This window comes from Nilaparvata lugens, chromosome 5 (genome assembly GCF_014356525.2).
Source record: "Nilaparvata lugens isolate BPH chromosome 5, ASM1435652v1, whole genome shotgun sequence".
In the NCBI taxonomy this organism is placed as follows: domain Eukaryota; kingdom Metazoa; phylum Arthropoda; class Insecta; order Hemiptera; family Delphacidae; genus Nilaparvata; species Nilaparvata lugens.
Window position 1 is genome coordinate 6,128,799 of NC_052508.1, and position 62,180 is coordinate 6,190,978.

Genomic DNA, 62,180 nt, shown 5'->3' on the forward strand with positions numbered 1-62,180 from the left:
GTTACCAGATCGTCTTTTAACAATGTAGAATTAACATTCAATTAAGAAAATTTCTCATCTTAATTATAAAAATTCATTACGAAATTATTGAGAAATATAATTTCTTGCTTAATAAAATATAACACGAGAATAAGCCGTTAATATTACATCAATAAGCCTGTATCAGCTACCGTCTATTGAAGGCATTGACAAGACAGAGGATCGGCAACGTTGTTCTCCTCTCTTTCTCCACTGCTGTTATAACGTGGACCTCATTATAGTGAGAAGGAAACAACTAACAATTCGTCAGAAACTGCACACTACATTTCAACAAACACGCCAGTCTAAAGGTGCTTACAGATATACGCGCCGCGAACATGAGCGATTCACTTCTGCTGATGCCAAGCTTTTTATATCTGTATCTTACCGTTTCTGTAAAAATACAGATATAATCAGCTAATTAAACGTGAATTGCTCATGTTCGCGGCGCGTATATCTGTACGCACCTTAATGAATGAACATTATTTAAAATGTCATCTGTACCCGTTCTCTGAAGCATCTCGTTGAAACAACAACGTTAATCGACACCTTAAATATCTTATTGCCAGTTGCAGAAACGTAGATTTAATTTCAATCGTAATTCAATTTCGCGATGATCAATCAGAGAAGTTTTCTCTGAGGAGAAGACCTCTCTGATTGGTTCAATTCAATTCAATTCAATTCAATTCAATTCAGTTTATTTCCAAAAACATATTACACGAATAAGAAATACAATATACAACATATTTTGGAATCCCCCTACTAGACTATCCATCTGTGTGTAGGGGGGGAGTTCCACTTTATACATAATAAGCTTAATCTGCTCATAGAAGTAAATAATAGAGAATACACTTATATTATGGATGTATTATTAATATTCTGATTATAAAATAGATAATATATGTGCTGATGTATATTTAAGAATGAGTATGTAGGAATAAGTATACTTAATACCTTGATTGATAAAAGAATAAATAAAGAAGAAATAACAATATTTTTTTGAAGACCGCAGTGGCAGGGATTCCAGAAATTCTCAGAAGAGAGAATGAAAAAAAAAGCATAAACCAGAAAGGCAAAACAGTCAAATCGGTTATATCAATGATAAAATAAATACCAATCAATTGTCTGGAAACCTTGAAGTCGTGTTGGTCACCAAGCATAACGAGATTGGAGTAGTTCTTCTGAAGCTTCCCAACCAATCTGGTACAGCCACCTGTCCACCCTCTTCCTAAACACTACCAAACTAAATGCCTCTGCTTCCCTAATCACCCCTGGCACATTCTGTACAAGACATGGGCCAGGTATGAAGGATTTGTCAATTCAGAGCCGTGAGTCAGCTGAGGTATCTCAAAGCTGTAATTGGATCTGTGGCGAGTTGAGTAGCTATGGTTAACTGTTTCTCCCAGAAGTTCAGTTTTGTATTTTTTATGTGGATCAACAAGGATTTAATAAAAAGTTGTCTAACATTCAGTACGGGAAATTCAATAAACAATTGTCTTGTTGGGTATCTAAAGTCTCTCTTTAAAATTGTTTTTATAATTGATCTTTGGGTGACTGCGAGAGGCTCAATGACTGAGGAGGAAGCCCCTCCCCAAGCTAGAATTCCATATAGTATTATAGATTGGACATAGGCAAAGTAAACTACTTTGCACTGATCCACACTCAGAACATTACTAAGCTCTGAAAATGCGTGAAGCAGCTTTCTGAGCCTATTCTTAGCACACTGGACATGTTGTACCCAACTCATCTTGGAATCCAAGACAACGCCCAGGTATTTGTAATGATCAACGCGCTCAATCATACTACAATTACATCCAGCAGACCTGGGATTATTACAAGAATGCATCGTTAGTATTAGAGAGCCTGGATCAGCTTGATTTCTTGTAACTATTGGCATAAACTTCGTTTTTTCCACATTTACTGTAAGGCTATTGTGATCAAACCAGTTCTTTATTCTTGACAAATCAATTGAAGCACTCATGTAGGCCTCCTCCCAAGTGCTCCCAGTAGACACTAGTGCTGTGTCATCAGCAAACAGATACAACTCACCTTCAACTACTAATTTGACAGATTGTTGATATAGATTAGGAATAGCAGAGGCCCAAGGGTGCTTCCCTGGACTACCCCATACTCAACATTCTCTTTTTACCATTTAAGCAAACTGATTGCTGTCGATTGTGAAAGTAACTCTTAAACCATTGGAGAGAGATATTTTTTATCCCCAATGATTCAAGTTTTTTATTAAAATTCTCCTGTCAACTGTATCAAAGGCTTTGCCCAGTCCAAAAAGGTTATCAGTACTTTTCTTCTTGATTTAATACTACTTGAGATAGCCCTAGACATATTGAAAAGAGTATCAGATGTATTTTTGGACTTTTGAAAACCATACTGTGAGTTGGAGATGAGATTGTACTCGTTTAAATACTTAGTCAGTTGTATTTTTATACACTTTTCGATTATTTTAGATAATGTTGCCAACAAAGAAATAGGTCTGTAATTGGAGAATATGCCTTTGGGGCCTGATTTATAAATAGGTATTACTCTGTTCTCGTGAAATTAATCACGATTAAACTCAACCGGCTTCTGTGCAACCGGACATTACTATGAACAGTTTGATTCCGGATGCAACACAGCATGCTTCTCAGAACCCACAATTGGACTGATAATGATAAACAAGCACACCTTGAAATTTTTACGTTCAAAATGACAATTATAAATAACAATTATCATGCATTCACCTATATTCAAACACTTCGCACTTCACTGACCTATGATACTCTTATTGACCGAGCGAAGTGAGGTCCAAGATTCAAGTCGACGGTTTGGCATTTCTCTTAATGTTTAAATGTTTATATGTTGCGCATTTACGGCGAAACGCGGTAATAGATTTTCATGTAACTTGTGTGACGTACCAATGATCGTACAGCCCTCAAAATACAAAATAAATTCGTTCATAGGCTAGTACAAGAACGGAATAGCTTCTATCACCGTAGAAACATATAATCTTATCTGAGGTCGATAGACGATCGCTATCTAACTTACCAGGCAAGAAATAAATAAATCTGTAATTGTATGCCTTCCAAAAAATTAGTCAATGGAAAAACCATATATGTTTATATGCCTACGGATTAGAACAGTAATGTTATATTTGAAGGTTAGTTTCAAAATGTAAACATAACCCCGAAACAAACCAAGGCCAGCTCAGTAACAAGTAGCAAATTGAGAAGGCAGTTCAGCTAAATATCGATCAAAGAAATGATATATTATTAAATTTTTTCATTTTATACTTTCGTTTCTAGGCCAAATAAGCCCGAATATTTATTTATTTAATCTACAAAGAAAAATATACTTGTTGAAAATGTATGAACAAACTAGCTTAGCCATATATAACGTTTGAGGGTCGATATACTAGCGTATAAAAAACAATAAACAAAAAAATAGGAAGAAATATTTATTTATTATGTTATTCGTTATTGTTATAAACATATATATCTTTGTCTACTGTATCTTATACTAGCATGTCTATGTTTTATAATTATTAACTGTTCATTGAAACCAATTTGAAAGTATATCATCATAGACAATTCTATTATTTATGTATTATTATAATTATAAAAAAAAAACTATATAATAATTTGGAACAACTTCGAACCAGGAATTTCACCATTTTTAAAGCTTTAAGTTGGACACAGTGACACCCCCATTCGGCGTATTGGTTACGTCACAGGATCGGACCAATCCCGAATTAATATGTAAATTTGGCAAGATAAAATTTGGAGAAGAAATTGAAGTGAAAATTGGAAGAGGAGGACTCGAGGCCATTTTGCAAGGATCATCGGTAGGATGTAGACCTAGTCCACGTACCTAATTGTTTAAAAGCTTTAATTTCTGTTTCATGTACTTAATCTTCGTTTCCTGTTTTTTAAAAAGTTGTTCCAAGTTCCTATAATAATTGTGATATCAAGATTTTTTAAATTCATTTAAATAAACCCCTAAATTATATCAGTGAAGTCTGTTCAACATTTTTCGCCACGTGGAAGGACCCAGCCGGAACGATATATTCTACGGCCGAATATATTTCGAAAAACCAAAAAACGGAAACAAAAGTCTACGTAAGTTGTCGAATATAAAAGGATCCCCATAAATCTGCGAAAATTGTACAGCGCATAAATTCGTTCAGTTAGAAAAGTCATGACTATAATCTTAAGGGTACAAAAACTTATCATAATTAATTTTTATAATATTAAATACATTTAACTATCCACGCTGTACTTAGCTAAAGGTCTATTTTCCTTAGGCGAAACCACACCCTGAGAATAATTTCAATTGTTAATTTATTCTATTTTCTGAATCACTATTTCATATTAACTTGTTTTTTCTTGTTGAGCTAATTCAGTTTATGACCCCTTCCAAGGGCTATTATCTATTTCATTTTGTTTAATTGAAGAATACCGAACTTTCTATATATATTTATAAATTAAAGATTCAAATCTACTATCAACCAATATTTATTTTATATCTATCGAAAATTATTATTCACATAATTTGTTCATTAATTTATTCCATATTTGCTGTAACAGTTTATCTATCAGAATATATCCATATTACCGTTTTGTTAAACTGGATTTACTTCATTTTACCTCCAAATTCGTTCTTTCTCGACTGACACACATTGATAATTCAGGACACGTCCTGTTTTGCAATAGTCAGACAGTAGCGAGTATAGTATCTATCATTAGACTATTATCTATTCTGGTGGTAAGTGGTGGTCGTTTTTCTTATCAAGTAATAAATTCTGTCATTGGGAGTATCCCACAGAATCAAATAGTAAATCGACTCACACCGGCCTGCTACACCGAGGTGAAGTGAATCCCGCATCATTAGCCGATCAACGTTGAAAAGGGAGGTAATAGATCGTATAGACAACGTTAGAATTAAACTCGGTGCTCGAAATATTTACTATTTTGGTCCAGCACTTCGCTACATAACCTATAGTATTTATCAGAGACCTGGTTCGCATGGATTTGCCATTCTACCTGTTGTTTCATACGGTCTAATATCTTTCCAAATTACGGCACAAGTATTGGATTCTGGATATATTGGTCATCTCTTGGAGAAAAGGTTCACTCCAAAGTTACTATCTCTGTTTGATCATAGTGACAACAGGATTTATTATCAGCAGATTCAAGTTGCACTGTATTTTGTTATTAAAGTGAATTTAATTCCACCTCACTATATTATAGCCACCTACCATATTAAGTTAGAGTCTCAGATCCCTTACTTCGGCTACCTTTGTAGACCGACAAACCCTCTGTTGTGCAAATTAACTTTTTCAACCTGCCCCATCCATATACTAGTCATTCTGCTTCGATACATCGATTTAAGTGATATCAACAATTCGATTAAACAAACATCAACCGATCTAACCTACAAATATCTATCATTGAACCATAACCTCAAATATTACAACCGTTTAATCATTTTATTTAATCAGACTATTCTAATCGTAAACCACTTATTCATTTTGCATCCTCTTCTTTCTACAGAACAAAACAGTGGGGCATTAAACGTTGAGGAATATTGCCCATGATTTATGATTGTAGTTTTGGTTTAATTGGTAAGTGTTTATAATTATCAATTTTAGTGCATGTTCATGCCCCTCCCAGGAGCAGAACTTGACACTTGACAGGTATGTTCCTTTTTTAATTGCGCGTCGACGTATATACAACGTTTTTGGAAATTTTGCATTTCAAGGATAATTGACCGAGCGAAGTGAGGTCTAAGATTCAAGTCGACGGTTTTGCATTTCTCTTATGCGAGCAATTTCTGTATAGATTATTTTTATATCTGGCTATTTTTATATCTTTTTATTCATGTTTTACGGATCTCGAAAACTGTTCTAACGATTTCCACGAAATTTGGAACATTGTGGGTTTATGATATAAAGATTCGATTGCACTAGGACTCATTCTTTGGAAAACTCGCTGAACGACATTAAAAGGATAATTCATCCTTGGAAAACAGATGATAATTTCGTCGTCTCTCGTAACAGAAGATGCGTGTGCCTGCGTGGGAGAAAGACACAATTATTTCCAGCTGTGTAATCATAATCAATCAGCGAGAAATTTTATCTAGCTAGACAATATAATCGATTTGATCAACATAATCTGATTTGTTGACATGACACGATAATCCCCCTAAACTAGAGTATATCATAATTTTCAAAGTTGATCATTATTTGACAATTTCAAGTGATTAGTGAGTGTTATTTTGTTATTTAATTTGGTTTGTATATAATCTTAATTATAATTTTTTGTTTTCAAATGTTTGAACATAAAATTGAACCTGAATTCAAGTGTATGGAACATAACCTACTTTCTGGACTATTTATAGTGTATAAATGAAAATTCTGGAAAGAAACAGTTTTGGGCTGTGCTGTTAATACTTCCCCAATAATTTTAAAGAATTGTGTTTGGTTTATCAAAAGTCAATAAATAAATAACGAGCGAAGCTCGGTGCCCCGATATTATCTTATTAAGCAAGAGATTATATTTTACAACAATTTCATAATGATTTTTCATAATTATGATGAAATATTTTGTTGATTAATTATTAATTCTACATTGTTAAAAGATGATCTGGCAGCAGAGCAAAGCGAGTAAGAGATAGCGCTATCCGCTTTGTTGAATGATAGACAAGGATAGCAATACCATTGCTAATCAAAGACTGCCATTATAACGTGGACCTCACTGGAGTCGTGGTATATGGTAGAGAACGTCGTAGCTTCCTCATTCTTTCTGTTATCCTCCCGCTGGCATCGAGGTGGCAAATAGTGAAGGAACTCTACAGGAAGTTTCAAATGTTCCTAGTTGCCCGGGAGCAAGGTGATCAAGCCAATAATAGTAAACACTTCGTGATAAAGTCGTTAGTGCAATGTCTAGGTCGGGGACTTGGAGCTATACAAAAGAATATATGATTCAGATTTTACGATATCAATAAGCTGCTGATAGATATTGAGCTGTTAACATTCAAATTGGAATTAAAGAGATATTTAACTGAAAGAGCTCTTCATAATATCGAAGAATATCTGAATGAATAAGATCAGCTCCTATGAGTTGAATTGTATTGTATGTTTGTATTGTTGTATTCTGTAGATGTTCTATTTGTTTTTTATTTTATTTTAAATTGTATCTAATCAAAGACATTTTTGACACTATTCATTTTATACACTGTACAAATTTATGAATATTATGAAATGTAATGAAATGAAAAGCTAATGTAATATAGATATAATTGAGCGTATACGATACCATGATACAGCTAACACAATATAGATATGAAACACATTCCTCAATAAAATATAATGGGGAAAAAAATCTCTGCCGCTTCCAATGTTTTTGCAAGAACTCATAAGAGCTTCTCCATTAATGTCTGATAATAAATAATATCGGGGCACCCGATGCTAAAACTGAGTGAGGTAGAAGAATTAATAGAATTTGAAATACTAAAAAGCATTATTAGAATAATAGATGTGGCTAAAGTACAAGAGGGAAAATGAAATGAATAAACTGATTCAATGTAGGGTTTTCATTGGCTTCAATTCTACTGAAATCACTTGATTGTTTTCAAGTTTGCAATGTGCGTAATATCAAGTTCAATATTAATAATTATCATCATACACAATCTGACCTCTCATTTATCAAGGAGACGTAGAAGGATTAACCTGTTTCTCCATTTCTGTGAATTGATGAACAAAAATGAATAAATGAATGAGTAGAATACATAAATTTCAATATATTTTTCTAGATCATCCATTTTTGCACGTTGAATAGAAACTAATATCATAGAAAAACAAAAGCGTCACACAGTTTCACGAAAAAGAACTACGTGGACTATCGGCTTGAGATACCAGTAAAAGTTGCGACATAAACGCCCTATACCATGGGATATCTACTCATGCTATTGTTTCTCTATGATAATATAAAATTACTAGTGGGTCTTTTGGATGTATGTAATATTCCAATATATTTTGGAGTAGTTTGGGGAGAATATTATAGAATTTATCAATGTTTGGGGAATAAACAGCTGTTTCTGGGCAAGCCAGTCATTCTCTACCGATTATCTTCTATATAATAAGAGAGAGTATATTCTATATAAATAGAAATTTTAAAAGAATGTGCTGAACAAGTAGGCTTACAAATATCATTTGAAAAAACTGTTTTCACAACATCAAATATAGAAGTTACTAAATTACAAACAAAATATGGAACAATTAAGAAGGTACCATACTTTAAATATCTTGGGGAAATTATATCAGAAAAACATGCACAAAATGAAAGGATACAGAAAGCTCGTAAAGGCCTAGGGCTAGTGCAATATATTTATAATAAGAGATGTATGTCTATCAATACCAAAATCAAACATTATAACGCAGTAATCAAGCCAACAATGTTGTATGCCAGCGAGACCCTAACACTTAGCAGAAAAACAGATACTGAAAATTTGAAAAAAGAAGAAAGGAAGATAATTAGAAAAATACTTGGACCAAGAAAGACCGAAGATGGTTATAGACTACAGAAAACAGCCAAAGTTGAAGAATACTCTAACATAGAAGCAGACATCAGGAAAAGGCGCCTTAAATTTTATGGTCACATAATGAGGCTTCCAGATCACAGACTTACAAAAAGAATAGTAACATATGTAGCAACCCTTAGTAATGGAGGTGCATGGATGAAAAACGTCAAGAAGGACTTAATACTTGCTAACATTAACAATGATGAAATATACAACAGGAACAGTTTCAGAGAAAAGGTTGAAAAATGGGAAGTTAAACCAGAGATGACTGTGCCAAGAGTGGGAACAAAATGGAGTGAAGCAAGGAAAGCGGAGTTCTCACTGAAAATGAAAAACTGGTGGATTGATAAAAAGAACAAGAAAAACAAAAAATGAACCAAATTTTGCTCAGCGTCTTCCATCTGGGAGCTTGACGGCTAATAATAATAATAATAAGAGAGAGTAGGGTTGTGTTGGTTCGTGTGTTCATAAGTTCGTTTGTTTGCATCAAAACATGTCAACTTGTGTATTGCATACCGGAGAAACGGGAATGATTTAGATCTCCAAATTTTGAACATAGATTCTAAAAATATCAATCTCGTGCACCTGGGAGCTCAAATTTCAATTTTCCTTGTAAATTTTTAAGAATTAGTGTTCAAACTTCATTAATCTATACTTATAAAATTCTTATCTCACTGACACACTGACTCACTGATCACAATTTCTGGAAAACTACTGGATAGATTGCAACAAAACTTGGAATATAGGTTCCTTAAACGTCCTAGGTGCTCACTAAGGAATCTTTTGGCAATATTTTAACTCTAAGGATGGATTTAAGGGTTTAAAGTTCGTCTTTTAGCATGTATATTATTCTTATTCTCTTAATTATAATTGAAATGTCCATACCATATGTTAATATAGAACTATAATCTAGAGAGAGTACCTCTTCGAAACAGTTGTTAACTGGTAACTAAATTAATAATTTTAAGGGTTGAAAATTGATTAGGCACTGCTACTTCAATCAGAGCTATTCCTGGGAATATTATATTATATTACTAGCCATCGGGCTCGCTTCGCTCGCCATATCCGTTTAGCCAGACGTTTAGTCTGGACCCCCAACTGGATCGTCCTAATATATGATAAAATTTCAAATTTGGTAGGTATGTTCTGTTGGCCCTTTAGAGGCGCACTGAGAACGGATTTGGAAAAATTTCCAAAGATATGCCCAAAATCTGCGTTTTACATCGTTTTTTTAGCGTTCTCTCAGCATTATCGAGAATAAATAAACAGAAAATGTTCAAATTTAGCTCAGCTAGGGTGTAATAATATTGCGTTTAAAGGAATTTGAAATAACGCCAAAGATACGCCCAAAACTAGCGGTTTTTTGCGTTTTCTCAGTTCTTTCATCAAGTAATAGACAGAAAATGTTCAAATTTGGTACAGAGGTTTAGATAGGGTCTCAAAATCTTATAGTGAGATGACTTTGATATTTCATCAAAGATAAGCCCAAAATCAGCGTTTTTCCAACGTTTTTCACAGCTCTTCTGCGATTTCTGAGTACTTTGACTTTCTGATGGAATGAAGCATGCTCAAATGGAAAATGCAGGCGAGCGAAGCGAGCCTGCTGATCTCATTCTCGGACGATTCAGTCGGGGGTCCAGGGGGCGGAGCCCCCTGGCTACACGGATATGGCGAGCGAAGCGAGCCTGACGGCTAGTGATAATTTAAAATTACTAGTGGGTCTTTAGGATGTATGTAATATTCCAATATATTTTGGAGTAGTTTGGGGAGAATATTATAGGATTTATCAAAGTTTGGGGAATAAACAGCTGTTTCTGGGCAAGCCAGTCTTTCTCTGCCGATTATCTTTACTATAATAAAGGAAAGAACTGGCTTATACACGTACGGGTTGAGAAAATTATGTGTGACGCATCACTACGTCTGTTACTACTGGACTGATTGACTTGAAATTTTGCATATACATTCTCAATCAACCGAGGATGGCTATAGGCCTATTTTCAATTCTTCAAGATTCCAAGTTTTGAAATAGACTCTTGCGGAGCTCGGGTTACCTGCTGGTAGATGATAAAAGAGCATTGTTTCCCAGTGACAGTCAGTATATCAAATTCTAGTAATTGGAAAATTACTTTCCTTGCCCTATTACCATAGGTAAGGAAAGTATTGCTTTCCGAAAAAAATAAGGTACCCCAATTTCTAAATTTCTTTTCTGTACGTTTCAAGATCCCCTGAGTCCAAAAAAGTGGTTTTTGGGTATTGGTCTGTGTGTGTGTGTGTGTGTGTGTGTGTGTGTGTGTGTGTGTGTGTGTGTGTGTGTGTGTGTGTGTGTGTGTGTGTGTGTGTATGAGTGTTAATGCGTCTGTGTACACGATATCTCCTCTCCCAATTTACGGAATGACTTGAAATTTGGAACTTAAGATCCTTACAATATAAGGATCCGACACTAACAATTTCGATCAAATGCAATTCAAGATGGCTGCTAAAATGGCGAAAATGTTGTCAAAAACAGGGTTTTTCACGATTTTCTCGAAAACGGCTTCAACGATTTTGATTAAATTCATACCTAAAATAGTCATTGATAAGCTCTATCAACTGGCACAAGTCCCATATCTGTAAAAATTTCAGGAGCTCCGCCCCAGTTCGATTTTAGATTCTCAATTATCAGGCCTCAGATACGATTTAAACGGAAAATTCTAAATAGAAATGATTGGGTATGAAAATCTCTACAATTAATGTTTCGTAACATTCCCACCTAATATTGAAAATAAGCTCGAAATTCGAAAAAATGTGATTATTCAATTGCAAACTTTTGGCAACTGTTGATTCTATTAAATCATTCACTATGAAGAGATAGCAGACCTCGTATGTCTCCAGCGTTATTGTCCTGTCACCAGCTGGCTCAGATCTTAGAATAGTGAACTTGAGATGCGCGTGAACACTAGCGTCAGGTAATCAATTTTCATAGCGGCAAGGGAAGTTGTGTGAGTGCGCCACACCAGATTTTTTGTGACTGTATTGTATAAACGAATAACTTATTTATTTCCCTTTATAACACATCCAGATTAATTATTAATTCGTATACTAGAGAACCCTTTGGAAAACCAATCCATACTTCTCACTGTACCAAGGAACCCTCTTACAAAATATTGAAAACACAATTTATCCTACACAGGCATAACAATGGTTTTAACTAAAAACGATTTCTTTGGATAACTGACAGAATCACACATCGAATTCCGGCACAAAATCACTTAAAAAAATCACAGAAAATATCGTTCTACTCACTAGTGAGATCATGTTGGAGAAATTAGAGACAACGAGATGCGCGAAGGACACTGATAAACGACACCTGACTCACAGTTAAGAGCAGAACTGAGCCTTCAGCGGTATTGTGGAGGAGTATAAGTAGGTAATGGCTGAGGATATCGGTCACGAGTGTCTCTTTTATATATGGAACGACAGATCATGGGTTCACCTCTTGCAGGCTCCTGGAGGAAGATGGAGAAGAAGAGGAAGAAGGAGAAGGAGAAAAAGAAGAAGAAGAAGACACCGACGATGATGGAGAAGAGAATCAGGGGGTGTAGAAGACAAGGTGGGAGAGGATCAGTAGAGTCTGGAAGAAGAAGAAGAAGAAGAAGAAGAAGTGAGGAAGAAGAAAATTTTAGTGCAGGAGAAAGATTAGGAGAGAGTGGGAGAAGATTTTCTTTTAAAAAACTTCTTGTAGATGGAAAAGAACATACGATCAGGAACCTGTGAGGAAGTATTTTGAAAGAGTGGGAGAATACATGGTGACTAACTGAAATAGGACAAAAATTATTACAGATATTAACAGGCTGCAGGAGAAATAGTTTAGAACAGTAGTTGAAGGACATGAATACTAAAGGAGAAATAGGATAAGAGAAATGAGATTGAAGAGAGAGAGAGACTGACAGAAAGAAGACCAATAACAATTTTAAACTCTCATTATTTTGCTACGACAAAGGATTCTTGCAAAAATAGTGCATGTCCTTCAGGATATTACATATTTCTGGTGAGAGGTACAAGCTTCTTGTATTAACCTGATCTATACTTTGTGTTTCAATAATAATTTATTATTTATAATACATAAAACAGTATGCTAGGATAGAGTAATACTGTAACGTTACTCTGATCTCGTGATAACAAGCTTTGAAACTTGGCGCGTTTAATGGTGCAAAGCTGGGATCGACAACAAACTGTGGGAACTGAAAGTAACCGTTATAAATTTCAAATTGTTCCCACCATGTGACCATGTGACGGGTGTGACTCTCTAATAAAAGTAATGAATGTGTTATATGGTTCAACCATAGAGAAGAGATAGCATAAGAAGATATCCCATGGTAGCCTATAGGGCTACCAATTTATATTCCAATTTTCAATGTTAATTGAAGCCGATAGTCCTAGTAGTTTTTTCATGAAGCTTCGTGACGCTGGTAGTCTCTCATACTGTGCCGTCTTACACTCTCATAAAACAGTTATTGACCGAACGTAGTGAGGTCTATGTTTCAACTCGATTTGATTTTTGAATAAAAACTCACATATGTTGTCAAATTCTACACAGTTTTATTCGGTACACGAGTACAAAAAAAGTTGACCAACTTGAAAATGTGACCGGTGTGGTCACGAAACCATGGTCGTGTACCGAATAAAACCGTGTAGAATTTGACAACATATATGTGTTTTTATTCAATTACGGAACGGTTCTACAATATTGACAATGACTCGATTTGCTTTTGTTTGTCTGTATGTAACGCGATTACGGCCAAACGCGTTGATAGAATTCGATGAGATTTGGCAGGAATATTCCTTTTTCAACTGCACGTCGATGTATACACAAGGTTTCTTGAAATTTTGTATTTTAAGGGTAATATGAAAAGAAAACGAATTCCTTCATTTTCTGATATCACTATATAATATATAATTTACTCTGAAGATAGGATTAATCAGACTATAGAATTATTCATAATCAATCAGCTGACAAGTGGATTATTCATTGCATGCATTACACAGATGTCTGGCCGTGTCTAGTTCTATAAGGTGGAGTTTCAATATTTTCTATGATGCGTGCACATCAGTATCAATATTATCAAAATAAAATTAAAAAAAATGAACTGAATAATGCAGCAAAAATTATAATATTATTGATTAAAAAAAATAATTTTAAAATAGTTGAGAAATATTTCTATCAGATGGAAAGATTATCACGAAACTGGATAAATCATCATATATGGGATACAAATTCAAACGTGAACTGAGTTTATTAACATGGGTAAGTTTTTGATCTTGGAGAAAACAAATAACAGTTTTTAAGAGTAAATTATGATTCAACTGAATCAACTAGAACAGGTGACATCAGATACTTATGGATGAGAAAACTGCGTGAGGTCTACTGTTCACAGAACTACTAGTAAAGTGGACTTCACTATAGCTATCAGTACATTAAACGTTCAGTGTGATTATTGAAGGATTTAATTTGACTGATGATATTCTATTATACGTTTACAGTGGTGTAGAATAAGTTGTTTCTTGTAACATAAGTACTGTGCATGAAAGAGCAGCGTAGATTCTTATCCCTACATAAAAATATGCATCCTCCAGTCGCAATTGTGTCATTACACACCAATATACACATTAACATAAATTATGCAACTGTAACCGTCTTGCAAAATAATTCCCCAAGAAAAGAAGCGTTTGCCAAAATGTTAAACGCAACTAGAAAAAAATAGGAAAGTAAAATGAGTAGCCTTTTGAATGATGAAGACGTCAGAGAAGTTGTGAAGTAGTTCCAAATAAGTTGGACAATAAGCTGAGTTGGTCTGTTACGAAAGTTGAGCTGGCGATAACTGTTTCTAAAGCCGAGTCAAACGTTTGAATAACAATCAGGCTGGCCAAGAACAGCTCAATTAACGGTCGTTTATTTGAATAACTTCAGTTGCTATGACTTATAACACTAGAGTTGAGCTATTTCATGTGTGATCCATCTTCTTGTCTTAGCTCAGTAAGTTTCAGATTCCCAAATCTTAAGTCTCAAGACTTCAGGACTTGAATTTTCAAGCTACTTATTGGTTTTTACTTTCCTTGCCCTATTACCATAGGTAAGGAAAGTATTGCTTTCCGAAAAAAATTAAGGTACCCCAATATCTAAATTTCTATACGTTTCAAGGTCCCCTGCGTCCAAAAAAGTGGTTTTTGGGTATTGGTCTGTATGTGTGTGTGTGTGTGTGTGTGTGTGTGTGTATGAGTGTATGTGCGTCTGTGTACACGATATCTCATCTCCCAATTGACGAAATCACTTGAAATTTGGAACTTAAGGTCCTTCCCCTATTAGTAGGGGAACAATTTCGATCAAATTCAATTCAAGATGGCGACTAAAATGGCGAAAATTTTGTCAAAAACAGGGTTTCTCGGGATTTTCTCAAAAACGGCTCTAACGATTTTGATCAAATCTATACCTAAAATAGTCATTGATAAGCTCTATCATCTGCCACGAGTCCCATATCTGTAAAAATTTCAGGAGCTCCGCCTCATCTATGCAAAGTTTGATTTCAGATTCTCAATTCTCCGGCTCCAGATACAATTTAAACAAAAAAAATCAAGTGGAAAAGATTAAACATGAAAATCTCTACAAATAATGTCTAATAACATTTCACCTAAAATTGAAAGTAAGCTCGAAATTCGAGAAAATGTGATTATTTAATTGCAACAGTTGATTCTATAAAATCATTCACTATGAAGAGATAGCACACATCGTGTGTCTACCACGTTATTGTCCTGTCACCAGCTGGCTCAGATCTTTCTGAGCAGACTCTTATGCGCATGAACACTAGCGTCAGGTGATCAATTTTCATAACGGCAAGGAAAGTTGGGTGAGTGAACCACACCAGATTTTTTCAATATTAATTTGTAGTCGCAGAAGTCTTCAAAGTATTCTCCTGCTATATCATTTGAAATTGGAATAATTATCTAATGATCACTATCATGTATTCAATAGCAATCGAGTAATAATTACCTATTGTCACGTGGTATTTTAGCACCACAGAATACTTGGAGTAAACCAGTGAATTTTTAATAGAATCATAAAATGGAAAAGAAAGTTAGACCTAGTCAAAGAATCAATCCACTTAAATCGAATATTGTTAGCGATAAAGAGTAATTGTATTATCTAAAATGATAAGAAAACATGTATAACTGTGATTCAACAACTGAGAATCCATTGGCGGAATTAAAAATTATAAAGCGGCTTACTTATTATTGGCAGATTATAAAAAATAAAAGTTTGCATGTACGTTGAGGTTAGAATTATTTGTTTACACTTTTAAATGAATCAATCGATCTAGAATAAATCGATAGTTATTTGAATCAATACTTAGCGAATCAGCTGATTGTCGATCAACCAATATAGGTTGAATTATAAAAATTTACTCACAAAAGATGTATTATTTAAGGATTCTAAGGAATAGGAAAATTCTAATAGGAGGATTCTAAGGAAAAATTCTATACTAAGGAAGGTTGATGTATAGAAATACGGACAACTATTATTGCTGTATAAATATTTATTATCTAAAAGGCACGAAAATCAAGAGTATACAAAACTCACATAAAAAACTAAATGTATATTGTTTATTAACATCGTATATCGCGATTTATTTATGAAAATAGTTTAAGATAAACACTCCACATATTTATATAAAAACTTTTTATTTAATTTTTTCTATTATAAAGTTGAAGAAGCCCTGATTCTGAGGCGACCAATTGTATCGAGTTTACTAAATTGAAGGCCAATCAGAAAGAAGCTTACAAAATTGTTCTAGGAAGAGATAAATTTTTCTGAAAACCACTCTCTTCTGGCTTGTGATCTTGACCTGAGAGGATGCACATGGAGTTTAGGGTTCTTTCTTCCTTAAATTTTAAAATTATCAAGCCACACCCTTTTTCTTTAAATGTGAAATATTTGTAATTAATGTTAAATTATCTGTGAACTCAGTGTTATTGAAGAGTTCGTGATTGTATTCATTCCCCATAAATATATCTTTAATTCAGAGAGAAATCTATAAGAAATCTCGACTGCGCGTTAGCCCAGCAGTGACGAAAGGGACCTGCCTAATTAATTATTGGAAATAATTAATTCAATCCACGAGACCGTCAAGAACGTCATTAATGTGAGTGATAAATCAAACGAGCTCGTTTTAGGCCTTTCTACGCATAATTGGGGAATTAATCAAAAGTGTTATACAAGTTAAATTAAATTAAAGGAAAAATCACAACGTGTTGAGTGCTATCACATAATTTATAGGAACAGTTTTTGAATTTACTTGATATATGTAGGAAGCTTACTTCCATGCACGGCCTGAACTCATATAAAACCCTGAGATCTCATGTTGAATATTAATTTGTTAATAATTATTATTTGTAAATTGATCAAAGTATATCATATTAAATCTGCAGACCGAACAGGTTTTTATTTGTAGAATTCTGAATTGACTTGAAGTCCATATATCAGTATTAAATACAAATTTGTAAATTTTAAAACTCAATATTGTGAATGCTATTAAATCTTGTGATAATTATTGGGATTTTAGAAGGGAATTTATTTAAGGAGAATTATAGATATAAGAAAATTTTATATATATATTGAAAATTTATAGATATCCAAAATTTATATACATTGTTTTATGGGAATTTATTTTGTGTTTTATGTCAGCATACAAATCATGTAAATTTATTTTATCCTAATTCATCTCGTGATATACAGTTTGAGCTGTCTTGGTACCAAAAAATATTCAGCAGCATATGAAATTATTGAATCAATTAATATTAATCTTGTTAAGAGCATTCAGTACTTATCATCCTTTGATGATAGTCACATTGGTCTGCCAGAAAAAGTATATTGATAATTATATTAATAAGGTTCCAGTTATGTCATATAAGGATCCAGAGAGCTTCAAGAAATGGCGTTGTAAGTTCTAAGGAATTTCAAAAGGATAAATTGGTGAACACCTGTATCCATGACAAGCGTTTTAAGGATCAACTAGAAAAACTATAGTTGGTCTTTATTATTCTTTATTGTGTACATGGTTACTGATAGTCAGTCATCAAATATTCTTTTGATTTCCTCTTTGGTATTCTTCAAGAACTTCAAAGAAGCAGCGGTAAGAATTAATAATCACCGGTCATTGAACCTTATGGTGACTGATTGCATCTGGAAAATTCATGTATCTACCACTGAGCTAGAGCTGAGGTTTGAACACAGCAATTTTGAGAGCCGGACGGCCTTAATTTTTTGTGAATTTATTCGCAAAAGAGGGAATTTAGCAACTGCTCTCGCAGATATCAGAAACACGTCTTCACACTATTCATTTAATTATTTCTAGTCATTTTCATGTATTTCTATACATATATCTGTACAACATTCTATTAATGTTGTTGATAAGTGATAGGTCTATTATTTCCATATATACAATAGTAATGGGCATATGACAACTTTCACTCATGAGATAGTAGCCTACAAGAAATACGGTTACACTAACGAAATCAAATTCAAGTTATACCACAATACCCTATTTTTGCTGAGTAATAGAATGTCCTCTTACATTGAATAACTCCAGCAATGTAACTTCAATAATAGGTAGTCACAAGTTGAAAAGCTGTCTTATTCCAATAGAAACCTAGAACCGGATTTGATTTATTTCCAACAGAATAAACGAGATGCTTGTAATTTTCTCTGCTGTAATTTTCAAATAACATGAGCAGTTGGTCAACCCCCACATCCCACACACATATATATACTTACATACATAAATACTCACATACATATATACTTACATAAATGTATGTTCAGGCACATAAACACACCCAGACAGACACCTTGCGAAACGTCAACAATATCAAGATCAATGTATATGTGCTACAATAAGTAGGCTAAACCCACCAACTTTGAAGTGATGTTATTTATGGCAGCCTTTTGGAGACTATTTTAGGCTTAGCCTACACTACTTTTTATTGAACTCGGCTATTTCTATATTTATTACATGTCAGGTGACTACTTTCCAGTGACGTGGCCTTGCTACACTGTTAGGCTTATTGTTGAAATGAAATTGCTCTGATTATCGTGATCCACATTTTTTGTGTTGTTGTTTTCATATCTTCGAATATTGTTGAGAACTACTTCAATTTTATGAGAGAATTTGGAGCGAGTTAGTTTGGTTATTCAATGTGACGCAATTGCAAGAGAGACAAGTTTTATTCATTTATGAGAGGGGTCAGTCTTTGTAAATTGAGTAAATTGAATTCTCTCTTTGAAATCTTTGAAATCATCGATTTACGAATGATACATCAGCACGTCTGAAATACTGGACTGTTTGATCTTCCGGTAGTCGCGCCCTACTCAATCACACGATCAGTCGCGTGTTGTAATTTGTACAACATCCAATTTTCCAAGTGTTATGTACTCTGTTTACTGTCAAAACATATTAATTAATTGTGTAATTACTTTCTCCATCTTCTTGGATTATTTACGCCTATGAACATTTGAATGATTACCATTTAATATCCCAATAAGGTACATCAAGCAAAGCTATCAATTCTGTGTTATTGGTTCGTTTACAGTCCTCGTATACAGTCTTTCCCTATCTTATGCACTGTGGCGACTAAATGGCACCTAAAGACTGAACCATTGCTCGGTTGATACTGCAACTCAGTTGAGTGATGGGGGAAAAGTTTTGGAATGCATTGGTGACTCATTCACTGACACCACCCCATTCAATTATGTTTGTGCAGCAAAAACTGACACTGTTGTACTTTTTACAAAAGCGCGACTGCCGGAAGGTTAACTTGATTTTTTCACGGTTCACCTGCTATAGTGAGGTCCACGTTATAATGGCAGTGGGGAAAGAGATAGGAGAAAAACGTTGTCGACATTCTGTCTTGTCAATGCCGTCAATGCTTGTTGCTGATACAGGTTTATTAAATTAATATTAATTGTTCATTCTCGTTTAAAATAATCAATTATATTTTATTAAGCTGGGAATTATGTTTCTCAATAATTTAATGATGAGTTTTCATAATTAAGATGGAATATTTTGTTGATTAATTATTAATTCTACATTGTTAAAAGACGATCTGGCAACAGAGCAAAGCGAGAAAGAGATATAGTGCTATCCGCTTTGTTGAATGATAGACAAGGATAGCAATACCATTGCTAATCAAACACTGTCATTATAACGTTGGCCTCAGTATAGCAGGTGAACCGTGAATAATTTCAAGTTAAACAGTCCAGTACTTCAGACATGATGATGCGTCATTCGTGAATTCCCTATCCCGTACTTGTATTAGCCGATGTTTTCCTTCAATGTCTTAATATGTTCTATACTTTGGCGAATGATGTAAACTGTTCATGTGTTTTTGAATTATGTACTAAACTTTGACGTGTACATGCAAATCGAAACTTTGTGATGATATATAGATAATTTTGATCATAGTTTTGATTTTAGGTATTATTCATTTATTTATACATTGATATGTACAATATCATTCTCAACTATGAATGATTGGGGAAGGAACAACAGGCTTAGAGCCCATTACTGCTCCTTTCCCAAATTTAGATATAAATTGTCCAAAAATAGGTTATGTTTACACTTCATGATTTTTATCCAATTTGCATGAGCTGAATAAGTTGAATTTCAATGAAAATGGAAAAGTTGTATGAGAGGTGGGAAAGAAAATGAGTAAATTCTTCTAATCAATGATATTCAAACTCCATTGATTGTCCATCCAGAGATTATAGTCTCCTACAGAGCAAGTCATTGATTATTTTGAATACTGCTGTGGACTTTTTCTTATTTGAGTAATCACTAGTAGTTCGGCGAACAGTAGACCTCGCTCATGAATTGCCTACAACTTTCAAACTAATGAGAAGGGCCTTCAAGAAAGTACAGTATATTGTGAAGTTTATCCATGTCGTCAATTATTTTCTCCATTGAAAGTGCTAAAGACATTGTTTCCAGGGACACCGGACTTATAAGTGTCTCTCAAGGAGGTACCTTCATATTGTCCCCATATTTACAATATTACAACTTTTCTTACAATCAATTATAAGAAATCGGTCAACTGATAGAAAAATGGAATATGCAGTAGGCAATTTAGACGATGAATCGTCTCACAGACGATAGTGAGACGGAAAATGATTATAAATAAGATGGGTTTGATTGTGACAATGACAGGAGGTTGCTAATAATGTTTTTCATGAAAAGTGGATTCAATGTTATGACGGCTTGTTATGCCTATGCAGAATGTTTATGCTCACAAGTCGGTCTCCGATCTAATACTAAAACGAAAACAAGAGCTAACTGACTAAGCTGTGATGTCCCCGGCCGGTTCGGTAGGTCTAGAAACTATTCATCTATGAAACAAGGAAATATCTTGTTGAAAAGGAAAGAAGAAATGGGTGCAATCAAGTGAGAAGTTTTCTTCAATTAATAAATACAGTATGATTTGGAACGGCTCAGACGTTCCTCTTCCTCACCGTATGTTCTACTCCTTCTTCCCCCTCTCCTAAATTCTCTTCGTTTTTTCATCCTCTTCTAGACACTCTCCTACACCCCCCTGATCTTCTTCTTCTTCTAGTACTAGACTCTCCTCATCTTTTTTCTTCCCCCTTCTCTCGTACGCTTTCCTGATCTACGCTTTTCCTCTGACGATCTTCTCCTTCTTCCTCTCCTACATTCTCTTTGTTTTTTCTTCCTCTTCCAGACTCTCCTGATACTCTTCCCCCTTCTCTCCTACGCTCTCCTGATCCACGCTCTTCCTCTCCCAATCTTCTTCTTCTTCTTCCTCTCAATTCTCCTTCTTCTCTCATAATATTATTATAAATAAATCCATTGGAAGGCAGTAACAAGGCAAAGAATCGTTGTTCTCTCATGTTCCTCCACTGTCATCATAGGGTGGAAATCGCCATAGTCTGTCTAGTCTGTCCGTGGGGTCCTATCTGACCGAATCCCAAAAGGTCGAAGGTACTTTCTCATATAGTCGAATCCCATCTAGCCGATGAGATTCGATCAATTGCGACAAACTACAAATTTTTTCTATCAAATGGGATTCGACTGTTTGAGAATCGGTCAGATGGGGAAAACAAATCTTCGACCTTTTGCGACAGTTGAGATTGGCCAAATGGGATTACTATTAAAACTTTTCGATCATATTTGAGATTCGACCATTTGAGAAAGTACAAGTTTTTTGGCATGCCAAATGACCGATTCCCATTTACTCGAAATTATTATTTTGTCGCAAAAAATCGAAAATTGAAGATTCCCAAATAGTAGAATTGAAACTTATACTTCCCCAAATGGTCGGATCCCAAATGATCGAAAAGGTTTAATAGTAATCCCATTTGGCTAAAAATCTCAACTGTCACAAAAGGTCGAAGATTTGATTTGCACATCTGACCGATTCTCAAATGGTCCATTCCTATTTGGTAGAAAAGTGTTTTAGTTTGTTGCAAATGATCGAATCTCATCGGCTAGATGGGATTCGACCATATGGGAAAGTATACTTTCGTCCTTTTGAGATTCGACTATTTGAGACAAGCTGCAACATTTTTCTATCAAATGGGATTCGACTGTTTGAGAATCGGTCAGATGGGAAAATGAAATCTTCGACCTTTTGCGACAGCTGAGATTTTCGGCCAAATGGGATTACTATTAAAACTTTTCGATCATTTGGGATTCGACCATTTGGGAAAGTACAAGTTTCAATTCTACCATTTGGGAATCTTCAATTTTCGATCTTTTGCGACAAAATAATAATTTCGGCCAAATGGGAATCGGTCATTTGGCATGCCACCAAACTATTCATCTATGAAACAGGGAAATATCGTGTTGAAAAGGGAAGAAATGGTGCAATCAAGTGAGAAGTTTCCTTCAATTAATAAATACAGTATGATTTGGAGCGGCTCAGACGTTTCAAGGTTTACCGCTGACAACTCTTGTCCTCTATCGATAGCATTCCAACGATACCATTCATTCAATACAGCACATTTTAGAGCGGTACAATTTATATTAAAACCAGAAGTCTTATCGAAAATCGTTACACATACGTTTCTGCGCCTTGTTTCGCAAGAACTTGTATACCAAATTTCATCCAAATCAGACAATAACTGCGACTGTAACTGAGGTACTCGGTACAAACAAACAAACAGACAAAAGCCGATCAAGTCGGAACTAAGACCTCAGCTTCGCTTCGGTCAATTATTCACCCGAAACAAAAAGTAGAAGAATGATAAATAATACTGTAAGCCTTGTCACAAATTGTGACGAGACGTGACGTGTTAATGCTATGAAAGACTATCCGAGACTATTTAGAGAGGCTTTTAGTGACTATTTTCAAAAATGGATTCAAAGGTTTCCGAAATAACACATCTAAACACACACAGATCTTGAAAAAATTCATTTACAAATTCAATCACATTCCACTATTTACAAGTTGTTTTTCAGTATAAATTAGGTAGAAAATAAGCGTTGTTCCTAGTTGTTGTCATTTGTTCATCTCTTGTAATATCCTCCATAACCTCCGTAAGGATAACCATGACCGTATCCTCCGTAATGACCTAGATTGTACTGATAGGCATGTCCGTATCCATAGTAAGGCGATCTGTATTTTCCGTAGTAGTAAGGATATCCGTATCCATAGGTTTTGTAGACTGGGTAGTGTTCCTGGTATCTGTGGGAGTAGGAGGTCGCTCCATATGGATAGTATCCTTTCAATCCGTATCCGTAGCCGCCGTATCCTGCTCCATATCCTCCATAGCCTCCATATCCACCTGGAATTAAACAATTTTTCAATTATTAATTTTCGTCACACTGCACAGAAAGCAGCTGTTTTCCAGTCCCTATGTAGATCTGAAAGACATTATTTGCAGACGACTCTCGTCTTACGTCAGAACAGGTTTCTTTCCGGCCTAGGCCGGAAAGAGTACCCTTTCCAGTCGCTAACATGGAACTAAGAAAGGTGATCAAAAAACAGCTGATCAAAAAATGTTCCATTATTTGTGTTCATTATTCAATAATTAAAACATTTATAATAATATCATCTTATTGTCATTTGAAAGAATAAAAAAAGTATAAACTCATCCTCCCACATAATTGAACATCATCTTTTAGGTTATTTAGACAAATCAGAATGAAAAATAAAAATACTTGGACAATTTTCCTGATATTCAGATTACCTCAGATTTGCTAGAGCTATGACCTTCCACTTCTGCTTTCGGAAGTGCTTAGTAAACAACTATTCTCATATATATATATATTGTTTATTTTTCTGTGTGGCGAAAAATAGCGTTCGCACCAGGGGCAAAAATGTTTTTCCGGCTTTCAATCTTTTCTAGTCCTCGGCCTACCGCCTCGGACTTGAAAACCGATTTCGAGCCGGAAAAGTCTAATTTTCTGCTCTAGGTGCGAAATATACTATTACTGATTATGTATATAAGTTGTCTTCTGATGCTTTCTATGTTTGCATTGTAAATTAAATATTTATTTGCTGTAGGTCTTAGGTTGTATAGGCTGTTAGCAGAGTTATTTGTAGAAGGAAAATCAGTTTTATGCTTGATAATAAATTCTACTACATTCAAAATACATAATTGTCCAATTGTGAGAACATCGAATTCTTGAAAAGTCAAAGCAAGAAATTATATTTCTCAATTATTTCATAATGAGTTTTTATAATAAATATGAAATAATTGTTAATTGATTATCAATTCCACATTTTTAAAAGACGATCTGGCAACAGAGCAAAGCGAGAAAGAGATAGCGTTGTTCGCTTTGTTGAATAATAGACATGGATAGCAATACAATTGGCAATCAAACACTGCCATTACATCGTGGACCTCACTATAGTGTTACATATGGCCGGCCATTAGTCTACAAAAATGAAACAAACTGTCCTAGATTTGACTCACCATAGAGTCCATGACTGTAAGGCTGAGCATAGGGATACCATCCTCCATACCCGAACGGGTTACCATAGAGACCCAGAGCACCTCCATGATATCCGTAGGCATTAGCGTAGCTGTAGGGTGAGGCTTGGAGGTCATGTTCCGATGACCCCGTCTCAAGGTCATCGCTTTTCTCGACCTTGACCGGGCGCGTTTCCTCTGTCAGTTTGATCTCAGCCGACACCCAGCCCACCACTGCCAGAACTAGAAAGATCTGCCAACGGAAAACGACGAAAATTATCAATTGATTAATTAATTTATGTATTCATTCATATGAATATCTGCCAACGAAAACGAGGGAAATTGATAATTAATTCATCAATTTATTTATGTATTTATTCATACGCAAATACAATCCAAGTAAAAACAACAGGCATTTGCCCAAAACTGGTTTGAACCTTAATTTTGAATACACAGTCTAGAGGTTAATAACCTATCATATGCAACTTACACTAGTAGTTCTGTGAACAGTAGACCTCGCGCTAGGTAAGTTACATTGACCTGTTCTCATGTTTTCTCAAAAATTGATATATAATTTATCAATTTCAAATGTCTAGAAAAAATCCCAAATAAACATAGAACTTTCTGTCCTAACGTACCGCGACGTGTCGTCCCGGAATGTTAGTGTGAACGCTGTTATCAGGTCTGGCTGCAACTGTCTACAACGTTGATGGAAAGATACATTTTCAAGATGTTTGATATTTCTGAACGGGTAGTATTATAGTCCACTAGACAGCTGATTTATGATGAATAATTCTATAGTCTGATTTTTACTCTAATATTGGCGTATGAAGGAGGCTCCTTTTTCCTTTTATATTTTCCTTTTAATGCAAAATTTCCAGAAACCTTGTATTTACGTCGATGCGCAATTAAAAAAGGAACATACCTGTCAAAATTCATGAAAATCTATTACCGCGTTTCGCCGTAAATGCGCAACAAATAAACTTAAACATTCAAACATTTAAACATTAAGAGAAATGCCAAACCGTCGACTTGAATCTTAGACCTCACTTCGTTCGGTCAATAACGTAAATGATATCGAATATCATCGCACACAATTTTGAGTCCAAAAAATGTTATCTACAGCGATGAAATAAAAACACACATATGTTGTCAAATTCTACACAGTTGTTTTATTTGGTACAGGACCATGGTTTCGTGACCACACAGGTCAGATTCTCAAGCTGACTTATCCACTATAATTTTGAATTGATCAAAATTTCCAAATACGAATCCAAACGAAATCTTCCTTCACAATTCATTAAATTTATATATATTTTTGACTCAAAATTGGACAAAGCTCACAAAGTGATAAACATAACCTATTGTTGGACAATTTCTATCCAAATTTGGGAAAGGAACAGTTTTGGGCTTTGAGCCTGTTGTTCCTTTCACAATCATTCATAGTTGAGAATGGTATTGTTTCTATCAATGTATAAATGAATTATAGTATCTTAAAGTTCACACTAGACTTTCATAGAAAACTTTGGAATCTCTCCATAAATTGAGGTGGAATGGGAAAGGTTTTGTCAGTTCCATGATGGTCAATATGACACACTGCCAGAACTAGAAAGATTCTACAATGGAGAACGAGGGAAATTCATTAAATTTATATATATTTTGGACTCAAAATTGATAAAACTTTTAAACATGACCTATTTTCGGACAATTTCCATCCAAATTTGGGAAAGGAACAGTTTTTGTAAGCCTGTTGTTTATTTCCCAATCATTCATAGTTGAGAATAATACTGTATATATTAATAAATAAATTGTATCAAAAAGTTTACACTAGACAGTCATAGAAAACTGTAGAATTTCTCCATAAATTAAGGTGGAATGGAAAAGGTTTTGTCAGTTCCATGATGGTCAATATGACACACTGCCAGAACTAGAAAGATTCTACAATGGAGTACGAGGAAAATTTATTAAATTTATATATATTTTGGACTCAAAATTGGATAAAACTTACAAACATAACCTATTTTTGGACAATTTCTATTCAAATTTCGGAATGGAAACAGTATTTGTAAGCCTGTTGTTTATTTCCAAATCACTCATAGATGAGAATGATATTGTATCTATCAATGTGTAAATAAATAAATAAATTGTATAATAAATTTCACACTAGACATGGAAAAACTGCGCAATTTCTCCATAAATTAAGGTGGAATGGAAAAGGTTTTGACAGATTTATAATCTATACTTTAATAAAGGAAAGAATTGGCTTATACACGTACGGGATAGGAAAATGATGTTTGACGCATCATCACGTCTGAACTACTAGACTGATTAACTGGGGTGATGTGAACAAAGTGGGTAAAGCTTTAAACTGCCATGAGAAGAGGTTGTAGATCGTTATGTAGAGGATTTTGCTATTATTATTCATTTATTATATTCCACAATCACAATATCAAATTAATTATGATGATTGGGAGAGAATTAATTATAATCATTATAATGATTGGGAAAGAATCAACAGGATAAACCCAAAACTGTTTCTCTCCCTAATTTTTATTATAATAGTTCAAATATGGTTATGTAAACATCTTTATCAAAATCACAAATATTTACAGTCCAAATATATAATTATGTGGAGCTCTGTAGTATAATTCGACTGTACTGTACTCGTCTCCCCTCTTTAGGAGGACAATGCAAAATATAATCTATGCAGAAGCAATAAATCTTTCAACATTGAGCCACATACTTTTTGGTACGAAGTAAGAGGCTATGTGGAATTTGTAGTATGGACGTTTGACTGAATTGTATTTGTCTCCCCTCTTCAGGAGTACAGTACAGATTATCTATGCAGAAGCAATAAATCCTTCAACATTAGGCTGTACAATTTCTAGCAAGAGGATAAAAGAGAACAGGCATCGAGCCATTACATCAATTTTCTTCCATTGCCAACAATTTTATTGGTTTCAATGGTAGATCACTTTAATTTCGCCTCCATTGCCAAACCTTTTATTACACGGCTCAAACAGTTGAAGGTAGATGTCATAAACTTATGGTCAACTTTCGAAAATGTATTTCTTGTTGACCTACGCACAATTCACGCACTTAAGGGACTCAAGTATTTTAAGTATACTCACGCACTTAAGTATTTTAGTGATATGGAACTCACACTATAGTGATACAATAGTTGGGCTCATTATACTGATATAGAAATTTTACTGTAGGTCGGTTACCCACTATAAATTCAAGTTCTTAGCCGGGTATACATGTCATTCACGATTCTAACACTGAAAGTGCGTTAACTGGAACATTAGAATCACGATTTCATGCACGCTATTAGGCTACAAATAATTGTGGATAACCTTTCATTCCAATAGTATTATAAATATTAACAGTGCATGTGTACTATTCACAGAACGAAAAATAATAATATTTACTCTTGTATTGTGGTTGTGATTGAAACTTGATTTGATTATGACCTTGAAGTTCAGATTTGGGTACTGATTGGAAATTTGAATAATGTTTATAACCATGGAATAGGAATAGAGCATATTTTATTCGTTGATATAATTACAAATCATATGCATATGATCGGGATAGAACAACAGGCATAGTCCAAAACTATTCTGTTCCCAAATTTTGATAAATAATGAAATGTCCGAAAAAATAGGTTATGTTGTTACTGAGGAAATTTAAAGTACAAAGTTCTGTCCAAGAATATATATTAGCTAGAAATTTTGAATTGATTTCGAATTTTATCTGTATGAATTGAATTGAATTGAATCGCTGCCTTTATTAAAAAACCTAGAAGGGCGAAGTTAGGGCGCTGCCGGCCCTCTCTTATACTTAACCCTCCAAATAGATAGCTTGATACATGAATATCTGAGTGAACATAATTTTATCATTGCAAGCATTCTGTACCTAAATAAATAATAATCATACAGGAATTGAGCACGCATACGTATTCATACTTTCAAATTTTACCACTGACATGCTATTGATTAAAATACGATAATTATACTAATTTGTGGAAGAATAATTTCTCATGAACTTATACTGACATTATTATCGAGTAATTTTATAATATTGGTGTATAAAAATATTTTTTATCGTCATAAAAATTAATGTGAGTATAATGTGATCATATCATTAACATTAAGTGATTCTCTTCTGAAGTATTGGCTGAGGGTGATGCCCACACAAGCCCTAGGCTTGTACGTGGTTAAAAGGAGAGTTGATAACTAGGAATACAGCTCATGGAAGTTTGCCATGAGCAGTCAACCTGGGATGACGATCCATGTACGAAAAAGCTCAAGTCATAAACTTCCATTCATTTGATAGGAAATCAATCTATTCTTCTGCAACCTATATTGTATGAACAGTTGAACACTGTCCAAATATTGAACTGATATTTGAATTTAGAAATTTGAAAAGGCATTTCCTTTTTTCATTCTTTCTCATCCTATCACAAATGAACTACAATCAAGTAGCATGTGAAATGTCAAAAACAAGTTCGGTAACATGAGCTCTTTAAGTTGAACAGGATATAATTTGAAGTTGAAATATACGGAGTGATCCGTGGTCTAGTGGATAGAGTGCTTGCGTAGCAGCATAGAGATCCCGGGTTCGAACCCCTCTCATTACCAAAAGTTTTTTAACCAGATCACTCCCGTGTTATCGGATGGGCACGTTAAACTGTCGGTCCCGGCTGAAGTATGACAGTCGTAAGGCCCATTGACGGCTTAAATTATATATTCAGGCGGTGGAACATTCCCGAAAGGGAACTCCCCACCAACAAAAGCCATACGAATTTATTTTTTATTTAATACATCATCATCCCTCTCACTCATTACCCACGCACAAGCCTGAGAGCTTATGTGGGCATCACCCTCAGTATTATTGAAATTCAACTCATTTAAAGAGAAAAAAAATAATGACAAGAGTTACATAGAGTCTTACAATATTATAGATATTTTCTTTTCTCCCCTTTTGAGTGATTGATGTGAATAGACTAAGTTCTTTCTTCTATGCAAAATCTTCCAATGAAATTCAACAATAATCAGAATTTATTGATTCCATCTACTAACCAGCTGTTAAAAAATAGTATTTCAATTTGAAACTTTGAATGTAAATCCTCTCCTATTCAGTGAATGAAGTTTGAACAATGATTGTTCACACTCTCTCGTCTGCACAGTTTAAATAAGTATAAACGTCCAATCTCATTTGCGTCTGTAATGGAGAAGGAATGAAGAGGGATAAAATAATAAAAAACAAGAAGTAATATACATAGTGTTCTGAAAATAGGTACCCATAAATCAGGGCGTGATTCCTCACATCAAAAGAAGAAAAAATTCTAATTAACATAGGTACCAAGATGCTTAGTTACCAAATTATACAGGGTAGAAGATTTCTTCTGGATTTCTGTGCCCCTGCTGAAATGAAGCCCCACGGGTTTTTGTTGGTTTGTTTAATTAAGTTGTTAAATTCAGCGTACTTTATGTGAAATGAATTGAATAAATCCGTTTCCAGACTATTGGCTACAATAAATTTTTACTTTCCTTGCCCTATTACCATAGGTAAGGAAAGTATTGCTTTCCGAACAAAATTAAGGTACCCAAATTTCTCAATTTCTATACGTTTCAAGGTCCCCGAAGTCCAAAAAAGTGGTTTTTGGGTAATGGTCTGTATGTGTGTGTATGAGTGTATGTGCGTCTGTGTTTTAAGCTATGTGACGAAATACGCGAAACGTGGTCCCGAAAAACAAGTACCTTTAAGGTTTGAAGCAGATTTACTATGTTAAATGTACAATAAACACAAAATATTTTCTCACAGAACTTGTAGAAAATTTGATTTCGAAGAGAAAGATGTAGAATAAGTCTATAATAGACAAACGCAACCTTGAGAAAATAATCCTTAATTATATACAAAACGTATGAAAAATAGAGAGCTTAGCAGATCTTGTCTTTTTTCTCTTTTGATAAGAGGAATCACGCCCTGACTTATGGGTACCTATTTTCAGAACACCCGGTATACAAAATAGAAATGAACATTCTTCATAACGAAGAAGAAGGAATTGAATTCAATGGGATAGTAAATAAATGAATGAATGATCTCGTGAACTCACCAGTAGCTTCATGTTGTCACTAGGATTCAAATCACAGACTGAAACTGAATGAATGATGATGGAAGGCAAGATGAGGACAGTTTTATAGTCTAGGGAAGTGTCCAGGGACAGGGGGACAGGAGGACAAGGGGGACAAGGGGACCAGGAGGACAGGGGGACAGGAGGACAGGGACGTCACGGACAATTTGCGACGTCCACTAAAGATGCGGTCAATTGTGACGCCGCAACCAAATATAATAATATAATTGTTTCTTGCAATTCATCTGGAAAAGGTTGTTTGCGGTCACCAAAGATCTACCAACCTCTAGTTAGTTTCTTAGTTTAGACGGTAGTTAGCTGGATTTTTTTTATAATCTCAGTTTTGTGAAGTGTTTTTCTTCCGACTTTATCAGATAGTATACTTCAAATTCACCAGCAATTTTATTCCTTATTTTCTATGTTTGAATGGTAGTTAGCATAATTTTTCAAGAGTTTTTCTGCTGGTTTTTTCATAAACCACTTCAAAATACAAGTTATCATGAATAATCTCTCATTTCAGCCTGCATTTTCCAAGTGTGAAATGTTAATGTGTTCAATCAGTGTTTTCCCATATCCATATTTTATAGTGATGCAAGACTATCCTAATTTATCTACGTAAATTGTTAATTACTTGTATAGTAATTTTTTAGATTGAAGTTATGAATTAAAACTCCTAAATACCTTCCTAGAGGACAAACATCGAATGGAGAGGTAAGAGTTGAAACTCCCTTTGATATGAGCTTGGAATAAATTTATTAGATTCTGGAACTTGAAGCTTGGATACTTTCATGGATTCTAATTCTTTGTATAGTGAGGTCTACGTTATAATGGTATGGGAGAAGGTTAGTAGAAAACTATTGCCGATCATCTGTCTTGTCAATGCCTTCTATAGACGGTAGCTGATACAGGTTTATTGCATAGAATAGAATAGGATTCTTTACTGTCATCAAACACACAGTGCAATAGACATAGACATCAGGAAACATAGATCATACAATAGTCACACAGACAAATACAAAATAAAGTGTTTCACAGAAGTAAATATGGAGTCGGAACACATCATAATAAACTTTCACAAAAAATAAGTTCTATACATAAATGATACATAAATAGATATAGCCTATGAATATATTTAAACAGTGGAATAAATCATAGAAAAGAAAGGTTCTTCATACTCAAATCATGCCATTCTTGGAGTGAATATAGTGGTTTGGATGTAATATTAACTGTTCATTCTCGTTTAAAATAATCAATTATATTTTATTAAGCAAGAGATTAAATTTTTCAATAATTTCATAATGAATTTACATAATTTAGATGAAATATTTTGTTAATTGAATATTAAGCATATTTCACATTGTGAAAAGACGATCTGGCAACAGAGAAAAGCGAGAAAGAGAGAGCGCTATCTCCTTTGTTGAATGATAGACAAGGATAGCAGCACAATCGCTAATCAAACACTGCCATCATAACGAGGACCTCACTATAATGTATTTTCTTTAAATTCCAATTTCACTATTCAATTTCAATTCCATGTTCAACTCAATTTGAATCCAATTCTATTTCAATGCATTATAAACGTAAGTCATTCTTCATCACATTCTCAAACTAATTCTTTCCCTTTTTTTCTAAATAATATCTTACAATAGTCTCATGCATCATCCTCAAGTAGCCTGTTTCAACGGAAGAACATACTCTAATTATGGTTGTCTTTTTCCCGTTAGGGCAACTCTTTTAATAAAAATATAAATCTAAGTACCCTGATTAGAATTGTATATTCACAACAGCCAGCATTCAACATCACATCAAGTTGATAAAGGCATCGTACAGCCAAAACATGTTGTGAATAGACAATTTCAAACAGAGGGTACATAGATTTCAATTTTTATTCATCTTCTCATGAGCTTTGATTTATTGTCATAACTTGGCCATGATCATGATATTAAACTATTTCAATTACTTTGAACCACATGAATCATGTTGCATGTCTCTACTTGCACACGCTAATGTCATTACAGAGTACACTGACCTCTCAAAGGACAATAATCGGTCTTGCAATGTATTCCCAATAAAATAACTACGCCAGTAATATCTCTACAGATATTATTTCAATAGAATAAGAATGCGAGTGATCTGAACGTGCCTCTTGTAAGTTATTCACCCCATAAGAGTTGATAATTTCTCACGTGAAAAATATTGATGGTGATTCCAATAGGAAATGAACATGTAGCCTATCAGTCAACATGAATGGAAAAGTGAATCAATCTCGAACAATTATTAGATCCATAAGAAGCTCACAAACTCGACAAAGCGACTTGGATCGAGTTCATGAAAGTTTATCATAGAGAATATATAGTACAAGTAGATAGCCCATGGTTTAGGTCGTTTATGTTACAAATTTCAAGCGATTTTTTTGTTAACCTAAGTCGCTTACTGTCGACTACTGTCTAGTAGTACTCTTTTTTCGGGGTTTGAAAGACTACCAATATCACATAGCTTTACAAAAAAAGTGCTACTAGGACTATCGGCTTCAGTTAACAGTGTATCAGAGTCTCCTATAAGTCCAACTATGAATAGATTATAGAACAAGAAGATAATCCCATGGTATAGGGCGTTTATGTTCCAATTTGCAATGTTAACTGAAGCCTTCTTTCATTTCAACCTCCCTCTTTTGATCTAAATCAAGTACTGATTGAACATTTGAAATTTTTTCATGTATTTCAGATTTGCCTTCATCTACTTATATTATTATCAAGTTTACATCGAAATAAACCATACAAAGACTCACTGAGTCGCACTAATAAACACTTCAAACTTCAGATCTAAATCCGAAGCCAAATTTAGATAAACAGTTACTCTTGAATCTCAAGATTGTTGTTATTCTAAGGACATAAATTCCATGGTATTATCATACTTGAAGGGCTCGTAAACAACATTGAACTGAATGAATCATTCATCAATGGAGGGTTATTTTGGAGCCGAAAGTTTCAAAACTGCTTCTGGTATCAATTATCTTTCAAGGGCACCCCAATGACATTGGAGTGGGTGCTTGGTGAAATCAATTTTTCTCTGGAAGAACCAGGAATTCCAAGATTGTTTTGTGGAGCTTGATAGAGTAGGATATTATTGTCAGTATTTAGCATGAATAACTTCTAAGGTGAAGAAGGAGAAATGAAAGGAGGACGAGAAGAGGAAGAGGAAGAAGAAGAAGAAAAAGAGAAGAAGAAGAAGGAGAAGAAGAAGAATAATAATAAGAAGACAGGAGAAGAATTAGAAGAAGACAAAGACAGGAAAAGAAGAATGAGAAAAAGAAGAAGAATGAGAAGAAGAAGAAGAGGAAGAAGGAGGAGGTGAAGACAGGAGAAGAAGAAGAAGAAGCAGACAGGAGAAGAAGAAGGAGAAGAATAAGAAGTAGAAGACAGGAGAAGAAGCAGAAGAAAAAGAAGTAGAAGACAGGAGAAGAAGCAGAAGAAAAAGGAGACAGTAGAAGGCATTAGAAGCAGGAGAATCAGGGGAAGACAGGAGAAGAATAAAAAGAAGAAGGAGGAGAAGAAGAAGCAGATGAAAAATAAGAAGAAGAATAAGAATAAGAAGACAGAAGAAGTATTAGAAGAAGACAGGAGAAAAATAAGAAGTAGACAGGAGAAGAAGAAGAAGTAGAAGAAGAAGAAGAAGAAGAAGAAGAAGAAGAAGAAGAAGAAGAAGAGGAAGAAGAAGTAGATGGAGCAGGAGAAGAAGAAGAATAGAATTTTCAGTTTTCCTATCTCTTATCAGCTACTCTCTCTCTATTCAGGAGTTCCCAAAATTGTTTTCAAGGGCTCCAGAACAATATCTGTATGAACAGTTAGGTCGATAATGGAATAATTCTACATTGTTACAAAGTTAGGATGAAATAACAGGTGTGTGCCGAGTATAGGCCTATATAAACACAGCAGCTCAAGGTTATGACCAATTTACTGGACTTGAAATGTTGTTGAAATGTTGAAATTCCTTGAGGATGTCGTGTGAAGAGATAGGGCTTCAGTGGGCACATGTTGGTAACACGAGACCCAATCGTTCAAGTCAGATGGAACTCGCTAATTGAATGGGAAAGATGTGGGTGATGATATAGCAGCGTGGAGGGGAAAGGAGAAGGAGGAGTTGGTGAAGACGAGAGAGAGGGGAACGTTGATGAGTAAAGAGTAAATAAAGAGAAATAAAGAGGGGAAGAAGAATGAAAAGATGAAGAAGGGGTTGGAGGAAAACGAGGAGCAAGAAGCATGATCAGAAGCAATGAACAGAAATTGAGAAGGAGCTCGGAATTGAAATTAAGGAAGAGGATGGTATTGATAGAGAAGAAATGAATTGGAGGTGATAGAGGAAAGCAAGAATAATGAGGAGTAGATAATAACATAGAGAAACAATAGCATAAGTAGATATCCCATGGTATAGGGCGTTTATGTTGCAACATTTACTGTTATTCCAAGCCGATAGTTCACGTAGCTCTTTCCTATGCAGCTGTGTGACGCTGGTAGTCTCTCAAATTGTGCCGTTCATACACTCTCACCCCAACAAAACAGTAAAAATTGACAATAATCGACAGTAATCGGCTTGAGATAACAGTAAAAGTTGCGACATAAATTCCCTATACCATGGGATATCTACTTACGCTATTGTTTCTCTATGATAATAATGAGAGTGATCAGAAAGGATATAAGGGAAGGAAGCGATAAGAACGGAATAGAGGAGAGAAAAATTGGGTAGAGAAAAACAAGAGAATCGATTCCTTTCACTCTCAAAATAATTTTGCAGAAGATTGTTTAATTTTGTGGACTGATTGATTTGATCGTTAAATTGGAATTGAGTTGGTTCTAGATGAAAATAAGGAGTACTAGGAGGAAGGAGGAGGAAAAGTAGGGGTGTGAGAAGAAGAGCATGAGGAACAGTATGGTGGAAAGGAGGAGGAGAAGGAGAAGGATGAGGATGGAAAGAAGGGTTAGAGATGAAGAAAGGGAGGAAGAGGTGGAAGAGGGGAAGAAGAGGAGAAAGAAGAAGGAGATGAAAAAGGATTGAAGAGGAAGAGGAGGAGAAGATGAAGGAGAAGGAGAAGGATGAGGAGGAGTGAGAGTGGGAGGAAGGGGTGGAAGCAGATAGAAAATAACAAAATAGAGAAGAGCAAATATAAAACAAGAGGCAGAATAGTAAAGAAAAAGAATATGCTGGAGAAAGAAGAACTAGTAGTAAAAACATATGAAGCAAATAATGATTAGGCTCAGAGGCATGATAAATCAGCTGTTAACTGGAGAATAATGTCCCTCGTGACTTACCACCCCTCTCACCCATCAAATCGTGTCTCTGATCTAGTTACAGATGTCTCGTTTTACTGACCTAAATCACGTGATTGAGGACTCGCGTTTGGAGACAACTTTTACAACATATCGAATGTGGGGAATCGAGCTTAGTTAGAATGATGATGTCTCAGTAACTCGGGATTACGTAGAAACAGAGACAAATAATCCAGTTTTAAGGTTTTAATTCAGGTTTTAAACGGTATCATTACTGGAGGGATTGATTACTCTAGAATCAAACTGGATTCGCACACGACAAGAAGAAGAAGAAGAAGAAGAAGGAGAAGGAGAAGGAGAAGAAGAAGAAGGAGGAGGAGGAGGTGGAGGAGGAGGAAGAGGAGAATATTATATGGAGAGGAAGGGGAAGAAGAAGAAGGAGAAGGAAAAGAAGAACAAATATAAAAACAAGAAGCAAAAAAGGAACGAAAAAGAAGAACTAACTAGTAGTAAAAACATATTAAGCAAAAAATGATTAGGCTCAGAGGCATAATAACAATGACAGGGAACCCTAAGGAGATATGGAGATCCGAATGATTCAATTTTATTCAGAGATTTTTAATCTAAAAAAAGGCAAGATAATGCATTTTGGCATTGCATTTTATTTTTTAATAGTATTTCCTCATGTTGTAACATTTGTATTGCTTTTATCATGTATTTCTAAGTTGTTGTAATTTTATATTTCCGCCAATAAAACATTTTCATTATTGTGAGGTGATATAGAAAAAAAATCAAATTTTTCTTTCCGATCAACGGATTTGGCGGAAATAGCTGAAAACTGGAAAATGAACTGAAAATACGAGGTTTTTGGGCCACTCTGTATGTAGCACAGGGAAATTTGTCATGAAGAAATTGGTTCTGGACTTCTTTCATGTATCCGAATAATATATATTAAGAAATCAGAACTACAATATAGATTGCAAGCACCAATGTATAATATAGTGACTAGACTATATTTCCAATCAGCCTGTCCGATTGAGTATGAATAATACCATTAGAAATTTTTGGAATTATATTTTATGTTCACTGTTCACTGGCACTGTTTTATGCGAATCCAGCTTTAACGCATTTTCATCAAGAAAGAGTGACAATAAATTATTAGAAAATTAGAAAGGAAAGCTGCTGTATCGGATTGGCAATTATTGAACACATTCATTTATTGGTGAACATTGGCCTGAAATTGAATAGAAGTTGGATTGGAGAAAAAATACATATTGCTCAACACTAGACACTCCTTCAAATAGTAACCCAAGTTATGAAAATTCATAACTGAACTATAGCGAGATGCATAAAATAGTTATTTGTACATCTAGAGTGAAAAGTGCTGTTTTTTCTCCCTGAGGGAAAAGTTTCAAGCCCGAGGCAAAGCCGAGGGCAACAATTTCCCTGAGGGAGGAAAAACATTTTTCACTCATGATATAAACAACATTCTTCCTTCACCTACATTTTTTATAAAAACTGCAAATAAAATAATTTTTAAAAACGTACGTGGCCAAACAATGTGTTACAAAATCATAATCTAAAAAGTAAACAGAAACAGCTGGCTTGTAATCACAGTTCTCCGCCGACGGCGCTATCTGTCGGCAAAAGTTGTAACAACAATGGCCGCCACGAATACAGCTATGATGAAGTTCCCGTTTCAAATTTTATTAGTTAATAAGTAATATTCCTCAGCTGGTATTTTGAATAACATGGAATATAAAAAAAAATACATTTTTTTAGTATAGTGATATGAAGTTTGTAATAATTGTAGCATACAAACATATCTTTCATAAATGTTGATAAAATGTGGTTGAAGTATTGAATTCAGTTGGCTCAGTGACTGACTACTCTATATGCTTCCTGATCTGAGCTTAGACCTTCTTACCTATTAAAATGTAAGTTTTTAGAATAGAGATGCTTCCCATGTTATTTAAATGGAGTCACTTTTCCTCCCTAGGGAGTTTTTGTGTTTTTTACTACCGAGAGCGAAAAAGTGACACTTTAGTATTATGTTTCAGGGAGTAAAGCAAGTACTTTAGACAGTAGGTGGAGGAAAAAACATATTTTTTCTCTTAGCGGGGAAAACATAAATTCGGCGCTAAAGGGTTAAGGGATCACACTTGGACTTATTATTTCCCCAATTTCCAAGGAGCAGGTAGAATTTTATTTATTCATATATTGATAGATTCAATATCATTCCCAACTATGAATTATTGGGAAGGAGCAACTTAAAGCCCAAAACTGTTCCTTCCCCTAATTTGGATAGAAATTGTCCAAAAACAGGTTATGTTTATCACTCTTCATAAGCTTTGTCCAATTTGAGTTCAAAATATAATCAAATAGACTAGGAATTTAGGATTTATAGATAAGTTGAAAACCAAATTAAATTAAAATATTTCACCAAGGGCCGGTTTCCGAGCTCGGGATTTAGCTAAGTTCTAGTCTTTGAACAGCTGGAGTCAGAAAATTAGCTTTCCAAAACGGGGCGTAGTCGCAGCTTTTATAACAGTAGTCACAATTTTTATTTTCTCATTTCTATAATTGGAATTGTTTTTCCTTGACGAAATTAAACATTTCTGAATAATTCAAAATAGCTGAAACTTTACATCATTTCCTCTCCATTTTATTCTGTGTTTAATTTTCTAGTGATTTGGAACTAAATTCAAATGTGACTTTGACAATGATTACGACTACGCCCCGTTTCGGAAATCCAATTATTGGTTTGGGAGTTGTGAAAAGAAATGATATCAGGCTTACAACAGTGGTGTTGTGAATGAAGCTTGCGTGGTAGCATACATTGCCCCTGAATTCGCTTGAAGTCACTATGACCGATGAATAAGATATCAATCACTTTCTCAACAAACTACCATGCTGTTATTAAGAATGAGCTGTAGCATGTGAATCTTAAAAGCTATAAGAAAAATCATAAGCTATAAATTTATTGTTTTCATCATTATTTTAATAATGTCATTATTATGATAATTGAGGAAAAGCAACAGGCCCATTCTCAAAACCATCACTGGTTTCACAAACCATCACTGGTAACTGGAAAATACAGTATTGATCATTGAAAATTTTGTTAGTGGTAATTGTTGATTTCTCTTCATGGTAAAGCTGGAAATTCGGACGAAAAAATCAACTTGACAACGAAATCAATCAGTCATTTTTTATTGTCACATCAACATTCATACATCGCAAGTAATTGCTACAAAAATATAAAAATAGATTCTAAACATCATACACAGTTCTCGGACAATATATTGCTTAGGCTTTCATATTGATATCTTGAGCATCAAACTAATAATATTTCTTTAGCTTACATATTATTAATGAATTGAGCTCCAAGGTCCATAATAACAGTATGCGAGAGTACAGTAGAGATATGTGAGCTTGATAATTTTCAGAATACCTGATTATATTATTTGAAATAACAATAATTATTGAGTATGGCTTTTGAAATATCAATCATGAATCAAGCCTTAAACCTATTTCACAGTATCTCATATCCTAATGGTAACTCTTATTATAATCATGAAATTAAGTCGTTAATTAAACAATAGTTTTAATACGATTGTAATACCCTTCATACATCCACTAACCCAGTATATAGTCACTTGGAGTATCTAAGGCTGTAATTAATCTGTATTCAACTGCATGTTATTGAGTTATGCCAATGAAATTTATTATTTTTCACAAAGACTCGTATATCATCACCCCTTTATCCAGAATTTCAATACTATATTGAACAATAAGAATCCTACTTGGCATGAACAAATTCTAAAGGTGCGTACAGATTTACGCGCCGCGAACATGAGCAATTACTTTTAATCAGCTGATGCCAAGCTTTTTATATCTGTATCTTACCGTTTCTGTAAAAATACAGATATAATCAGCTGATTAAAAGTGAATTGCTCATGCTCGCGGCGCGTAAATCTGTACGCACCTTAATATTGTCTTTGGTCATACCCATAAGGGTACCGTAGTCATAAAATGTCCGCGTTTAGAGTACTGAATGCAGTGTAGATTCTGAGTCTTTATCCAACTGATGAAGACACTAGCCTAATGGAGATTTTTCGATTACAGCATAGGATAATCATTCCCATGTACAACAAATTGCCGAGAAACAAGTTCGGTGTTTTAGTGGTTTCAGTGTGAGTCTGAGTATTTTGTTTAACTTAAATGAAGACATTACGTGGGCATACAAGGAAAATGCACTATGTCCAATTTCTCCAAACTTTGATTTCTTATAATTTTCTAATTAATTCTATAAACTATGAATGTTGATAAATGATTATCAAACAAATAAAGAATACTTAATTTTTTGCATTATGACATCATTTTGTGAAAAATCACAATATAAATAAGGATATTATGATTGATGTTGGAAATTAGAAATTGATTTCCTGAGAAATCTACTTCTATGGATTTTCCTTCTATGCCCACGTTACTACATCAATGAGGATATTTTGAGTACAAAAGAACACATAAATCATACCCATGTTTATATCCATAGGTGTAGTCATGAAGTCCATGGGTAGATTAATGGGTGAAATGTTAATTCTTAGTACAATTTAGTTCAACTTATAAAGAAGATATTACCACATTAATGAGTTCTGTCCGATTCATAAGAACAAATTAGTCAAGATATTTTAATCATACCCATGGGGATAGTCATAGAATCCATGGGCAAAATTTTGGGTGCACTGTCTATTTAGAGTAGTTGAATTAAAGAAGACAAATTAAGATTTCAAGTATCCTGTTCAACTTAAGGAGAAGACTTTATCAATGGAGATATTTCGAATACAACATACCCATGTCCATTATACCCATCTGGATAATCATAAAGTATATGGGCTAAATTTTGGGCGCACTGTCTATTTAGAGTATTTTGTTCAATTTAAAAAACAAATTAGGATTTCAAGTATTCAACTTATGAAGAAGACATTATCAATGGAGATATTTCGAGTACAACATACCCATGTCCATTATACCCATCTGGATAATCATAAAGTATATGGGCTAAATTTTGGGCGCACTGTCTATTTAGAGTATTTTGTTCAATTTAAAAAACAAATTAGGATTTCAAGTATTCAACTTATGGAGAAGACTTTATCAATGGAGATATTTCGAGTACAACATACTCATGTCCATTATACCCATCTGGATAATCAATCATAAAGTATGTGGGCTAAATTTTGGGTGCACTGTCTATTTAGAGTACTTTGTTCAACTTAAGAAAACAAACTAGCATTTCGAGTATTCTATTCAACTTACGGAGAAGACTCTATCAATGGAGATATTTCGAGTACAACATGCCCATGTTCATTTTTCCCATCTGGATAATCATAAAGTATATTGGCTAAATTTTTGGTGCACTGTCTATTTAGAGTATTTTGTTCAATTTAAGAAGACAAATTGGGATTTCAAGTATTCTATTCAATATATGGAGAAGACTTTATCAATGAAGATATTTCGAGTACAAGAGTGGATAATCATACCCATGACCGTACCCATGTCCATACCCATATGGGTAGTCATAAAGTCCATGGGCAGAGTAGTAAGGTGCTGCATAGGTCTTAATGATGGGTGCAGAGTACTTGACGATAGGTGCATGGTGGTAGGGCACCTTAACACAGGGTGCGACACTTTGTAGGTGTTTGAGTAAGAATGGGCGACCGGTGTATGGGCAACTGCCACTGATGAAACTGTCTTGACGATTGGGGCGTGCCCATAGTGGGCAGGGGCGTAGTGGGCCCCATAGACTGGCAAGGGGGCCGCCACAAGGGGCTCGCCTAGGTAGCCCGCGTTAACTGATGCCACGCTCAGGACAACTACAGATACAATCTGCAACAAAATGGAAAAACATGTTATCAAGCGAGCAGTTTCTGTAAATCTGTTTATATTTATATGTTTTTATATCTGGTTATATATGTTCAACGGATCTCGAAAACGGCTCTAACGATTTTCACGAAATTTGGAACATAGTAGTTGTATGACATATAAATTCGATTGTACTAGGTCTCATCCTTTGGAAAACTCGCTGAACGACATTGAGAGCCGTTTGCACAGTGACCGTTTAAACTCAATTTTATTTTGAACTGGATTAAATCCGTATGAAGTATCATTTTGTTATAATGTGATTAATTTCGAGTTCAAGCCAACAGCTGATTGAATTCAGTTTAAGCTTTCACTGTGCAAACGGCCCTTCAAGGATAATCCAATCTTGGCTGAAACAGCTAAGCGAGTGATGATTCTGTGGAAAATCAAAATATCGCATCCCCGAAATTCATAAGCTGACATAAAGACAGCTGTAAAATATAAACACGACCATTTTGGAGAATTGTGCTCTTTTTATCAATAAATAAGAATAACAAGCGAAGCTTGGTGCCCCGATATTGGGTTTTCACATAAGGAATAACTAGCAGTCAACGTAAACAAATCTAGGACAGTGAGTGATAACTATGATTTGCATAGTTATTGTTCGTAGGTGAGAATTAGGCCTCAGGTTCAGGTATAATCAAAACTGATGGGAAAATAAGGCATTGTAATAATTAATTATGATAGAGACAAAAGCAATGTACTTATACATTAGAGTACCAATTTCATTACAAAAGAAAAATAATTAGTAGCCTTCCTATTCATTTATCACCGTACTGATGAGTCAAAGATAATGAGGCAGAAGAAATTTGGTAAGGAACACTAATTACGGTACTGCTAATTAAAACATAAATTGAATAATTACATGAAGTATATTAGTTAGGTACTTGAGCACTTGAGGTTCTCCACTTGAATTCTATCATTTTCACGATGTGTTCCTATTACAAACCAATAATTAAAATGAAATATATTGTTAATTGACCGAGCGAAGTGAGGTCTAAGATTCAAGTCGACGCTTTTGCATTTCTCTTAATGTTAAAGGTTTAAATTTTCTATGTTTTTATGTTGCGCATTTACGGCGAAACGCGGTAATAGATTTTCATGAAATTTGACAGGTATGTTCCTTTTTTAATTGCGCGTCGAGGTATATACAAGGTTTTTGGAAATTTTGCATTTCAAGGATAATATAAAAGGAAAAAGGAGCCTCCTTCATACGCCAATATTACCGTAAAATCAGACTATAGAATTATTTATCATAAATCAGCTGTCTAGTGGACTATAATACTACCCGTTCAAAAACATCGAACATCTTGAAAATTTACCTTCCATCAACGTTAGTAGACAGTTGACTATAATACTACCCGTTCAAAAACATCGAACATCTTGAAAATTGTATCTTTCCATCAACGTTGTAGACAGTTGCAGCCAGACCTGATACAGCGCTCACACTCACATTCCGGACGACACGTCACGGTACGATAGGACAGAAAGCTCTATATTTATTTAGGATTTTTTCTAGACATTTTAAATTGATCAATTATTTATTATTTTTGATAAAACATAACAACAGGTCAATGTAACTAACTGAGCGCGAGGTCTACTGTTCACAGAACTACTAGTATGAAAAAATTTTAAATAATTCTCATAGATCGTTTTTAACTATTTTCAAACTATTTACAGTCCAATTAGACTGTAGTGTCGTTGGAAATAGTTGAAAACGGACTATTAACATGCAGTTCATAATGGATAGACAAATATATGAGTAATTCTCATAGAGTTATATCATACATAGATAAAAGATAGCATAAGAAGAAATCCCATGGTATAGGTCGTTCATGTTCTAAATTGTAAGCCGATTTTTTGGCAACTCAAGCCGATTGATGTCTATTTAATACTGTTTTGTTTGGGTGAGACTGTAAGAACGGCACAGTATGAGAGACTACCTTCTTCACGAAAAAAACTACTAGGACTATTGGCTTGTGTTAACAGTGGAATTTTGAGCATAAACGCCCTATACCATGGATTATGCTATAGTTTCTCTATGGTATCACCGTAAATGATACAATATCAAGACAATATGGTACAGTATCATTTAAACTTGATACACAAGAACATGGGATTGATTTTATTTCCTCAATTGGAATGAAATCAATCCCTCATCACATCTTATAACAACAGTGTTGTTGAAATGAGAATAGTTATCTGATTATCCCACTGTGAAAATAAAAGATAGATATAGCTAGTAAAATTTTATGTTGCTATTTTGTTTTCTATAGTATTGTATTAATTCAATAAGAAGTGTAATTCGAATTTCCTAATGTGGAGGTGAAATCATAATCTAATCATTTTTATGAAAAATTCTTGTAGTATAAATAAATGGGAATCTTCAAGAGTCTATTGTAGACGTAACTTTTCAGTCAACCAATTAGCAAAGACAACTCTAAAGGTAGACAACTAAAGCTCCGTTTGCACCAGAGTTATTAACAAAATGTTAATAACTTAATCCTCATAGATTCTATTAGATTGAACATAGCTTATCATACACATGTTTAAAATAATGTGTCTGTCAAGTTCCGTTCAATCTAATAGAATCTATAAGGATTGAGTTATTAAAATTTTGTTGAACACTTTGGTGTAAACGCAGCTTTACAGCTAATCACACTATTTAATTGGTGGAAATCAAAAAAACTACTTCTCTTGGTCTCAGACTGAGTTGGAAGATGCAGTTTTCCCTGTTGTACGACAGAGAAAAATTACTACAGTGAGGTCCACGTTATAATGGCAGTGTTTGATTAGCAATGGTATTGCTATCCTTGTCTATCATTCAACAAAGCTATCTCTCTTTCCTGCTTTGCTCTGTTGCCAGATCGCCTCTAACAATGTAGAATTAATGATTGAATGACAAGATGTTTCATCTTAATTATGAAATTATTGACAAATATATTTGCTTGCTCAATAAAATATAATTGATTATTTTAAACGAGAATGAACAGTTAGTATTACATCAATATACCTGTATCAGCTAGAGTCTATAGATATATAAGCTCCGTTGTCTCCTATCGAGTCGGAAACGTTGTCTCCTATCTTTCTCCACTGCCATTATAACGTGGACCTCATTATAGATACATCAAATGATTAGGCTAAGCGGTGAGCCACTAAGGCATTAACAAGGCATTAAGACGTTCACAGACTATAAAATAGCCTCAATGAGCGTGACAGGTATTCCAAGTCGCTCAGTATTTCGTAGTATTCCATTTCATTCATTGCTTTCATTCATTCACTTCTTTTCAGATTAGTTCAGACTTGACCCACATAGATGGACGTCTCTGTAATGGTTAGGTCGACTGACCATTGAGGAGTACTCATTCTTTTTGTTAGATTTCTTTTATGTTATTCTTTTCTCTGTGTTCAATCCATTTACTGGATCCTTTTTCATGTTCATTTCTAAATAACTGCGCAAATATATTACGTGAGTCATCAATATAGGAACCTTGTTTCAAGGTTCAAAGTATGATTGATGGTTATAACTAGTAGTTCTGTGAGCAGTAGACCTCACGCAGTATTCTCATCCACAAGTACCTGATTGAAACTATAGACCTTATGGAAATACAGCAATAGACTGGCTTCTCCACACATCTGTGTAATCACTTGTCAGCTGATTTATGATGAATAATTCTATAGTCTGATTTTTACTTCATTATTGGCGTATGAAGGAGGCTCCTTTTTCCTTTTATATTATCCTTGAAATGGAAAATTTCCAAAAAACTTGTACATATGTCGACGCGCAATTTAAAAAGGGAACAAACCTGTCAAATTTCATGAAAATCTATCACCGCGTTTCGCCGTAGATGCGCAACATATAAACATTTTAACATTAAGAGAAATGCCAGACCGTCGACTTGAATCTTAGACCTCACTTCGCTCGGTCAACTATGCTACTATTACTCTACTTCTGATTATTTAACCAAATGTTACATGATAATAGTGAGGTCCACGTTATAATGGCAGTGGAGAAAGATAGTAGAAACAACGTTGCCGATCCTCTGTCTTGGCAATATCTTAGCTGATACAGGTTTATTGATGTAATATTAACTGTTTATTCTCGTTTAGAATAATCAATTATATTTATTAAGCGAGAAATTATATTTTTCAATAATCTCATATTGAATTTCCATAATTAAGATGAAATATTTAGTTGATTGATTATTAATTCTACATTGTTAAAAATCGACCTCATTTAATTGAGAATCTATGTGAAAAATTTCAAGTTGATCAGTCCAGAAGTTGAGACGTAAAGATGCGTCAAACATAATTTCCTATCCCGTAAGTGTATAAGCCAGTTCTTTTCTTTATTATAGTATAGAAGACTTAATTTTAGAATTATAATACTGAAGATTCGACTCCAATTAATAAGGTGACTAGATAGAGTTCTTCATTCATGTATGTAACGTTAAAGCATACTGATAACCTGATGAATAAAACACAGATAAAACAAAATTATTATTTTCAAAATTCGGGATATTAACATCAATTTGTTGGTTTTGTGTGTAGTTCCTCACACAATCATTTCCAAGAAAAGTGTATTTTGAGTGAATTCATCATTTTCGAATGGAAGCATTTGAATGAAATCTATACAATAATAAAGGAAAGAAATGGCTTATACACGTACGGGATAGGGAAATTATGTTTGACGCATCATCATGTCTGAACTACTGGACTGATTAAGTTGAAATTTTGTATATAGATTTCCAATTGACCGAGAATGGTTATAGGACTATTTTCAATTCTCCAATATTTCATGACGTCAAGTTTTCAGTTTGTGAAGTTTCAAAATAAGCCCTTGCAAAGCACGAGTTACCTGCTACTCATCAATATAGTAGGTTCACCAACTACTAGGAGACCTGTCTAAACAACTTGAAACCAAAGACTGTTTACTTGAATGGGCGTTTCTGGTGTAGCTAACTGGTGGCAAGTGGAATCAGTGGTATAATTGGCCGAAATCCTTGACTGGACTTCTGTTGCTAGGCCTACAATTATCGCGTCCTCATCTGGTGGCCTCCAACCTCCGACTGGGCCCGGCCAGCAACCTCCATCTGGGCCCGCTAAGAGGAAGCTGGCTGGGTCACTATTGGCTTGGCCAATCCATGAAACCATGAAGAATCCACGAGCATCGGCTTAGTATGATTCACTAATAGCTGTCAGTTACCGGGTCACCGTTTGCCAATACATGAAGGATCCACGAAGATTGACTCAGCATTGATAAGACTTACTTTCTATTGTCAGAATTCCTTAGGAAATGACTTGATTGCTTCTAATTCAACCGATGCCGTCAGTTGGAAGTGAATCACAACCCGGCAGACGAGGTGAGAATTAGGCGCGATGGTCAACGCGAATCGCTTTCTCAATATTGGTCACGACTGTCAAGGTCGTGTTATCTGTCTCTCTCACTCCCTCCTCTTGACTTCTTCACACTTTCTTTGTCAACCACTCTCACTCTCACTCTCTCTCTCTTTTTTACTCTCTCTCTCTCTCCCTCTTTGGTAGAGAGTTACTGGGAAGGATATTTGGAATATTCTTTCCGAAGAATGAACATTTATGTCTCCAAAGCTCCGACAATTTATGTACATACAAAACAATATTATTTAAAAGGAATTTCCGAATTGCATTCTTTTTTCTTATCATGTCTAATAATTTATTTTTAGTTTCTATTATATGAATTCATCTAAAATTTTGCTTTGTTGTAAGCTATTATATATAAATGTATAAGCCAGTATATATTGCAATCCACATAAAAAAGTACTTAATCAATCAATCTCCCTCTCTCTCTTAATAAATTAACGTTTTGGTAGAGAGTTAGTGGGAAGGATATTTTTAATATTCTTTCCGAAGAATGGACATTGATATGTCGAAATCTCCGCCAATTTATGTAGATGCATAACAATATTATTTTTAATTATTACAAATTGTTTTTTTCGTATCGTATACAGTTCAATAATTATTTCTTAGTCTATATTATGCAAATTCATCTATAATTTTGCTGTATTATAAGCTATTGTATATAGTGTATAAGCCAGTATATATTGTAATCTACATAAAAAACGTGCTTAATCAATCAATCACTCTCTTTCTCTTCAACTCTCTGTCTCTCATACTATCACTGTATTTCTCACTCTATCTCTATTTTTCTATTGGTTCTTCCACATTGCGCCTCCTCCTGTTTTCATATCCTAGTCTCTTAACTGTGGTCAATCTATAGAAACTGTGAGATGAGAACAAACTTCTATAAATTTGAACAGGGTGTTTCAGAAAAACGGAAAATTTTGAAAGTTGAATGATTTCAATTAAAACAAATCTTTAAATAAAGTTTTTCATATCATTCAATAGTAAAAATAATGCCATTTTAGAATAAATAATAACCGTAACAATATTTTCTGGTATGTTCCTTTTCTACCCAAATATTCCTGTAGTCTCTTCATCATATTGTCCCCATGGTTTGACGTAACATTACAACTGGAATTTGAAATCGCTTTTCGAATCTTGGCTTTCGATTCTTCCGTTGTTGCAGAATTGAAAGCCAAGATTCGAATTCCAGTTGTAATGTTACGTCAAACCATGGGGACAATGTGATGAAGAGACTACAGGAATGTTTGCGTAGAGAAGGAATAGACCTGCAAGATGTAATTTTCAAGAAATAAATGTTACGGTTAGTATTTATTCTAAAATGGCATTATTTTTACTATTGAATGAAATGAAATGAAATGAATGATATGAGAAAAGTTATTCAAAGATTTGTTTTACTTGAAATTATTTAACTTTCAAAATTTCTCGTTTCTCTGAAACACTCTGTACAAACCATCAGAGGAACGGGGGTTTATTTCATTATTTAAAGAGTTTTCTCCTAGAAATTTTCAGGTGAACAAGGCAATCTATACAAAACTCTCAAGATTGGACATCTCCAGATCGGAGTTAGAATAAATTAATGTAATCAGACTCAACAAGTCAATGTATCAGAGTCTCATTTAGATTTATTCCCAACTGTAAATAGAATCGTAGATCCGATTCAGAATTCCAAAATCAATTTCCTATATTCTCAAAAAAATTAATCAAAATTGCACTTACCAGTGACAACATGTTGCTAGATGAAAATCTCCTACGATCTCTTGAAGAAGCACTGTACCTAACCAACCTCAGTGTGATAACGTGTAGGAGTATGCTAGCTTTTATATAGGTACATTCTTCATTCAATTATCCTCTTCCATCCTTCGTTATCTCTGTTTATCCTTCGCGGTATCCTGCGCCAACAATGCATGTCGTGTATTTCCCACATGCAAGTTTTCAGTTGCCTGTGTGCTAAGTACCAATTTACACACACAACACCGTTTAGTCTTCATAATAATCAAGGTCCCCGATAACGTGAACCAGGTTCGATTAATTATGGAGAATACTGATGGTATGTTTGTCCTATATTCACTTTGGATCATTCTCCATTGTACCATATAGTTTATATTTATTCCATTATAAGGTATAATATTGATGTTATTAAACCATTATATGAGGTTTATAATATTGATGTTCTATATCATATTGGAATCACTTCTAGTCCTAAATTTATTGTATCGATGATATTTAAACTATAAGCATAATATCCTCCATGCTATATGATATTTTGCAAGCACCATGTTATATGATATACTTTTGACTGTGTTTAAAGTTATAGTTACCTAAAATCATGTTAGTCTTAGTTACATCTTTATAGTAAAGTTATTTGTTATACTATTATTAGTTGAAAAATATAATCTCATTCTACTCTTATATCCAAGATCCAGTATTGTTTCAGTAATACCGTAGGTCTATTCTCTATTACCACACTGTACCATTGTAGAAGAAAGTGAGTGTACAAATGAAGACGGAAAGTGACCAATGTCACCTGACTGTACAGCTCTGCTCTGCTCCAGTTTAGAGTGGTGTTATGTTAGGAGAAGAAGAAGAAGAAGAGAAGAAGAAGAAGAAGAAGAAGAAGAAGAAGAAGAAGAAGAAGAAGAAGAAGAAGAAGAGAAGAAGAAGAAGAAGAAGAAGAAGAAGAAGAAGAAGAAGAAGAAGAAGAAGAGAAGAAGAAGAAGAAAGAAGAAGAAGAAGAAGAAGAAGAAGAAGAAGAAGAAGAAGAAGAAGAAGAAGAAGAAGAAGAGAAGAAGAAGAAGAAAAGAGAAGAAGAAGAAGAAGAAGAAGAAGAAGAAGAAGAGAAGAAGAGAAGAAGAAGAGAAGAAAGAAGAAGAAGAGAAGAAAGAAGAAGAAAGAAGAAGAAGAAGAAGAAGAAGAAAGAAGAAGAAGAAGAAGAAGAGAAGAAGAAGAAGAAGAAGAGAGAAGAAGAAGAAGAGAAGAAGAGAAGAAGAAGAAGAAGAAGAAGAAGAAGAAGAAGAAGAAGAAGAAGAAGAAGAAGAAGAAGAGAAGAAGAAGAGAAGAAGAAGAAGAAGAGAAGAAGAAGAGAAGAAAGAAGAAGAAGAAGAAGAAGAGAGAAGAAGAAGAAGAAGAAGAAGAAGAAGAAGAAGAAGAAGAAGAAGAAAGAGAAGAAGAAGAAGAAGAAGAAGAACGAAGAGAAGAAGAAGAGAAGAAGAAGAAGAGAGAAGAAGAAGAGAAGAAGAAGAAGAAGAAGAAGAAGAAGAAGAAAAAAGAAGAAGAAGAAGAAGAAGAGAAGAAGAAGAAGAAGAAGACAGGAGGAGAAGAAGAAGACAGGAGGAGGAGAAGAAGAAGAAGAAAAGAAGAAGAAGAAGAGAAGAAGAAGAAGAGAAGAAGAAGAAAAAGAAAAAGAAAGATGATCTTGATCCACATGTCTCAAGTTTGCAACAGCTTCGGATAAGGAGATGACCTTAGCGCTAAGTGTCAACCAAAACAGACACACCTCAATCTTGGCTAAGGTCAAGATTGGCAATGAATTAATTAGTACAACGTTTTCTTCTAATTCTGTTATTATCTATATAATTATAAGCGAGTTCTAATCACAGCTCTAGCCGTCTCTGGCATATGGCATACCATCTTTACAATCTCTTTCATTCAGATTTCTGTTGTCCTCTATTATAATAAGAGAGAGTAGGGTTGTGTTTGTTCGTTTGTTCGCATCAAAAAATGCCAACTTGAGGATTGCAAACCGGAAAAACGGGAATGATTTAGATCTCCAAGTTTTGCACATCAATTCTCGTGCAAGATTTCATCACGTAAAGTTTTCAGTTCGTCAATTTTCAAAATAGACCCTTGTGGAGCACGGGTTTCCTACTAGAGTCAAAATAAACTGTACATATCTACTGTTATTGAGTCACTTATTACTCATGGTATTGAGACTCTCGTTTTAACTTCAGCATCTAATCACTACTTCTCGAATTTTGCTCTTTGCTCCGCCGTTATTTTATTTATACATTGATATATTTATTCATTCATTTGTTTATTTATTCATACATTGAGAGATATAATATCATTCTCAACTATGAATAAGTGGGGAAGGAAATTATTTTCTCTCAGTTTACTACATTCTTATCTTTTCTGAACGACTTTTCTTCATCTTCTTCTTCTTCTTCACTTTGATTTTTGCAGCCTACAGTTCAAATTATTTCTTCTCTTCATCAAGGTTTCCTCTCTTTATTGACCGAACAAAGTGAGGTCTAAGATTCAAGTCGACGGTTTGGCATTTCTCTTAATGTTTAAATGTTTATATGTTGCGCATTTACTGCGAAACGCGGTAATAGATTTTCATGAAATTTGACAGGTATGTTTCCTTTATTAATTGCGCGTCGACGTATATACAAGGTTTTTGGAAATTTGCATTTCAGGATAATAAAAAGGAAAAAGGAACCTCCTTCATACGCCATATTGGAGTAAAAATCAGACTATAGAATTATTATTCATCATAAATCAGCTGACAAGTGATTACACAGATGTGTGGGAAGCAGTCTATTGCGGTATTTCCATAAGTTCTATAGTTTCAATCTGTGTAGATGAAGAATACTGCGTGAGGTCTACTGTTTGACAGAAACTATATCCAACTAGCAGGAAACCCGTGCTCTTCAAGGGTCTATTTTAAAACTTGACAAACTGAAAGTTTGATGTAATGAAATCTTGACGGTTTTAAAATAGGCCCATAAGCATCCTTGGTTAATTAAGAATCTGAATGCAAAATTTAAAGTTAATCAGTCCAGTCATGAGGTGGCAAATATAATTTTTCTATCCCGAACGTGTATAGTCAGTCTTTGTTTATTATAGTATAGATATTATTATCCTATCTTCATATCTAGGTATTCTCTCTTCGACCCTGTGTAATGAAGCATTCTCTTCTCTTTCCCCTGCAACTGTTTCATTCTTCTTTTAGGATATATATTATATCAACTGCTTCTATTTTACCCCTTCAAAATCACTCATCATTTTTCTTCTCGCTCACTCTCATGAACGTTCTTCCTCCTCTCCCAAGTCCTTCCTTTCCATTCTTCTTTATCATCACCTTCTTTTCATTCCACTTCCTTTTCAACCATTCCTTCATCCATGTAAATTTTCTTCCTAATTCGCCACCTTGTATTTTTTCTCGTCTACTTTTTGGTTCTCCTACTTCTTTTTCTTATTCATACTTATCTTGCCGTAGGTTTCTCATTCATCTACTTCTATCTGGTTCTTTTCATTCTTCTTCTCTTCCTCCTCCCCCTTCTGATTCTTCACTTTACTCTCTTCATCCTTCTTCCATTCCTTTTCCTCTCCTTCTTTTTTTCCCTTTCTTTCCATACTCCATAGTTTTCTCCTTTCCCTGTCTTCTCCTTTCCCAGCTTTTTCTCTCTCTTTCCCTTTTCAACCTCTTTACTCCCCAATTTTACTTCTCCTTCTCGTTCACCAAGTTCTTTTCTCAGTTTTTACTTCTTCTCTTCTTCAACTCCTTTTTTCCTGCTGGTTTTCCCTTTCTTCTTTCCCTCTTCTCCTTTTTTCTATCTTCTTCTTCGCTCTTCTTTCACCATTTCATCTTAGCCTATCTCTTTTTTCTCTTCATATTCTTGCACTTCCACTCCATATTTAGTTCCACACTGACGTCGGTCAACTACGCCCAAGTATCTCCAACTTTTTTCATTGTGGTTTTTACAAAGCATGACACCAAACTGGTCAAGGTTTGTCGTTGAATAACATCATTCACTATCTATGTTAAATTTATGCTAATTTATCAATGTAAAGTTCAATAAACGAATAAAATTTGCTGGCATTCCATATTCGACAAACCGGATTTCAGGAGGAAAGTATTCTGCTAAATTAAATTAAATGTTCTATGCGAATCAGCCGTAGTATATAGCGCCTACACTTTTAAAATCGAATCATGTTCTGTTTCATATTATATGCTATAATTATAATAATTATATCATGACATCTTTTTGGTACAAGCTATGTTTTCTGAATATAAGAAGTTGGTCAAGGTTGATCTCTTTTTGCTGGACATTGATATAGGCCTACTTGCAATTTATTGCATTCATTTCAGTTTACATCAACATGTTTGTTTCTTTGTTCAATGCACAGGAGTGATATTGAATATTCCTTTTTGATTCGAAGTAAATGAATATCTCGTCACAGTATGCGTGTATTGGTCAAGAATATTGGAGAGAAGTTGATCCATGGAATTATATTAAACTGTTTTTGTCCTGCAAAACTATTTCCTATTTTGGTGATAATAATGTGAAATATCACTTTTATGTTTAGTGCTGGAGCATCTTAATTCGAAAATCTACTTTGTGAAAATAATTAAAGACTGAAAATTTTGTAAAGTGAACAACTACAAGACTTAATCTATTTCAGACTATGTGTAACCTTATCTAAATTTGGGAGAGGAATAGCACAAGGTTACCTTATTTTTCTCTCCCTATCATTTCGATAATGTACTTGTTGTATGAATCAATCAATCAATAAAGGAAAAAAATCAATAAATGAAAGGAGGTTTACATTCTGCTTTGAACAAATCGAAACACACTATTACAGAACTTCAGTTACATAACTTCTCTTCAACGGACATAACAACTGTAGCCTATCTATATATACTATTATCTACATCTCAGCATACAGTTCAGACTGGGAATAAATCTAGAATAAATCAAGATTCATCTAACAATAACATGTATTAAGCCATGTATTAAGCCTGGTTTTCACTAGTAGAGTTAGTGGTAGAGTACCTAACTGGCATACTAACTCTACCGTTTTAACTCTACTCTACTTACTTGGTCGAGTAACTGTTTTCACTACAATTTAGAATAGTAGTTAAAGTGTGTTGTCTAGTGAACAGAACTAACCTCAAAATGCCATGAATCCTACTCTACTGTACTAGCTCGAGACTGTTTTATTTAGCGTAGTAGTGGTAGAGTAGAGTAAGACGCGATGGTGGGGGAAGGCAAGTGGTAGAGTACTATCCCACGGTGCTATCCCACTCTACTCTACTAAAAACTAGTACTCTACCATGACTCTACTCTGCCGAGAACGTTTTCATTGGGGGAGTTCACAAGATAGTTAGTACTTGCCCGTGGAACTCTACCACTAACTCTACTAATGAAAACCAGGCTTCATAGTGTGATTGGGATTCACGTTCTAAATTATTATAGTCAGCATCTGATGAAGATTGGTCGACTAATTATAAGTGATGTATAATACATGATAGATGGTGATGATTAATTATTGACCGAGCGAAATGAGGTCCAAGTATCAAGTCGACGGTTTGGCATTTCTCTTTATGTTTATATTCATGTTTTTATGTTCCGCATTTACAGCGAAACGCAGCAATAGATTTTCATGAAATTTGACAGGTATGTTCCTTTTTGAATTTCGCGTCAACGTATACATAAGGTTTTGTAAAATTTTGCATTTCAAGGATAATACAAAAGGAAAAGGAGTTTCCTTCGAACACCAATAGATATTACCGTAAGAATCAAACTATGGAATTATTCATCATAAATCAATTGTCTAGTGGACTATAATACTACCCGTTCAAAAACATCGAACATCTGAGAATGTATCTTTCTATCAACGTTAGTAGACAGTTGTCTACTAATTTTGTCTCTCCATAATCTGAGGCCATATTATTGAAAAGAAATATTGATTTCTAAAATCATGAAAAGTGAGAAATGAAGTTTGTAGGAAATCAGCACTATGGTAGTTTATTTTGTCAATTTCAACACACCGATTTTCTGCCAACACGACAACCAGAATGTTCTCTGATGGGTTGATTTGATTGGCGTATTGACGGCAGCCAGACCTGATAACAGCGCTCACACTTACATTCCGGGACGACACGTCACTGTACGATAGGACTCTATGTTTATTTAGGATTTTTTCTAGACATTTTAAATTGATCAATTAATTATTTATTAATTTTTAAGAAAACATAACAACAGGTCAATGTAACTTACTGAGCGCGAGGTCTACTGTTCACAGAACTACTAGTAAATTATGTAAGTGACGATGTACAAAGAATAAAAATCATGAGAACTTCTCACATGAAATGAACACTACATTTACAACATTTATAACTGCAACAGTGCAACTATCACATATCTCTATAGAATAACTCAACTATTTATTCAATTACTGTAGCTGAAACTATATACCCATACTAGTATCAGTAACTGGCTTCAATTTATTCTTCGTAATCCATTTCTTATTGCATTGAGTTCTGTTGCAATGAGTCATTATAGATCAAGGTGGAGTGCCCATCAAGCTCAATTAAATAGGATAAAACAGCACAATTGGTTTGAAACTTGACTGGAGCAGGCCTATCTGTGCAACGGCTCAATTCAGATTAGAAATGCAATGGATAATTTCCTCTCCAAGGTCTTGAGAGAGTGATTGTAATTATTGGTGTGTTCCTCTGGTACAATTGAGATACGATTGGAATGCGAGATTTCAATCGGAATAAAATTAAAATTATAGAATGATTGGAGTTCAAACACAATCAGTGTGATTGAAAGTCATAGAGTATTTAATCGATTAAATATACTAGTAGTTCTGTGAACAGTAGACCTCACGCAGTTTTCTCATCCACAAGTATCTGATGTCACCTGTTGTAGTTGATTCAGTTGAATCATAATTTACTCTTAAAAACTGTTATTTGTTTTCTCCAAGATCAAAAACTCACTTATGTTAATGAACTCAGTTCATGTTTGAATTTGTATCCCATATGAATAATGAATAATCCACTTATCAGCTGATTGATTATAAATAATTCTATAGTCTGATTGATCAAAGTAGATGATAATATATTATATAGTGATATCAGAGTATGGAAGAATTCCTTTTCCTTTCATATTATCCTTGAAATGCAAAATTTCAAAAAACCTTGTTCATAGATCGACGCACAGAAAAGGAATATTCCTGCCAAGTCTCATATAATTCGATCAACGCGTTTGGCCGTAAATGCGTTACATACACATGTACGTACATACATACAGACGAAAGAAACTCCGAATGAAAACAAAGACCTCACTGAGTTCGATCAAAAATTGTGGAATGATTGGAGTTCAAAAACAATCCAGTGTTTGAAGATAGAAGATTCTATTAGAAGCTAACAGGCAACCCATACTCCGCAAGGGTCTATTTTGAAACTTGACAAACTGAAAACTTGTAATGAAATCTTGAAGAATTGAAGTAGGTCTATAACAATCTTCGGTTAATATGCAAAATTTCAAGTTAATCAGTCCATAGTTCAGACGTGATGATGCGTGAAACATAATTTTCCAATCCCGTACGTTGTATAAGCCAGTTCTTTCCTTTTCATAGTATAGATTAGCGAGTTCCTAATATATTAGCCCATAGACCATCTCTTTAATCTATTTTTATTTTAATTAGGAAGAGAAACCGTTTTGGGTTCATCCTGTTGATTCTCTCCCAATCGTTAATCTTATATTAATAAACTGACGGAGACCAAGCACTTTGTTCAATGTGTAATGACAGATTGAAGGACACATATCATTTCTTAGGAAGATGTTCTATTTTATCAGAAATTAGATGGGAGGTTTGGGGTAAACGTGAATTGACCGAGCAGCAAGTAATAGAGCAGTTAAATGGTGAGAGCTGGGAGAAATTAATAAAATATATGAGAATTGCATGGAAATTTCGCTCGCAACTCATTGAGGAATTTAACACTGAAATAGAGATAAGATAGGAATTTAGAAATAAGAAGATCACAATGATTGATTAATTATAATATATATATTATATCTATTATTTTGTAATTTCTTTCTCAGGTTTCCAGATAAAATGTAAATAAAATGTATGTATGATTTAAAAAATAAAGAAAAATTGTATTACTTAAAAGCCAACTCCTGGCAGACGGCCGTGTGACCATTGCTGTAAAAAATGTATTCTTTTCAACGATGAATTATGTAAGAAAGTGAAATAAAGATTAAAAAAAATCATTAATTTTATATAGTGATTGAGAAATGAAATAAATGAATAATAATAGCGAAATCCTCTACATAACGATCTACCACCTTCCTCCGTGATAGTGTAAAGCTTTACCTACTTTGTTCACATCTCCCTGTCCTTTGGCTGTTTGCATTAATCAGTTCAGTAGTTCAGACTTCATGATGCGTCAAACATAATTTTGCTATCCCGTACGTGGAAAGCCAGTTCTTCATTTCATTATAGTATAGATTATTAAGGAACTGACAAAATATTTTCTATTCCACCTCAATTTATGGGGAAATTCACCAATATTTCTATGTCTTTTGTGAACTTAATGATAAAATTAAATGAATTTTCTAATGATAATGTGACTGTTAAATGAAATAAATAATTGAACTTCCAATTACTCATTACATTCATTTGAGCACTAGCCGTCAGGCTCGCTTCGCTCGCCATATCCGTCTAGCCAGGGGCTCCGGCCCCTGGACCCCCGACTGGATGTCCAAGAATAAGATATAAACAGACATTGACGCCTGCATTTTTCATTGAGCATTCTTATCATATGTTAGGACGATCCAGTCGGGGGACAGACTAAACGTCTGGCTAAACGGATATGGCGAGTGAAGCGAGCCTGACGGCTAGTAATATAATATTACCAGGAATAGCTCTGATTGAAGTTGCAGTGCCCAATCAATTTTTCCGCGATAAATGCATTTCAATCTTCTACTTGGTGCCAACCTAACAAAGTCAACTCAACTTAATGCCAATCTGACAAAATTATTAATTCAGTTACCAGTTAACAACTGTTTCGAAGAGGTACTCCCTCTAGATTATAGTTCTATATAACATATGGTATGGCCTTTTTTCAATTATAATTAAGAGAATAAGAGAATAACATGCTAAAAGACGAACTTTAATCCTTAAAAAACACCCTTAGAGTTAAAATATTGCCAAAAGATTTCTTAGTGCGCCTCTTAAGGGCCAACTGAACATACCTACCAAATTTGAACGTTTTTGGTCCGGTAGATTTTTAGTTCTGCGAGTGAGTGAGTGAGTGAGTCAGTCAGTCAGTCAGTAGGTGAGTGCCATTTCGCTTTCATATATATAGATTGATATTCAGAATTATATTGTTCGTTTGCACATATATTCGATCATTTTTGTTCCGTACTCTATCAACCACCAAGGAAGTAATAAAGAAACAAGGCTGCTCCATTTCAAAACCTTTCCATCACCACTTCTTTGTATCAAATGACCTCTACTGATCCACCATATATCAATAGGGACATACATGAATCAGAGAGAAGTTATTACTATACCCTTATCTTAGAGGTTAGATCTTCCCTTATCCCTGCATGAATGCAGCAATTACCCATAATATACCCACAATTACCAGCAATATACCCACAATTATAACAACTTGATTCCAGTTTTATTTCCATCGTGGAATTTATTATGATTTCTACCATAGAGAGATTTTGATTTACTCCAAAGTTGTCAGTATTCCTCATAGATGACGTCAAAGCTTCCTATTAAATCAATGCTGACATTTTGAAGAGAATCCTACTATAGTGAGGTACACGTTATAATGACAGTGGAGAAAACTAGGAGAACAACGTTGCCGATCCTCTGTCTTGTCATTGTCTTCTATAGACGGTAGTTGATACAGGTTTATTGATGTAATATTAACTGTTCATTCTCGTTTAAGATAATCAATTATATTTTATTGGGCAAGCAATTGTATTTTTCAATAATTTCATAATGAATTTTCATGATAATTGAGATAAAATATTTTTTTATGAAATTGACATTGTATTTTTTATATAATGAAAAAATCTACGGTTTAAATCGAACGTTTTTTTTAATAAAACTTGAACATTAATGACTAATCTTAAAAAATCTGGTGTGGCACACTCACACAACTTTCCTTGCCTTTATGAAAATTGATCACTCGACGCTAGTGTTCCCGCGCATCTCAAGTCTACTATTCAAAGATCTAAGCCAGCTGGTGACAGGACAATAACGCTGCAGACACATGAAGTCTGCCATCTCTTCATAGTGAATGATTTAATAGAATCAACACTTGCCAACAGTTTGCAAATTGAATAATCTTATTTTCTGGAACTTCGAGCTTATTTTCAATTTTAGGTGAAAATGTTACTCAATATTAATTGTAGAGATTTTTATGCTCAATCTTTTCCACTTGAAATTTTTTGTTTGAATTGTATCTGAAGCCTGATAATTGAGAATCTAAAATCAAACTTTGCATAGATGAGGCATTTTTTCTGAAATTTTTACAAATATGGGACTTGTGGCAGTTGATAGAGCTTATCAATGACTATTTTTGGTATAAATTTGTTCAGAATCGTTGGAGCCGTTTTCGGAAAAATCGCGAAAAACCCTGTTTTTAACAACATTTTCTCCATTTTAGCCGCCATATTGAATTGCATTTGATCGAAATTGTTCGTGTCGGATCCTTATATTGTAATGACCTTGGGTTCCAAATTTCAAGTTATTCCGTTATAGGGGAGATGAGTTATCGTGTACACAGACGCACATACACTCATACACACACACACACCACACACACCACACACACACACACACACACACACACACACACACACACACACACACACCACACACACCACACACACACACACACCACACACACACCCACAACACCACCACACACACACATGCGCACACACACACACACACACACACACACATACAGACCAATACCCAAAAACCACTTTCTTGGACTCAGGGGACCTTCAAACGTAAAGAAATTTAGAAATTGGTGTACCTTAATTTTTTTCGGGAAGCGATACTTTCAAAAAAAATAACAAACTTTTTCTGGGAAGGGATGCCAAGGTGACGAATGTTAATGCATGGAATGGTAGCCATGAAGGGGATCCCCTTCATATTGTGTTGATAAATTATTAATTATGAATTGTTAAAAGACGATCAGGCAACAGAGCAACGTGAGAAAGAGATAGCGCTATCCGTTTTGTTGAATGATAGACAAGGATAGCAATACCATTGCTAATCAAACACTGCCATTATAACGTGGAGCTAAAATGGAGACTATCATTGCCTTTGCAATAACCTTCCCAACCGGGAAACATTATCCAGAGGGCTGAGATAAGATCCAGTGAATCAGAAGAAATCAAATTAGATCATTGATCAGCCAATCATATTCACCACAGGTAGTCGGTTACTCTGCAGGGTCGAGGAGTTTCTATAGACACTAAAATACATGAATATGGCACTGAATTGCTGGTACAAGATTGTTGTAATTATGATTGTAATAATCATAATGCTCGTCCCTCATATAAGGAACACCTAAGACGTCCTACGAAGATGAAGTGGAAGAGGTGGAAAAAACAGAAGGAGAAGAAGAATAAGTAGAAGACATAGAATATGAAGAAGGAGAAGGACAACGAGAAGAACGGTGAAGAAAAAGAATGAAGTAGAGGACATAGAATATGAAGAGGGAGAAGGAGAACGAGAAGAACGGTGAAGAAAAAGAAGAAGAAGGAGAATATATTCACGGCCACATAAGTATGAGACAGTTACAAAAGGACGAAAAGACGAGTCAAGAGAAGAAGGATAAGAAGAAGAAGGCGAAGGAGGAGGAGAAGGAAAAGGAAGAGTGGAAGGAGAAAAAGGAAAAGAAGGAGATGAAGGAGAATGTGGAGGAGGACGACGCGGAGGAGGAGGAAGAGATATAGGATAAGAATAAGAAGGAGGGGAGAATAATAATATATTTATAGCCACAGAAGGATGAGACAGCTACAGAAGGACGGAAAGAAGAGGCAAGAGCAGAAGGAGAAGAGGAAGAAGGACGAGCAGAAGAAGGGGTTAAAAAAGAAGAAGAAGAAGATGAAGAAAAAGAAGAAGAAGAATATATTCACCGTCGAAAAAGGATGGACAGTTACAGAATGATGGGAAGAAGAGGCAAGAGAAGTAGGAGAAGGAGGAGAAGAAGAAGAAGAAGAAGAAGAAGAAGAAGAGAAGAAGAAGAAGAAGAAGAAGAAGAAGAAGAAGAAGAAGAAGAAGAAGAAGAAGAAGAAGAAGAAGAAGAATAAGAATAAATATTCACCGTCACAAAAGGATGGGACAGTTACAGATGACGGAAAGAAGAGGCATGAGAAGTAGGAGAAGGAGGAGAAAAAGGAGGAAAAGGAGAAGAAGAAGAAGAAGAAGAAGAAGAAGTAGCAGCCTTGCCACTCAATAGCTTGCTGCATTCAGCATTATTTCATAGAAGCGCAGCTGGAATTCGCCGAATTGACAACTAATTTCTGTCAATTGATGTTTCAACAAGTGTGCAACTTGCCTTTCGACTTGCTGTTCAACTTGCCTTTCAATTAGCCTTTCAACTTGCCTTTCGACTTGCCCATCAATTGTGCAGCTTCACTTTCAAGTTGCCTCATCTCTTTCAAACACTAACATATTGAGGAATATATGCTATAGTGAGGTCCACATTAATATTGCAGTGTTTGATTAGCAAGGGTACTGCTATTCTTGTCTATCAATCAACAAAGCGGATAGCGATGTCTCTTCCCGCTCTACTCTGTTGCCAGATGGTCTCTTAACAATGTAGAATTAATAATCAATCAACAAAATATTTCATCTCAATATTATGAAAATTCATTATGAAATTATTGAAAAATATAATTATCACTTAATACAAAATAATTGATTATTTCAAACGAGAATGAACTGTTAATATCACATTAATAAACCTTTATCAGCTACCGTCTATATCTATAGAAGGCATTGACAAGACAGAGGATCGCCAACGTTGTTCTCCTATCTTTCTCCACTGCCATTATAACGTGGACCTCACTATAGTTAGTTTCAAATGACAGAAATTGTAAGGCATGCCACAAGAGGCATTTTTTGAGGC

At 34.6% G+C, this 62,180-nt stretch overlaps 3 protein-coding genes across 3 annotated transcripts in view; all 3 read right to left on the reverse strand.

Moving 5' to 3' along the window:
* Positions 1-12,030, reverse strand: part of LOC111051430 (transcription elongation factor SPT5-like) — a 15,011-nt gene extending 2,981 nt beyond the window's left edge. Inside the window, exon 1 of the mRNA XM_022337950.2 lies at positions 11,875-12,030. Coding sequence (XP_022193642.2) covers positions 11,875-11,886 — 12 coding nt within the window. The 5' untranslated portion in view covers positions 11,887-12,030. The remainder of the gene's footprint in view (positions 1-11,874) is intronic.
* Positions 12,031-23,029: 10,999 nt separating this feature from the next.
* LOC111051431 (prisilkin-39) lies at positions 23,030-30,788 on the reverse strand. The gene is made up of 3 exons (XM_022337951.2): positions 30,669-30,788; positions 24,554-24,803; positions 23,030-23,419 (listed from the first exon to the last, which is right to left on the reverse strand). Exons 1-3 carry the CDS (start codon positions 30,678-30,680, stop codon positions 23,142-23,144), a joined length of 540 nt encoding a protein of 179 aa, XP_022193643.1. The 5' UTR covers positions 30,681-30,788; the 3' UTR covers positions 23,030-23,141.
* Positions 30,789-39,137: 8,349 nt separating this feature from the next.
* LOC111051432 lies at positions 39,138-49,114 on the reverse strand. Its single transcript, XM_039429824.1, has 2 exons — positions 48,989-49,114; positions 39,138-41,836 (listed from the first exon to the last, which is right to left on the reverse strand). Exons 1-2 carry the CDS (start codon positions 48,998-49,000, stop codon positions 41,429-41,431), a joined length of 420 nt encoding a protein of 139 aa, XP_039285758.1. The 5' UTR covers positions 49,001-49,114; the 3' UTR covers positions 39,138-41,428.
* Positions 49,115-62,180: the final 13,066 nt, after the last annotated feature.

Coding starts and splice junctions, on each gene's coding strand:
- LOC111051431 (XM_022337951.2), bottom strand. Junction 23,420..24,553: donor TTACAGTCATGGACTCTATG/GTGAGTCAAATC, acceptor GTTTAATTCCAG/GTGGATATGGAGGCTATGGA.